A 72089-nucleotide genomic window follows, 5' to 3' on the forward strand; every position below is an offset into this window, starting at 1 on the left:
ATTAAATTGCCCCCATTAAAGAAAATAAAGTCTATAAAGCTTTATGGGTACACCATCAGCCAGGAGGAAATGCTTAGATTGTACAGAAGGAATCGCAGGCTTGTATTTCTCCTTAAAACTGAGAATAACTTGAAAGTGGAAGAAGTTTTCCTTTCCTGCTTAGCCCCAGTTAGGAGCAGAGGAAGTGAGCTCCCTCTCCCCTGCTGTGTGCTGTCCACATTGCCCATGTCTGGGGAAGGAGAACTATGATTTTCAATAAAGTAAGCTGGGCACGAAACCAGGGAGTTTAAATTGCTAACCGTAGTTCTGTTACTTAATGTGACTTCAGTCTACTAAGGTAGCAAATCCCAGCAATGTCACAGTCATCCCTGAGAAGAGGTTTTCCACTTAGATTTGAAAAGGACAGTGAGAAATAAAAATCAAAGTAACTGGTGATCAGATTCTGTAAACACTGCCGTGTAACACAATCATCAAAATAAAGGCATGGTTTATGGTGAAAATTATGTTAAAAATAAAAAGTAATTGAAACAGAGAAACAGAAAGCACAGTGTAGAGAGTCTAAATCAGTGTTAATACTTAACTCATCCTACTCTTATTACAAATACACACTGAATGAATGAATGCTAGTTGTAGTTTTCCGACAAGCAATCAAAGTGAATATACTAAAAATATCACATTTCAATTCTCCCTGTCTACAGAGATGCCAAGTTATTGACTCATTACCACCTGGGGGCAACTGTTGAAACTCCGTATGTCATTTGTGGGAGAAGTTCTGGCAGACTTGTGGCTTGGAATTGTCACCCTATTGTCCTGACAGTCATGACTACAGCATACCACTTGAGTTTTATGAGTGTATTTCATTACTTTTATGTCACAATCTGGTTCCAGCCACTACACAGATACGGCACAGAGTGTGAAGCCATCTCCTGTGGGTTTTGGCCTGGAAAGAAGCCACTTTTTCAGTATGTCATTGGCTTTGCCATGAACACGATTTCCTTTCCTGTGTCCCTCCATATCATCGAAGAGGACGGCCCAAGTTTTATCTTGAGTGACACCTAGTGGTTCCATGTTATAGAAGAAATCTTCCAGCCTTTGTGATCCCTTCTCCTCTCAAAAACTACAAAACAGTTACAAGGCATCCATGGGGGTGAAGTGGGAAAACTGTGGGAAATTCCCTTATGCGGGCCAGAGCAGAAAGACACACACTATGGAGGCTTCAGAAAAAAAGAAGCCAACACAAGTCACATTTTTCTCTTCTTAAATTTATGTTTTTTTATGAAAACACAAAAGCAGAATGAAACCCGGAACGTAGCATTCCATACTGCAAAGCCATTTCAAAACCATCACGCAGCAGACCCAACTGTGGTTCAGCAGCTATGTGTCTCATTCCTGTCTCTTGTTTTCTTTCCACTCATAGATCATAAAACAATTGGACGAAGTCAAAGGAATTCCCGGAGAACAGAGGGCTCCAATCCAATGCAACTTTCTTCTTAAATTTTACATGATGAAAATAATACAGCAAACATTCATGTGTCAATATTTTCTATACTAAAAGAATGAAAATATTATAGGCAAAGTTGATACTGTTTTTCCCCATTTAGCATCATTTACATTGATACTGTGTCTATTTCCCAGGTCATTTTTCACAAAATAATTTATTCCATATTAAAAGCATTATCATACATCCCATTATTTAAGATGTATTTTAATTAAACGTTATATATTATTATGCACAAAAACCCATTTTTCTTTTGGGTTAATAGCTAAACTTAGCTGTACAATATGAGTGTATTATTTTGCCTGCTGAGTTCCACTGCAGAAAGAGATGAGTTTATCTCCTTTAGAACATTTTCCAGTGATATTTTCTAATCAAAAACAATGCTACATCCACCTCCCAGCGACAGGTTAACCTGGTTCTGTGCTTGTTGGGAATTATAGCTTCCTGCTTTGTGCATGCTACAGGGATGCTCTGCACTGGCCCTAAGCTGGTACCAGATCCCTGTATGCTTTGGTTCCCAGGTTTACAGGGTATTTGCAGGATACATGCTGCCTTCCTCTGTTACTTTCTTTCCTTCTTTTTCATTTTGATGGTGGTGGTGATATTGGCCAATCCTCCAAGGCATATGTCCAAATCCAATGTTGATAAATAAGAAGGAAGGTTGCTGTGGGCAGACCCAGTCGGGGCTCCTCAACCCGGAGAGATTCAGGGATCCGGTACTCAGGTGGGCAAAGAGTCGGCGAGTAACAGACATGAACACAAGAGAGTGCTGAATCTGAGTGTAATTTCTCAAAGCATGCATCAGACTTTTATAATCATTACATGAGTAAATAAAGAAGTTAATTTTGTATATATATTAAGTTACATTGGAGTCAGCAAAATTGACACATAAGGCACATCAAAAGACTAAAAGTTCAAAATAGAAAAGTTAATTTTGTATATATGTCAAGATACATAGAAGTATACACAATAGGCACATAAGACACATCATGAGACTAGAAATTCAAAATACAAAACCAAATACATAAGAACAGGCAGTAGCCAGACAGTGGTTACAGCATGATAACATCAGCTCTGTCTGAGATCAAACTATTCTTAGAATTACTTCCCCTGTCTTGTGGGCATATACCCTAGCCATAGTCCCAATTCTTGGTCCAGTGCTTAACCCACCATTGGCCTGCCTTCTTGAACTTTCTGATTATATTATTTTGTTGTGCCTTGGATAATACACCAAGGGGGTCTTGCTCTAGCAAGCCGTTCAATGAAATTTAGGGTGTAGCACAGCAATGCTCTCCTCCTATTATCTTCTTCATAAATTCTAGTATAAGGAAGGGGAGCAGCCCTTATCCTAACCATTTGGAGAAATTCCCTATTTACTGGAGGAGCCCACCATCAGCCCCTGATTTTGTTGGTTTTATTTCTGGCAAGGAAGTTGGAACATCAGTGGTGGCCAGAGGAGGAATATCCAATTTTACTGGACCTTCAATCAGATTGGACCCTTGAGGCAAACTTATTCCTACACAAAAATTAATACCAGAAAAGATAAGGCACAAAAACATACACCAGTTATTGCTAGAGCAAATCTGGAACACTCCTTGATATGAGACACCAGGGACCTTCCAGGAAACCAGTTTCCATGAAACTTTTGCCTCAGGCCTGCGACCTGGAGTGGGTGTGGAAGAAGGTAGCTCCTTTGAAGGAGGAGTCTTGGAAGTCGAGGAGGACTGAGGAAGCTGAGGGTAGTGGGGATTCATGGTGTGCACCTCTCCCGACGTGGGCAGGACAAGAAGATTTGAACCATTTTGATAATGGAACAAACATGCAGCATTTTCAGCCTTTTATAATGGAGAATTGTCATCATTCCACAAAGATAGAAATAAATAACAAGTGCAAAGGAATATTCAAGAAGCTCCAGAAGTGCTAGTAAACAAAAAAAATTACGTTATAGAAAAGGTAGAATTTTGAAAAGAGACTCTTTAAAAAAAACTGTTCCTTTATAAAAACAATGAGAACAAAACCAATATTATCAAAATCAAATTTTCCAGAACTCAATGTAGTAATCAGGTATTGAAATAGTTTTTTCTTTCAGTTTAAAATCTCAAGAAAAATAATCGAAACTCAGTGAAAATATTGTTTCCGTGGTGATTTATTTAGCCTGTTACCATCTTGTTATTTCTAGTCCTCAAAAGACTTAACAACTGTCAACTTCACAATGAAAGTAACTGTGAAAATAGCACTCTATCCAGCATGGGGGAGGTGAAAAGATTTGTGTTGTCCCATAAGTTCTCCAGGAAGCCATGCTATTTGACCTGTCTACCTTGTCCCTGAAGAAGCAACACTCAATTCACATAATTTGTTTTTATCTGCTCTGACCCAGAGCTCATTCTGTGCAACAGCTCTGTTCCCACACCATTTATTAAAACATGCCATAAGAACTGCTTGGCTAGGCAGCTGCCTTGGGTGACAAGACCAAGTGCACCAAGTGAGCAGCTGACCAAACACAAAAGTCACGGTCCACAGGGAACTGTGAGACTGGTCTGCGCTTAGGCATCCCAGGCTATGTGCATGTGCGGGCCTCTGTACATGCCAAAGATGTACCTGAGAAACACAAGGCTCTCACTGCATTTTGAACTTGAGACTCTGCACTCAATAAGTAAAAGTCAAGGCAGAGTAATGAACTGCTGGAAATCTTAAAGTCATTAGAACACCTCTCTCTCTCTCTCTCTCTCTCTCTCTCTCTCATCATGTGGATGAAGACTGGAAGACTAATTATTTCAAAGCCTTTGAAATTTGCTACATTCATAAAGCAAAAAAATATCCCACCTACAATGACAGCAAGAGTAATAACAAACAGACACTGCATTATAGTCTTTAAAACATTCAGGAATCAATGAAAATTTTCTGTGTCTAAGAAAAAAGTTATTAATACACACACAAAAATGGATGTTGAACTAATTAGGTAAAGAGTGTGTGTGTGTGTTGGATGCATATGCACATGTTTGTGTATGTGTGCAAGTCAAAGTCTTCCTGTATTGCTCTATACTTGTGTTTTTAACATTAGGTCTGATGGGGGAAGTCCTTCTGTGTATGTTTGTCCTATTGGTTGATAAAGCACTATTAGCCAATAGGGAAGCAAGCCAGGTAAGACTAGGAGTCGAGGAGGATTCTGGGAAATGTAGTCAAGAATGGAGAGTTGCCATGGGATCCTGGGAGGAGAGGGCACAAGTCTGGTGTTTTCGGTAAGAGGAGACCTTACAAAAATATATATTAGTAATTATGGGTCAATAATTAAGTCAGAGCTAGCCATTAAGAAACCACAGCAAACTACCAAAAGCTTTATAATTAATATAGAATCCTGTGTGTTCATTTGGGACTAATGCGGCTCACTGACCAGGCTGGTGGGAAGAATGCACGGTACACAGGTCTCTCATTGAACTCAGACCTCAATGAGTAACAGTGCTGGCTCACAACAGGCTCTAAGGATCTTACCATTTTTGTCTCTTCAACACTACATAATAGGCATGTGTCATCATGCCCAACTTTTTATATGGGTCCTGGAGATTCAAACTCGGGTCACTATTCTTGCATGCCCCTAGGCAAAGACTTTTAATAAATTATTATAAATATAGTGAAAGAACTTTAAAAAAATGAATAAAGGACTGAAAGTACAAGAACAATGTCCAATAAAAAGTATAAAATAATCCTATGCCACATGATATCTTGTCTATGGTGATCAAATAGAAATCATAAAAAAGAAAAGTAGGATAATGTAAGTGAAAAGTAAAATAAGTGTATTTGAGTAACAAGGAAAAAATCAGTAAACTTGATGTTATGTCTTTTGCTATCCAGCCTAAAGAATAGAAATAGAGAAAAATGAATAGAAGTTTACTGTGGCACACTACAAAGCAGACTAACTTATGCATGATACAAGACTCAGAGAGTGAAAAGAATGAAGGGTAGAAAAAAATATCTGTAAAGATAATGGCCCAATACTCTCCAAATCTAATGAAAACCATCAATTCTAAGAAGCCCAGCAAACTTCAAAGAGAATCTCCTTTGAGGTCTAAAGGGTCTCAGAAAGAAACAAGTAAAAGGCACTGTATTAGAACAGGACATCATCAATCAAGGTAACATGATCCATGATCAGAAACCATGGGGGACCAAAGGCAGTAGGATGCCATTTTCAAAGCACCAGAAAAAAAATCAACCAGTATTTCTAAATATAGCAAAATCATTGCCTGAAACTGAGGGATTGGAGACAGTTGAACAAAATTTTTGTTTGCTTGTTTTGGTAGTAGAACTTCCTATAATAAATAAATATTATAATGGGAAAAATGAAAGGATACTATTCAGTAACTCATTAACATAACTAGTAGTATAGAATGCAGAGCTAAAATTTGTAACACTAAATGCAGTTATCAGGAAAGATGATAATTAGGCTGTTGGTGCAGGCCTGTAATCCCAGATACTCAGGATCTTGAGACAGGAGCATCTCAGTTCAAGGCCAGTCTGAGCAACTTAATGAAGCCTCTGTCCACAGATATATATATATATGGAGGTAGATAAATGATTGATGGCTAGATAGACAGACAGACAGATAGATAAAAAATTTAAACCTTAACTTTCCATGTTAAAAATAGAGATGGAGGGAGATAGGGCAAGATGATGGCCAAGAAAGTCTCTCCAGTGAGTATTTTTCCACAGGATTTGAACACCATTCCTACACCAAACTACATTCACAATAGCAAAACAACCAAGTGAGAGCTCAGTACCTGTTTTTAGCAGATGGTGATAGTTGCGTGAAAAATGACAAGAAGGAACTTCCACACACTTCCCTCAGTTGGAAGCAATGTATTGTGGAGAAAGACATGGAAGACGGAAGAAGAATGAATAACAGGCCGGGGAACCTAGTGTGAGGTAAACCACCATGAAACTGAGTAGGGCACAGATCCCATGGCTCCTACCCTGTCACCTGATGGGGTGGGGGTTGGGTATATGCAGACAAGTTAACCTGGCATCCAAGAGTCTATTTCTACCATCCATCATGAAAGCTCAACTTGTCACATGGTGCAGAGGAGGATTCCAAATATGGACCTGAGTATGATGAAGAAATGAACACAGGACTTCATCTAAGAACCAGTGTGTGGCCCACGAGAGCGAACCCCAACACAACACAAGGCAGAATCATGTGGCCCTTGACCCAGGGCCAAGGCCCACAGTCATAATTTCTAAGTCTGCCAATACCAAGCATGGACCATGTCCCAGTGAGACATACTCATGTCAGCTTGCTTTGCCAACAGCTATGGCATGGGTCTGTGGCATAATCTCAGAGATTGTGTAGGTCCCACTAGCTATGAGGCCCACATACAGACCAACTTAGCATCAGCTTTGATAACCAGAGAGTCTTGAAATGAACACTGGCCCCCATGGCTCACTGTATATGAATTTCTAAGTGTTTCTGTGGTCAATAGACCTACAATTGGGAATTCTAGGTTGTAGGCTCCAACTTTGCCATAAACTGCCCTATAACTTACTTATATTCATTTGTACCTCTACCAATGGAGTAGGAAAGTACAGTTTTTTTTAAATCCTTGCCAGTATTTAAAATGATTGTTACTTACTTTTATTTATTTTTTACTGATTAGCTAGAGAATAATAATGAATTGGTTTATATTTCTACAAAATCAAGTGTGAGTAATGCTCATGCCATTAGGTTATCTCTGTGAATCTTCTATCCACATCGACCCAACATCTATTGAACCATGTGAAGAATTTCTTTTAGAAATCAGGGAGCACCTGGCCCTGAGAATGAGCAACCAGTGGATATGTCAGTATGTTCTGGCCAGGTGCCACAACCATTCTAGAACAGAATCTTTGAAACATTCAGTTGCCATGACAGGTGTCAACATTTCCAAGGAATCTCTTGGTTGGTAACTATCCAAAGTGTGTAAAGAGGTTTCTCTTCCCTACTTTGTGTCATCAGAAATTACAGAGAAACTGCAGACAAGTAAGTGGTTGCTTCATTATTTCTCATTAGTTTGTACTTATTGTTGTTGCTTTATTAAAAAGAACACCTATGGATAAATTAGGAAATACTTCACTACAGACTCATGACAAAAAAGTCCCACAATCTGCATGTGAAAGCTAGAAACCTAAGAAATCGGTGGCACTGAGTGGAACTAAAAGACATGAAATAACTAAACCCTAGAAATACAGTTCATAGTGATAGTATTTACAAATGAAATCTTTCAAAAGGTTGAAAATAAAAAGTCAGGGGAAAACCCTACTAGAAATAGAACAGTAAGAACAAGGCAACTGAGATTCAAGATGGTGTATATGAACTTGTTGTTGTTATACAAAGAATCACACACTGAGAAAGTACAATTCGTAATTAATACAATTATGAAAAGCCTGTCTGTAAGAATTCTAAGACAAACCTCAATGTTCTTGGTCTCAGTATTCCTGTCTTATAAAGTTAAAAGATAAGAACTGAGTCTCTGAACATGCTAACTTTTGTTTTTATTAAGCACCAAGGCAAAGGGGATTCACAGCTACAAATAAGGGCAATAAGATGTCTTTGAATTAATCTAAAGAGAGAGTATCTGTGTGGGCCCAAATTTATCTCACAAGCCCTTTAATTCTCACTCTAGTCTATTGGAAATAAGATGGTGTGGGAGGCCCATGGACAGGGTCTTTTTGATGTGGAACTGGAATTGGATTCTAGAAGCTGAGCCAAAGCTACCAGAGAATAGGCCTGTTGGGCTGGAGAAGAGAGTTATACTAATAACCTAAGTGACCTTGGAAGGGGATGCCTAGCTTGAGAAGACAACAGTCCTGGGTCACAACATTGTGACTGAGAAAGAGGGACCTTGAGCAGAGGGTAGGAAGAGCCTATGATTGATTAGTTTTGGGCCTAGAGAAACTAAAATGACTAAGGGTTGGTGTTCGTTAAGAAATTGAATGTGCGGTACTTAGAGACCTAAGTTGGGAAATTAATGTAAGCTCCACACCTTAAAACAATGTAGTGTCAAATGGATAGAGTAAAATCAACCAAAGGAAAGACCCTACTTTGTGTAACAATGCCCTGTACTCTCTTTCAGCATCATTGGAAGACTCTAATTCACCTGACAGAATGTCACAAGACGTTTCAAAAACAAGTAAGGCTTGTGGGCCTTAACTACTGAACTAGAGGAACTATTGGGATAGAGGGCCTGAACTATTGGGATGTGTGTATGTGTATAATACATGCATGTGTATATGTATGTGTGTGTGTTTGTGTATGTGTTTCTCTCTGTGTGTGTATATGTGTATGTGTGTCTGTAGTATATGTGTGTGTGTATGTGTGATATGTTTTGTATATGTATGCATGATGTATGTGCGTGTTTTGTATATGTGTGAGTATGTATGTTTGTATGGGGTGTGTGTGTGTGTGTGTGTGAGAGAGAGAGAGAGAGAGAGAGACAGACAGACAGACAGACAGACAGACAGACAGACAGGGAAATTCAGATATCGAACCCTATCCATGAACACAGGAGATTTGCTCTTGTTGCCCAGTAAGATATTCATAGCATTTTCATATCACTATATATTAGGATAGATATTTAGTATAAATTCCATAAGAATAGAAGTAATACAAATTTTCTCTGATCATATGCAAAAATAGAAGCAAACAGCTTTCATATATATGTATATATTACATTTTCTGATAATTCTGGGTGATAGCTACACATAAAACTATTTCCTATTCACAATGTCAAGAAATTAACTACATATCTGTTGCATTTGGAATAGTCAACATGAGTAGACTAAACCTTACCACATAATGTTGTCACAATGAAGATCATCATGAATATTTTCTTTTGTAATAAAATTAAACCTAGTATTTGAATCATAGGTTGGATTATGGGCTCCTGTGCATCCTCTGTGTAGAATAAATGTCACTTAGTTATGGCACATTGCTCTTCTGTGTGACAACCTAGTGTTTGCTAATTTCTGCTAAGTGTTCCTCTGGGATATACACAATGAATTTATGTGTGGAGTGTGTGTGTGTGTGTGTGTGTGTGTGTGTGTGTGTGTGGTCTTTCCATCCAAATCAGTATGATTAAAGTCTAACTAAGATGACAAGAGAATTATTTTTCATTGTTCTTTACATACTCTTTCTTCTTTCTGCCTAGAGACTCATGGCCAGACTCCGAAGTCCACTGTGAAATGGTACCATGTGGTATGTGGCATTTGATAAGGACATTTGTTAGTGCATCTGAAATCTCCTCCAAGGGGAAAAATCATACTCACCATCTCTATTGCAAATATATTAGAGCTAATACTTAGCTTGTGTAGGTAGATGGAGACAACTCGGTGGGGAACCGTCTTTTACATTATCCTCCTCTATAGCATTATGGTCTCAGTCACTCTCCTGAAGATTTAAAAATGACCTTCAGCACCAGTTCAAAAGGGTCTACCCCAAGCCTACTGGTTTTCTACCCACCATCACAACCTGATGGCTCCCCAAGTCTCCTCACTCGGATACCACTACTGTGGAAATCATCAAACTGCAGCCCAACCCCCCTCAGCTTCACATCCCATGACATCTGTCTTTTTCTACTCATCTTCTATGATTTTTTTCTAGGCCTTTGGACATTTTTCTCGTCCTTCACTACTAGAGGTCAGAAAAGTAACTATTCATTTTGTGCAGAAGTGATGACCAGTGGGAGGAAGAGAAGCTATTGTGCCATGAATGAAAAAGGGAATATGAAAGTAGAAAGGGCACATGGAAAGAAGGAAGAAGGAAAAATTCCTCAGATTAGGAAGGAAGAGAGAGAGGCAGACAGAAAAAGAGACAGAGCAACCTTCCCCAGTCAAGCAACAGCTTCAGCTAATACATAGTAGACACTTGGGACATATGCGTAAGCATGTCTGAATGCTTAAAATGAACTACCATTCACTCCTCATAACAGCCCTTTAGAGGAAGTGCTACTATCCCCACTTTGAAAATAGGCAAAAATTGGCAAGAGGTGACTTGCCTGTGTGACATAATTATCAAGTGAAAGAACCAGCATAAGAACTCCAAGTCTGGGAGTAGAGTTAGTAGCCTATCACCAAGGCAGTTGTCACTAAAAACAAAACAGTTGCCTGCCCTGGGGATAGGACATTGGATGAATAAATTATGATGCTAAAGATTTAAAATGAAAAGGATTTAGAATTAATTATGGTGATATTGCTTATTAAAACTTTTTCATACAATATGCTGGGACCCCATCTAGCTTGTACCAGTCCAAGTCTTGTGCATGCTTCCACAGTCTCTGTGAGTTCACATGTACATCGGCCTTGTTTTTTCTGGAAGATATTGTTTCCCTGGAGTCATCCATGACACCATTAATAATCAAAAGTGACAGGTGAAATTTTGACCTTGGAACACACAGCCGTCTAGTAGGGAAGAATGCTGCACTTCAGAATTGTCTGGAAGACTTTTACAAAGTGTTGGTGACTGGGATTAATGAAAAATATCTAGAAATGCAGCTTAATCATCATAATCTATATTTTTAGCCTTTTAATGCACCATAGGACATTATGGATATTACTAACTGATTTTCAAGGGCACAATGCCAATTGGAAGCTAATTTTTGAGAAACACTCTGCATGATCATGACTGGTCAAAGACAGACTGTTAGGTTAGTCAATGTAAGGTGACAGGAGCAGTGAATTTTTGGTTCAATGACAGAGTGAATAGTACAAAGATGTTTGATTTCAAGATAGACAAGATACCATAGAGCTTCATATTATAGTAAAGGTTGTCTGATGTGTAGATATTTTCTTCCAGCAATATGTTACATGCTAACAGTATAGATCATTCCCTAAAGGTTACACAAAATGATATTTGATATTGTAAGAGAAAGAAAAAGAGAAAGGAGAATTACTTCTCTGTGCCATCCAATCCTAGTGAACTTGAAAGGGAGAGATCTTCTTTTTTCTTAATTTTAATTTACCTTTATTTTATGTGCGTTGGTGTTTTGCCATGGGGGATCAGATCCCCTGGAACTGGAGTTAAAGATAGTTGTGAGCTGCCATATAGATGCTGGGAATTGAACCCTGGCCCTCTGGAAAAGCAGTAAGTGCTCTTAACTGCTAGCTATCTCTCCAACCCCTAACTAGGGAGAGTTTTATGGCTGTGTATGAGGCAGAATGCTATGTCTGAGGCAGACTGCTTTGCCTGAAGGGGAATGCCATTTTCTTAGTTCAGACCCCAATCAGGAAGTTCCTAATTTAATACCCAGGCAAGCAGCCCTACCCAGATCCCACAAGACTGGAGACTCAGTAATAGCACGAAGCAAATAGAGACAAGATTTTTCTCCCATGGTAGCAATTAATCAGTTTTATGCATTTGCCTGTACATTAGAGGGACTGGATCCCATTAGAGATGTCATTATAATATATCAGAAATAGGGATCAAGCATTTCCTTGGCCTGAAAGCCATGTTGCAATAGAGGCTTGGCTGGATAGGAGAGGTGCGTATAGGAAAGAGGGGCTCTTCAGTCATTCTTTGTGAAAAGTCCATTTGTCTTTATCAAGTTCTCAAGGTGTTTCAGAAGCCAATGGTTTCTTAGAAGTGCACTTTGCCATTCTTCTCATCCACTCTACATATTATTTTACTGTGTTTTGAATGTTCCCCTTCTCTGAAAAAACTTTTGAGTTTAATTAAAATTTGGTTTACTTTCACTTTTGTTGCTTATGCTTTAATGCCCAACCAAAAATTCAATGTCAAGGCCAATTTCAGGGGAATTTTTCCTGGAGTACTGTAGTTGTCATATTAGATTTAGTTTTTGCTAGATTAGCTGCTTAATTTTTGCATATAACACAAGACAAGGTCCAACATCATATACCTCAATACATATTGTGACCATTCTTCTGCCATTTTATGTTCTTGGTACCCATACTAGACTGACTATCTTTGGGTAAAAGTATTCCTGAAATCTCAGTTCCACTTCATTGCTTTTTTGGGGATGCTGTTTTCAGGCCTGCTCTCTCATCACTTTAAAATGTGTTGATACCTCCACTCTTTTTTCTATGGGTTGCTTTGGTGAACTGGAGTCTAGTTTTTCAGTTTGGAAGGGAAGCATTACATATTCTTATTGAGATGTCTTTATTTACTGTGTTTCATGGTTACATGGTTATGTTAGATAGCTGCTGATTAAATGGCCTTGATCCTTATTCTTTAGGCTGAATTTACATGTTCCTCAGTAAAACTTGACTTCAATTACCCAGCTAACATTACTGCAGATTGACACTATACTGAATAGATTGCACTCAAAGTGGTATACAGACACACACCTGGTAAACAGCATCCCATACATATTTAGTCTGAAATGTTACAAAGTCATAATGCCTGGCTGTAAAAAGTCACCAATACTGTGGTTGAGTCTCAGAACTTCTAGTTTTAATCCCATGAACTCTTCCATTTACAATCTGATTTGCTTCCTTTATTCTCTGTAAAAGGGAGAACTGAACATCGTGTTATGAATATAACTGTTCTATAATTGTTGATTGTTTGGATTTTATTTTTTTTTCTGTGATCCTTAGGAATTTGAAGCTGATATCCTAGTGGATACATACGCAGGCCTGTTAAGTGATCAATCCATTATCTTGGCCATCAACTCTAGGTATGTAAGCTATAATGATCCCTGGTTTCACTAACTAAATATCTTGTAGGTGTTATAGACGTGAAACATAATCATAAGAACTTGATTACATTCAATTCCTTCAACCCACTTCAGCAAGCATTGTTTTCCCTTTTAGACTCTCTCCTGAGTTTCTGAATTGCATTGATAATCAGATACTTTCTGGTTGATGGTGGGGTAGGTTTCTTTTGCAAGCAATTTGAAGATGCATACAATACTAGAAATATTGACATGTGTAAAGCAGTACCACTGGCTGTGAAAATTTAATAATACTGCCCAGCTATCTGAAGTACACATTTGTGGTTTTGGCTGGGTGTGTAATCAGTTTATAACTTTATTTTTAAGGAAATATATTCTGATTTCTAAATAACTGTATACAATATTTTCAAATAACATCACTCTTTCATATTTAAAGCATCCTTGTTAAGAGAATATCAAAACCGATGTGTCATATAAAGCCGCAAACTGTACCTCACACTTAGTACTTTTGTGCTAAGAAAATCCCAATCAAGTTAGGTTGCATTTGAAATCTCACTGATTTAGTAATTATATTCCTTTTTCTTGTCAGTTTTGTTGATCCTTTGATGCAATTTGAGGCACAGTTGAAGATAATAGAGATATCTTTCCAAAAGCTGTTTTCCTTACCAAATCTTAACAGAGTGAAATCAATGGGGAAAGACCCTAAAGACATTGAGGACATAGAGGTAGGCTCCTTCTTCAGTTACTGATGACAAAGCTTCGTCACACACCACAGCAAGCTACCTGGTGCACTTCTGTAGTTAGAATCTACCACTTATGTCTCTATTGGTCTATCAGATAGTATTTGCTATCATTAGCCCATTTCCCTTAAATCCTTATGACTATAAAGATTTAACAGATTGTATAAGGATTATAGGTATAAGTGAGTGAAAATAGTTTGAATTAATGGGTTTAACAAGATAAAAGAGCTTGTTGGGAAGTTCTGAAAGGGAGGAGAGAGCAGACACAAAAAAATACTGATACCAAGAATGCTAACATCAGCAACATTTGTGGTTTCTGTCTTGTCCACATGACTACATGATGCATGTGAGCCTTAAGCCATAGCTGCAACTGAAAGAATATGCTTTGGATGCTATAGAGATAGAAGATTTTATGAGTGATAGAAGATGCTAATAAGTAATAGAAGATTCTAGGAGTGATAGAAGATGCTATGAGTGATAGAAGATGATATGAATGACTGAAGATGCTGTGGGTGGTAGAGGATGCTAAGAAGTGATATAAGATGTTAATGAGTGATAGAAGATGCTAAGGAGAGTTGGGTCTGATCCAGACACCCTCCCACCGAACCTGGGTGACAGAGAGGAGGCCTTGGCAATCTGCGGGACCTTGGAGAGTGGAGCAGTATTTATTCCTGGCATACAGAAGGACTCTGGGAACCCATACCACGTGGAGGGATGCTCTCTTAGTCTGGACACATGGGGAAAAACCTGGGCCCTTCCTGGGATGATGTGACAGACTCTGAAAATCCCTCATGGAGGCCCTTGCCCTCCCTGGGGAGCGGAGGGGGGATGGAGTGGGGGTGAGGGGTTGGGAGGATTGCGGGGTGGGGGAGGAGGGGAGGGAGAGGGAACTGAAAGTGACATGCTTAAAAAGTTAAATAAAAAATTTAAAAAGATGCTATGAGTGATAGAAGATGCTAATGAGTGATAGAAGATTCTAGGAGTGATTGAAGATACTATAAGTGACAGAGGATGCTAAGGAATGATAGAAGATGCTAGTGAGTGATAGAAAATGAGGGGATAATGGGGGGGTTGGGGGGAGGGCACGGGAGGAGGGGAGGGAAAGGGAGAGGGACCTGGAACTGACTTGTGAAGCAACCTTGTTTCTTATCTAAATTTAAACTGGGAAATAAAATAAAATAAAATAAAATAAAGAAAATGATAATGAGATAGGTCTTAACAGAAGAGTTGTCTCCCTCCTTTCTCTTAAGTTTATAGGGGAAACTGGGACACTTAAATACAAAGCTGTACACATTTGGTAAACTTTTGTTTAAGACTGGCTGGCTGATTGCACATTTCTGTTTTGTATTTCAGAATTTATATAAAAATATTTTCAATGTATATGAAGATACTCTTATTATCTTAGTGTCTAAAGACTTCTACAAGATACAGATCTTAAAGGTAAAAGCAAAGCACATGGTTTTGTTACAGTGTAAACAGTTGAGCACACTGTTTATTTTTAGTTGGCCATATTTGTCTCTCCATCTAGTACTGGGAGGCAAGAAATTTTTTTCTAAGGTTTCAAATGGTGTGAAATTACTCACGGAGTTAACCATTTCCTTTATTTGTGTTATTAAAGGTTAAATTTTAGGAAATGGTGCTAATGGCTACTGAGAAGTCATGTCTTCTGTGGAAACATGGGAGTTAGGGGGTAGTAAAGAACCCTGCTCCCTTCAAGTCTACACAACAATGTCAACTCTGTGACGATGCCTTTTGCACTCTGTTCCACCAGTGCTGGAGTTAAGGACTCTACCATAGTTTGATTTCTGTAGCTGGGAGTAAACAGCTTGCAAAAACAAAAGCACCTTAAGAGAGGAAGAGCTTTATTTGACTTACAGTTGAAAGCTATAATTCATAATTACAGAGAAGTCACAATGGCGGGAATTCAGACAGCGGGCCATATTCACAGTCAAGAGCAAAGAGAAATGATACACCCTGGGTGTCTGCTTGCTAGGTTGCTTATGCTCAGCTAGCTTTCTTCATTTATATAGTCCAGGACCACATGCCCAGGGAATGATGCCATCACAGTGGGTTGGATCTTCCTGTATCACTCAACAGTCAGGACAGGTTCTCAGACACACTTTGAGGCCTAACTGATTTAAGAAGTTTCTCAATAGAGTTTCTCTTCCCAGGTGACTTAAGGTTATGTCAAGTTGACATTTAAAATTATCACATATGTTCATGTACAGTTTATCTTCATGTTTACCACATGAACTAGAAAAACCCTCCACTGCTATGAATGGAAATTTAGAGCCATTGTTGTGAGAGCCAGAAGACAAGCTATAATCAAAGCCTAAATTTTCTTATTGACTACTTAAATGATCCCAGTCAGGACACTGGTAGAAAGATGCAAAAAATAAGGTCATATAAATGAAGTCTCAGAGAGGAGGAATGAGGTGTTGGAGACTAGAATAAAAGATAATCTTGTCACACAGCTACGGAGACTTGGAAGAAGTGTGAATTCTGGGGAAGACAGAACTGTAAAATCCTCTTGTGGAAGGAGAAGTTAGGATGTCAGCAACTCCATCTCATCTGCTCATTTCCCTTTTGGAACTAGGTTATCCAGAAGGTGATGTTTCTAAGTAGCAAAGTGTGCATCTTACTTTATGGCTTCTTTCTGTCAATTATTGTGAAAGGAGAGAAAGAAAGCAGGAATTAAATATTAAAGTTTTAAATAAAAGTGCTGAAGAATGCAAATATCTGACTCTCACCCTAGACAAGTGTGCTTGAGAGAGAATACGAATGAACTAGGCAAGTGACTGCTTACTCCAGAGATTGATCTACACAAGAGAAAGCCAGGTTCTGTCCATCTGAACAATAGAAAAAGATCATGAAGCCTTTTTAGCGATCTTTGAGGCAAGCTTGCTCCTCAAGGGCACAGTTTCTGGAGAGGTACCCCTAGGACCACAGCATTAACTGGTGTACACCACTTGGACACTCTGCTCTTCAAATACCAGCAAACCGTACCTCCACTGGCCTGGATGTGGCTGAGGCAGGTCTAGGTGTGACTCCATCCACATCTCTGGAAGGTATGAGCTGTAAATCTTAGTGGTGTCCTCATGGTGGTAGTTATGCAGGCACACAGAACCTAAAATGCTGTCTTCAGAATATATAAATCAGGAGGCAGAATAATTCTGAGCTAAGGTGATATTTCTGGATCAGATGCAATTTCAATAATCTCTTAAGGGTGAAATACAAACACTATACTTTTTAAAGCTTAGTGAAGTTAATAGTTGTCATACCATCATAGTCTCATACAAAACATTTAATGATACCTAAAAATTTAGATTATAGTGAAAATTAGTAACTGCTGAATAAATTTAATAAAGCACAAATGTGTTAGTATAATAGTAGAAGTTGCACAATAGTTGGAGGGTTGGGTCTTTGTTGTAGAGAAAATGAGATCACATATGGATTAATCCGTAGACAATGTTGACTGCCTTGGTAAAGTTGGAAACTACAAAGACGAGCCTTTCATAAATAAAAAAATTGTGGTTCTAATATAGCTGTTATGTTTCCAATAGGAAATGACCACGTGGATGAATCAGAATGAACAGTACCTGCAAGAACGAGCAATGCTGATCATCACGAGAGTGCTAATGTTTGCATCCAAGAGAGCCAAAAAATGCGTAAGTCAATGACTCAAGACTGCATTTGTAGAGGACTGTTTGCCAGGTCTTAGGTCTTGAGATCACTGATGCTGGCTCAGTACCAATGGGTGGGGAGACAGAGATGTCTATAAAGTGTAAACAGCTTACATGACTGTGATTCAATTAGAGCAATGTTTTCTCCAATGAACTAAACTGCATTCTACCTTTATACACATACTGTGAACTTGTTAAAACCCCAGATTTTTGCTATCTAGACTCTTCTCTGGTGACCCAGTGTTATTTATAATGTCACACATATCATCCTTCTTCCCTGTTTTCTAGAGTGTCTTGAAACCTTTTTATTTAAATTCGTACTACTAATTGTGGGGGGCCTTGGCAAATGCCATGGCCCATTGAATAACAATGTACGTGAGGCAGGCAGGAAATTCAGTTCAACACTAATTAGTTGGTGCTGGTTCCAATTTCTAGAGTTACTGTGAATATATTTAAGTACAGTAGGATTTGAAAAAAAAAGTATCCTGGTGTAATACAATGCCCTGTGCACAAGCAGGCATAATTATATCAAAACTTTTTTTCAGACTACATGTCCCATCTTCCAAGAAGACAGGTTCTAGAGCTAGGCTACCTGTATTACCTTAAGGACCTGGTGTGGTCTGGATCACACTGATAGTGTAGAGTCCATTAGGCTATTAGCCACCTCCAGTACTGGTTGTAGGAGCTAGGGGTAGGCCCCAACTATACAGATAATGCAAAAGTCAACTAGACCATTTGCCACTTCTGGGCCTGCTTATGGGAGCTTGGTATAGCCTAGTCATGCAGATAATACAAATCACCAGGTTATTAGCCACCTCCATTCCCAGCCTTCTCGATAGAAAAAAACAGGTTATACACATTTTTCTTGAAAAGACAATTCTGTGTGTTTAACATCCCTGGTTTTTGTAGTGCTATCTGTGAGTGCAAGGATCTTCATGTTCCCAACAGCTAACCCTTGAGTTCTTGTACTGTTTACCACACTAACATCTACACCTTCCCTCACTCTCCTCTTCACTGCACTCTGTTCCTGTCAGTGTGATATGTGTCCTCCTGTAAAGTCACATGTGCATTACCTCGTTTTTCTTTACTACAATTTCACTCTGTTTACCTGTCGTTCTTCCTCAGTCTTTTTAACAATATGTCCAGTGTAGTTTCAGTCCATGTAACTTTATTTCACACTTGGAAATGCAATGAGTATCTCCTGGTTTTGGCACATTACGATTGACATATCTTACTTTCAGGTTGATGATTATAAAGGTGCGTTTTAATTTTTCTATCTTACACAACACAGAGCAGTCTGTGCAGGTCTTTGGATGTGTATCTGGACATGTTTAGTGGAGTAATTATTAGGGGAAAGGCGTGAGTGACTACGGTTCATTAAAAATGGTTTGTATTCTCAGAGTGCTCATTTTCTCACAGCCTCACAAATACTGAGATGTTATTAGACATAATTGTTAAACTCCATGTGGAAATCGAAGAGATGCCCTAATTGCCACACTTTGTTGAAGCTTTCTGCTTTGAATACATCAATGCCTACCTTCTCAGAAACCTCACACTGTGAACATTTCCCTCTTGTGGATGCTTTTGTCAATATTTCCTGTTCTAATTTATCCTCTAGGTAATTTTCAAGCGGTCACAGGTCTAGGTACAATAACTAGACTCACTGGTTTGCGAGTCTCTCATGGGGTTAAAGTTCAGCTCTCAGCCTAGAGGCTGATTGAAGTTACAGGGAGTCTAATGTCAAGCTCACTGAATTGTTGGTCTTTATATATATAACATTTATATTTACTCTACTAATTGTTCATTTAACCATTTGAATGAGGCTTAAGATTAAGAATAGCTCATCTCTCATATATTTTCTGTGTTCCTAACACATGTTATCCACCCAGCAATTATTTGGTGACTGTTTATCTGCGGTCTATTCACATGCTTCTCTCCGAATATATTGATACACTCCCAGGAAGTAGGTCAAACATTTGGGAGTTGTGTCTTATGCGACCACTCCCTTCTCTTTTTCTCTTACTATAGCATAGGACATGCTCCTTTGCTCACAGGACACTTCAGATGTGAAGAATGTAACCACACATATTCAGGTGTGAATCCAAAGCCACAAATTGTTAGTTACAACAGATCGGGTAAGTCCCAATAGGACCGCCTAGTACTTCAGTGGTTTACAGTGGTTACTAATGGCCACCAGGTGGCAGCACATCAGCATTTTTCAGGACATTGCTAGATACCAGCTGCTTGTTTTGGTTGTGAGAGCATAAACTTCATTAACCCAACTTGCTTTTTTAAATAATGTCTTCAAGACCGTGCTGGTGAAATCCACAAAGACAACTTGACCAGACAAGGGGGAGCTCTTGGACCCCAGATTGATGGCTGAGAGGCCAGCATGGGACTGATCCAGACCCCCTGAATGTAGTGTCAGTGAGGAGGTCTCGGCAATCTCTGGGGCCTTGGGTAGTAGATCAGTGTTTACCATGGCATACAAATGAACTTTGGGAGCCCATTCCACATGGAGGGATGCTCTCTCAGCCTGGACACATCGGGGAGGGCCTAGGTCCTGCCCTGGATGAAATGACAGATTCTGGAGATCCCTCATGGAGGGCCTCACCCTCCCTGGGGAATGGTGTGGGGATTGTGTGTGGGGGGCTGGTGAAGGGGCAAGGGAGGAGGGGTGTGAGAGGGAGCTGGATTGACATGTGAAGTAAGCATGTTTCTAATTTAAATAAAAATATATTGGAAAAAATAATGTCTTAGCGAATGGTTAGCTTAATGAAATTTATATATAAAGCATATCTACATCTATATTTATATTTTATATTTAATTATAAAACAATTATATATTTATAAATATTCATATATACATATATAGTTATATACATATAACAACATAATCCAAACTACTGTTAATAAATTAAAAGCTGAGCTTCTAACAGGTCTAATATGTCACTCTCAGTATCTGACACAAAGAATAATTTTCTGTTCTCTGATTATGCATATGTATATGTATATATAACTACATATTCTGTGCTACAGTATTGACAAATGGACAAACAAGATATGACATAGTTATACAATGTTATATCACTCAGCCAAAGCATCATACCAGCCAGAAACACCATAAGTATGATCTCCTTTATGTAAAAGATGCAATGGAGAAATCTTAATACAGAAAGTTGACGTGTGGGTGCCAGAACCCATAAGGAAGGGGCACCGAGCAGCTGCTTTGTGGGCAAAGGGTAACTATCTACTTGAAGACACTGTGAAACCAGACGCTGATGATGATTGCAAAGCATTATGGGTAAATCTCATGCTTCCAAATTATATACTTGACAATGATTAAAATAGCAAATCTTACATATATATTTTTGCCATGATGAAAGATTGAAAGAGTGTAGTTAATAGGAGGAGGATATTAAAAGTAGCAGAGGGAAGTTTAAGAGAAATAATAGCCCTCCAAATTACTTGTCATAAAATAGATGATCAACACATTATCTCTGTCATATGTAGCGGGAAATAAAAGCATGAGCAGTAGAGACTGCTCAGTGGGTGAAATATGCTTGCCTTCAAGCTTAATGACCTAAGTTCCATTCCCAGGACTCACATGGTAGAAAGAGAGAACCATTTCCTACAAGTTATTTTCTATCCTCCACACATGCTCTCTCTCTCTCTCTCTCTCTCTCTCTCTCTCTCTCTCTCTCTCTCTCTCTCTCTCTCTCTCTCTCTCACACACACACACACACTGTAAAATTTACTTAAAAAGAAAGAAGGGAATGCCTCTACCAAGAGAGTTGTTGTAGTGCAGAAAATGTGAGTTAAAGTGTGATTTGTTGTATCAGGAATAAAGAGATAAACTCTATTCACCTGGTGATGGAAATAAAAGGAAGCCAATTGTTAGGTACAGGTATGAGTTCCAGAAGAAGCAGCTAAAATGCTTAGAAGTGGTTACCTTTGACATCTAGCTCCTAAATTCATCGTTGTTTCTAAGACAAGGAACTGAAGAAAGATAGGATCTGTAAATATCTGCAATAAAAAGGGACAGGTTAGGAATCTGAATGGGAGTCCTTAACATTAGTAGCAACACAGCTTTTCTCCAGATCTTTTCTTCTTTGGATAGATTTTCCACAAAATTTGAGCATATCCTTTTAAAGTTCTCATAAGACCTAATGTTTGAAAGGCATATCTGTGATTGACACCATCTGAAAGAACTGTGTCCAATTTAATAGTCTGCCTTCCTCTTCTCATAGCCAATCCTAACTCATACCACACTAGCAGTCTAGACAGTCATACCTACTATGTTAAAGCTATGGGCCCAAACAGAACCTGTCCAGCATACAGAGAGAAATTATCAATAGCTTTCATTGCAAATGTAAGTACTCAGAAGTTACATCCACATGGTCACGTGAAGGAATAATCAGAGAGCATGAAAGGCAAGAACTGTAACACATATACCCTAGGACCTCCCCTATAAGCAGCTTCGGTGACCTAAGCTATGAAGTATTGCTTTATCGGGTCAAACATACAAAGAAATATTCACCATCGACACTCCTTCGGTTCATAACACAGGAGTGGTCCTTAAGATCTTGCCAGTCAATAGAATTAAGGAATTTGGTAGGCTGACCCAAAGAGCAGGACACACAGGGAATGGGAGCACATTTCCCTAGAACTAGGTGGGTCCTGTTACCCACTTGCAGATTCTGGGTTGTAGGACTCCTAAAGTGGAAAGTTGTGACACAGAGAAGTGTGGGCAAAAAGGCTTTAAGGACACCCACAGAAGAAAGAGATCCATCTCATCTGCTCTTCTCCCACTGATGCCAGCCCCCTCAGCATCCCAATTCACTTATGGCCTTGGGTAATGTCACAGGACCTTGGGGAGGACAGACACAAAGAAATGGCACAGAAGGGGTAGGAAGAAATAAAGCAGGTCCTGGCATCTTTCTAGAAGGTGCATTTGGAGCTTAACTTCCTCCACCAAAACCTGCACCAGCAAATGGCAAAACCATCTATCTAGGATAACAATTACTCATCTTAATAACAAGGAACATCTTGACAGCCATGCCACTAGTACACGAAACTATTGACTGATGAAGCCATTTATCTTTAAAAAAGAACTGTCTTCCACAAACTTGATAAATGGTATGCATATCTTCATAAAAACAAGCACCATCCATCTCATCTCCATTTATGTCTCTGCAATTGCCTTTAATCCAGACAGATAAATTATCCAAGACAAAAATCCAAATATCCAATAAGCTCATGTGCCAAAGTGTAGGGAGAGATGCATAAACTGTGGCTGTAGCTTGGATGTGGGAAGCACACGGTTTGAGGGCTTTGTTTTTGTGGAGTCTTTTTAAGTTAATTTCTCTAGGAAGAGTCAATAAACTCTAGGAAGAAAATAACTTCACATTTCACTCACAGAGTGATTTAAAGCACTTCTCATGGGGAAATTGGAGCTTTACAATAGTTTGAAATTCTCCAAAACTTTAGAACTGAGCTGAGCACTGACAGGAGATGCCCACAGGTCTCTGCCCACTGGTGTCTCACTCCTCATAGAGGCTTTTGCTATCTATCAACTGCTACCTGGATTAGGAAATATAAACTAATGTAATACTAGTATTATCTCAAGTAGCTCTCTAGGAACCCCCTGCCCCCGCACACACACATTATCACTTTTGCCTACAGCACCTGTTATAAACACAGCATTTGCTTACTTTCATTTCACAGCACAGAAAGTTGAGCCTCAACAGCAGAGTCCAGGAGCTGTATACAGACAGGGTTCCAAGACTCTAAGTTAGTGGTTCTCAACTTTCCTAATGCTGCGACCCTTAAATACAGTTTCTTGTTTCTACTTCATAGCTAATTTTGCTACTGTTGTGAATTGTAATGTACATATATGTGTTTTCTGATGGTCTTAAATGAATCCTGTGAAATGGACATTCATCCCTCAAAGGGTCATGACCTGCAGGTTGAAAACCACTGCTAAGTGGTACCCTACTACTTAAGAGGATCCAATACAAACTTTTAATGTTGACTATTCAAATCTAATGCATTTTCTCCTTTGATTTCCAATTAGCCAAGTATCGATGCTCCGTGTTTAGGTGTCATGGCAGCAGAGCTCTCACTCTTGTGTGCCCATGAAGATCCCTTAATCACACAACAAGCATCCTCAGGCATGAATTATGTCCTCTACATTGCAATGTGTCAGAACTGTAAGTACAGCTCACCATCTTTTTCTTATACTAAAAATTTGCTCTAATTATCTGACTTTTGAAGAAGCTACTTTGCCTACGATTTATTTGTAAATCTTACCCCAAGATCTGTGTCCTTACTTTCTAAAATACGGTTTTAAACATCACGTAAGCATTGTCACGGACTTTTTTGTAACTAAACAGCTGGTACTTCAAGATATTTGCAGCTTCAAGGTCTATCTACACTTCTTGGGTTAGTGTTGGCCATTAATGGTGAGGAAAAGGATTACAAGTGAAGTCAGGAAGAGAGAGGAAGCATTTAGAAGAGGCATATTCCCCCTCCCCACTAAGGCTCTTACAATGAAAGATTCAAGGAGCTAGCAAAGGCTATATTGGGTGCCCAAACACCTATAAGCCAGAATGTAAGATCTCACTACTCACAAGTCATGCAGAATTGGTTTGTCTCATTAGAAAGAAAAAGTCTCCTCAGATTATGCTATTTGTCATTTAAGATGCTAAAAGACAAGCTAATAGGGGAAACTAGTTCCAAATACTGTAGCTGTTTACCAGAACAAACTTGAAGCCTGCTTCTAAGAATAAAAAATGTTCCAGTATTCAGCAAGGTAAATTCAATAATAAAAATTAAAATGCAATCAGGTGCTGTGGTGTACACCTGTCATCTCAGCCCTCGGAAAATTTATGGAAGAGGACTTTGATGTCAAAACCAGGCTGGGTTACACAGTCAGATCTGTCTCTAGGAGAAACTAACAAGAAAAAAATCGGTCATGAAAAGAAAGTAAAATACAACCCACTATGAGGATAAAAACCAGCCAAAACTTATCAAAAAGTACAACATAATTTAACTAGTACAGAGGGACATTAAAGACGATCATTACAACTATATTTTATTTACTTTAAAACTTAAGGAAAGTATCGACATGGTAAGTGGAGTTAGCAAGTTTTGAAAAGACCCATAATGTTCCACTATTCAGGACGCTGAGGCGGAGAGAGTCATGAGTTTGATGTCACACTTGGGTTACATAAATCAAGTGGGAAGAAAATAGAGAAAGGGGGAGGAAGGGTGGGAAGAAAAAGAAAGGAAGAGAGGAGAAAGAAATCCATGAACTCATACTGAACTTGTAGAGGACAAAACGCTATCTGAAATGAAAAACACTTAGGCAGGCATTAACGGCAATTATTGAAAAATTAACTGTCTACAAGATTGCGGCAATAATAGTTATCAATGGTTAAACAGAGAAGTAAGAAATACTGGACAATGACTAAATGTTATAAATCTTATAAAAGTTACAACTTATAGACTTAAAAAGTTGAATAAAGTACAAAAAAGATAAAAGAAGCACAATAAAGACACATTTTAATTAAATTATCACCAGAGATAAAAAATGTTAAATTAGAATGAGAAGAAAGATTTATTTACCTATAATATGTTTCTCGTTAGAAACAATGAAAGTCTGAGGCAATTAAACAGAGAAAGAAAAATTATTTTACTTTCTCTTGCCACCAAAAAATACCTTTCAAAAGAAAATTCAATAAAGATATTTCTCAGATATGCAAACATTCTTTACCATCAGATCTGTATTTCAAGAAATGTTGTAAGAAATTCATTAAGAAAACAAAACAATAATGTGAAAATTTAGGTTTTCATTAACCAGAGAAATAAAATACTAGAAGTTGAAACTATATAAATATTTAACATGACACAAACTTATATTTTTTCTCTTATCTAAGTATCTTTGAATGATACTCTAAGACAAGGATGAAAATAATATAAAAGAAAAATGAATGAGAATAAATGAATTAAAGTTTGAAGGGGAGAAACAATACTTTTAAGGATTTTTCTACTGTGCACAAAATCATGAAAAAATAAACTATGTTATGTTAAAATGTATCATATAAAACTTAATGCAGCAATTAAGATAATGTAGAGTTATATGTAACTGACTAGAATGGAAATAATAATATATAATATTTTTAAAATAACAAAAATACCAATAGTAATCAGAAACAGATTATGGACTATATTAATATAAAAAGATGAATTTCAGAGCAAGAAAATGTTTCTGGGGAAAAGCTATTTTGTGTTGCTGAAGTGGTAGAATAGCTAGTATCATAATAATCATGAACACTAAAAACAAACTATATTATCATAAAAATAGAAATAAACTTATAAAAAGTAGAACTGTAAGCACAAAGAGAAAGATCCACAGTTACAGTCAGAGACTTCAACAGACTTTTCTCAGCAGTGTGTAATCACACAGAAAATCATTTAAGGATGTAGACTTTAGTCAACATGACCTAACTGACATTTATAGAATCCTGCATCAGCAACAGAAAAATAAGCCATGACATAGATATTTTAAGCTAAAAAATTAAGAAATTATTTTCTGACAAAATGGTCCTAAATTAGAAATCAAGGTGACCAGTATCTGAAACCCCAAAGCATTTGGAAGCAAAATAACATTCTTCTAAATAGCCTGCAGTTCAAATAAAAAAGATGCAAGAAATTGATTTTGAACTGAATGAAAATGAAATCTCTAATGTGTCCAAATGTGTGGGCTGGAGATAAAGGACTCCTAAGAGAAAAGTCATAGGTTGATATACCTGCCTTAGAATGGAGGAAAGGTCTCAGTTCTGAGCAGCCTTCACCTCACAAAACCAGAGAAAGAACAAATAAAGCTGAAGCAAGTAGGGAAGAGGAAAGAACAAAGAAAGAAAAGAAATACAGGGCACCAGAAAACAGGAAAAAAGTAAGGAAGAAGGAATGGCCTATTCTTTGTGATGGTCATGGGGAAAACTGGATAGAAAACTCAAATTATAAGTGTTAAACACTGTTCCATTTAAGTACTTTGGGCCCATGCTGCCTTAAGCTTTTATGAGAATAGGCCATGAGCAGAGTGTTAAGGACCCAGAATATTGTAGACATCAAAAATTGGATAGGAAACTGTAAATAACAACGTCTTATGTTAAAACAGAAATCAGATGAAAACTTTCTATTCTTTTTCCTAACACAGCTAATGCTAAAAAACCCAAATCCATCAGGCTAAGTGATGGAGAAACCGATAACCTCCACGTGACAAGTTCTGACTTTGAATTACTATACAAGACCACACAAGGAGGCAGAAACAAAATTGCCCAGGTATGTTCTGTGTAGTTTGTTTTAAACGCTTCATTGCCCTTAATGGTAATTTATTTCCTCAAAGTTTATGTTATTAATAACTTAAGATTCCTTTTCTTTATTCAAAAATACAAATGACTAAATGATTCACAGAGCATGGGGTTTCCTAAGTTTATGCCAGTGAGAAGGCCTGGGCAACCTATGGAGCCCTGAGCAGTGGATCAGTGTCTATCCCTGGAATACAAACAGTCATCGTGTGCCCATAGCACAAAGAGGGATGCTCTCTCAGCCTGGACTCTTAAGGGAGTGCCTGGACCCTACCCGGAGTGAAATGACAGACTCTACATATCCCCTATGTGGAAGGAATTGGCAATAGGGTGGGAGGCTGGGGGGGGAAGGGGAGTGTAGGATGAGGGGAGGAAGAGGGAACTGGGATTGACATGTAAAACAAGTTATTTAAAATTAAAATAAAAAATGATAAGAAAAGGAATTATGTCAACTATCTTCAAATATAGCAATTTAAAATAAACTACTTGTTATAAGATGTCAATTATATATATGTTTCTTAGTAATACTTCTATATGTGGGTGACTTTCAAATTTTTTTGACAAAATTAATGGAGTCAACAATTCTTTTCTAAAATGTGATAATTTCACCCCACAAATATCAGAATGACGTTGTAACTAAAAAAATATGAAGTTTTACAAAAAGAGCTGGGTATAGCTATATATGCCTATAATTCTAGTACTCAGGAAGCTGAAACATTGGAGTAGCAAGTTCAAGGCCAGCCTGACTAGCATAGAGGTAGCATTTTAACAAGGGGAGAGGAACTACTTACATAATGTGCTAAGTCTTAGTACTAGCCAAATAATTTTACCCTATTTTAATCTTAAAGAAACCTTTAATATCTATAACCCAATATTACTCTTTCATTCTTCACAGTTTATACTTTTTACTAGAGCCTTATGGGCTCCCAGCACCGGGCCCAGGTTGGGCTGTCAAGTGGATTAATTTTCAGACATACATACTGAGCCATACTCCCCAGCATAAGTTCTGGGAAGGACCCCCAAGTCAACCTATCTCCTAGGATAAGAAGACGTAGGATATTCTTACTTCCAGACTTCAAATATAGAGTAATGGTTCTTTTCTTGTGACTGACATGCCTATAATTGTGGAAGGCTAAAGACACGCCAAAGCAATGTATTTAAATAATATATACATACTCAAAAGATACCATACAGGTGTTTGCAATATATACCTGATGATGCCTTTTTATAAAGACAAGGGTTTTTTCTTGTACACATAACTTCAAAACTTGCAAGGCTGGTTGAGTATGAATGTCCATTTCCATAAGGAAACTGGGAATCTAGGTAAGCTTTTGAGCAAACCCTTCATGGTCTACACACTCTCCCTTCTTTTACAATGCCAGAGGATAGATCTCTCAGCACCATAATTTTGCTCTTGAGTCTGGGATGAGCAGTCTTCTTGGGGCCCCTCCCCAAAGGCTCCTGAGACTGTTAACAGGTCCAGGTTTGAATCCTCCCTCATCTGAGTTCAGCTGGGTTTAGAAATCCTTGGACTGGAGTGCCCTAGTCCCATGTGTTTAGGACCTGTTACTCAGTTTCTTGTTGTTAAACCACAGAAAGTTTAGGGTTACAGGGAATGGAAAGGCAATGACTAGACAACACAGACGTAGACCTCCAGAGTAGATAAAATAGGATTAAGAGAATCCAAGGTTCTAACAAGAACATCAACATGTTGGAAGAATCAAAAGCTTTTCCAAGACACTCAAGAGACCACAGCCAAGTTCAAGGGAGGCAAGCAGCGAGGTTGCTCACTAGGGGTGCTAGGTACAAAACAGCACTGAAGTACGGAGACTGTACTGAACATGAAGACAGTTTGCAAGCTCTCACTCCTATTTTCTATAGGAACAGTTTTTGAGGACAAGACTTCATGAATAACTCACAGAGGATCATGAACATATCATTCACCAAAACAAGTCCACACAATACAAACTAATAATCTCACTTGTAGGAATTTGTAGAAAGAAACTCAGAATAATTCATGTTTGTGCAATGGTGTTCTTCACAGACATTTTAAAATATTTTTATTCTTTGAGAATTTCATCCAGTGTATTTTTATCACACTCATTCCCTCTCTCCCAACTCTTCCCATCACCTCCCTATCTGAACCTTGTGTCCTGTTTATTTTCTATTAAAAAATAAATTTAAAACATCAAGGGCAATTTGTTCTGTGCAAATACTCTTTGGTGTTGGGCCTGCCCTGGAGTGTGGTTGACCTACTAGAGACCATATTTTTTTTCTGGTGTTGGATTTCTTTTTTTTCAGATTCATTTCATATTATTTATCTTTTTTATTCTAAAATTTAAATTAGAAACAAGGTTGCTTCACATGTCTGTGTATAGTAGGGCTACTGATTTTCTTGAGTTGGTCTTGTATCCTGCCTCTTTGCTGAAAGGGTTTATCAGCTGTAGGAGTTCCCTGGTGGAGTTTTTTGGGTCACTTACGTAAACTATCATCTCATCTACGAATAGTGAAAGCTTGACTTTCTTCCTTTCCAATTTGTATCCCCTTGATCTCCTTTTGTTGTCATATTGCTCTAGCTAGAACTTCAATACAATATTTAAAAGGTATGGAGAGAGTGGACAGCCTTGTCTTGTTTCTGATTTTAGCAGAATCTTGTTGAATTTCTGTCCATTTAGTTTGATGTTGGCATGGAACCTTCTCAAAAATTGGCCACATACTTGGCAACATATCAAACGTCAACAGGCACAAAAAATTGGAATAACTCCATGCATCTTACCAGACCACCATGCGTTAAAATTAGAATTCAACAACAACACAAATTGCAGAAACCGTACAAACTCATGGAAATTGAATAATGCCCAATTGCACCATTCCTGGGTCAAAGAAGAAATAAAAAAGAAATAAAAGGCTTCCTAGAATTCAATGAGAATGAAGACCCAACATACCCAAACCTATGGGACATTTTAAAAACAGTGCTACAAGGGAAGTTCATAACACTAAGTGTCCACATGAAGAAACTGGATAATAGTTACACTTGAGAATTAACAGCACAGCTGAAAGCTCTAGAACACAAAGAAGCAAACTCACCCAGGAGGAGTAGATGCCAGGAAATAATCAAGCTGAGGGCTGAAATCAATAAAGTAGAAACTAGGAAAACAATACAAAGAATCAACGCAACGAAGAGTTGGTTCTCTGAAAAAATCAACAAGATAGACAAACCTTTGTCCAAACTTACCAAACTGCAAAGAGTGAACATGCAAATTAACAAAATCAGAAACAAAAAGGGAGGCATAACAATGCACTCTGAGGAAATTCAGAGAATCATCAGGTCATATTTTGAAAACCTGTACTCCACAGAATTCGAAAATTTAAAGGAAATGGGCAATTGTCTAGATAGCTGTCACTTGCTAAAATTAAATAAAGAACAGATAAGCAATTTAAATAGACCTATAGCCCCTATGGAAATAGAAGCAGTCACCAAAAGTCTCCCAACCAAAAAAAAGTCCAGGTCCAGATGACCTCAGTGCAGAATTCTACCAGAAATTCAAAGAACAGCATATACCAATTCTTATCAAAGTATTCCACACAATAGAAGCAGAAGGGTCTTTGCCAAACTCTTTCTATGAGGCTTCAATAACCTTGATACCCAAGCTACATAAAGACACAACTAAGAAAGAGAACTTCAGACCAATATCCCTCATGAATGTTGATGCAAAAATACTCAATAAAATACTGGCAAATCGGATCCAAAAACACATCAAAACTATCATTCACCACGATCAAGTAGGTTTCATCCCAGGGATGCAGGGATGGTTCAACACACGAACATCCACCAATGTAACCCACCATATAAACAAACTGAGAATCAAAAATCACATGATCATCTCACTAGATGCAGAAAAAGCCTTTGACAAAATCTAACACCCCTTCATGATAAAGGTCTTGGAGAGATCTGGGATAACAGGAACATACCTAAACATAATAAAAGCTATATACAGCAAACCAACAGAGAGCATATTCTTAAAGAAAACTGACTCTTTCTCCCAGAAGCTATCAAATGTCAGGTATTCAGCTAGGGGTGGGACTTCCTGCTGGCTACCTCCGACACTCCCACACCCTTACCCCCATTCCTGCTGCATAGAGAGATTTGCAGAGTTTTTCAAAAACTAGCATGTGTAACATGAGAAATACATGGCAGATTATGAAACATCAGTTTATAGTATATTTTGCTGCCACCAAATCAAGTAGCAAAAGGAACATGCAACATTGCAATGTAACAATAATAAACGCACTACGAGATCTCTAGATTCCAGCTGATTTTCTGTAATTAGCATGCTCTTGGTAGAGTGCCCCCATGCCCCCACCCCCGTGCGTGTGTTTGTGTGGCTTGTGTGTGGGTGTGCCTGTATATTTGTGCGTACATGTGTGAGGGGAGATGCATCAATCCTTGTGCGATCATATGGAGTCCAAAAGTTAACAGCAGGTACCTGCCTTTAATTGATTTTCTATTTTTCAGAACATGGTTTCTCACTGAATCTGGAGTGGATTGATTCAGCTAGACTAGCTAGTCAGTGGCTCCAAGGATGTACCTGTCTGTTCCAACCCTAAGCACTGAGCTCACAGATATGCATCACCAATCCTCAGATTTCACATGGCTGCTGGCCATCCAAACTCAGGTCCTCGTGCTTACACCAATCTCTTTACTAACTGTGCCCACAAACTCTAATTTTTAATTCAACCTACTGTCATGTCCACAGCTTTACAAGACAAAAATCTCCTAATACCAACTCTAGGTTTCACTGAGAACTGATTTTTTTTCTGTAATTTTAGGTGGAAATTAGAGTAACCATTGTTGAGTAAACTAATATTTAAATGAAGAATTATCACTTCCAGTGGTATTTTAAATTTTATTTTTACAATCAAATATGTGTAAGATAAAGCCGTGTGCCGCCATTAGCCATGTGACTTTTAGAGGCTCATACAGATGAGGTAATAAAAGAGCTGTTTACCACACCGCTAAACACACCCACTTTAGGCATGACTAAAGACGTATACGGACATAGGCGGTGAACTACGTCACTAGCCAGGCCCACTTTTGGGCATGGCTAGGGGCGTTACGGGGGGGTGGGGGGGAGAGGAAGGTATGAAAGACTGAACAACGGAAGTCTTGGTCTCTTTTTCCGGCTTTCAGCTTCCAGTTCGTCGGCGGAAAACTACTCGGCTCATCTGGGTTACTTGTTTGGTCTCTTGTGAGTAATTTCTACAATAAATACTTATTTTTACTTTCAGTAAGTGTGTCGTTTATCATTGCAGCATCAAATATGGCTTTCTTTAAGTAGGGCAGACGGTAGCAGTTCACTTACCTATCCAAGCCACAGTAGTTCTTTTGTTTTCTTCCACAGCTTTCAAACATTATCATCCCCCAATGGCCTGCTGAGTAGGTGCAGGCTAGGGGTGGAGGGCTGGGTGCAACCCATTCTGTCTTAGATCTCAGACATGTCTTATTGAGCAAAAGGAACAGTAATTCATATCTTTGTTTTAAAACATTGAGTGTTTTGTCTGTCTGAATGTATGTGTACTCTAAACATGTCTGGTGCCTATGGAGGTCAGAAGGGGGCATCCTATACCCTGGAACTGGAGTTATGGGTAGTTATGAGTCACTGTGGGTCCTGGGGAGAGAGGCTAAGTCCTTTGCAAGAACAGTAAATGCTCAAAACTCCTGAGTCATCTATGCGCCTTCAGTATTCCACACCTTTAAAGACAGTAAGTAGAATCTTCTCTTGGTAATATTAGAGTCCTTTGCCAGTTGCATGGATGACTTGATTTTCATGCAAAGGCAAAAAAAGAAATTGTGGCATGTTTTTCCTTTCTACTCTCATCATCATTTGTAGTCTGGGGCTATTTCTCAAACTTCAAAAGGAACTGTTTACGTAGGAAGTGTTAGACCTCATGAACTTCTGTGTTTGTTCACACTCATTAATCCTTTCTCCCTGTTTCTGTCTCTGTCTGTCTGTCTCTTCCACTGAAAAGAAAATGTATACTTACACATCAGCTTTAATTTCTCATCATAGTTTGTCCAGAATCTTCTACCAACCACATTTCTTCTTGACAACTTTGAAGACATCCGTGGTAATATTTGGCACTGAAATTGTTTTAAAAGCAGAAGATAAGTTTGTATAATAATAAACTGGGTTTTTATCATCATTACACTATCACTACCACAAATACACTTCCTATTATTTTTAATGGAAAAAGTCATTTTCATAGTTCATGAATGTGTTTTGCTTCTGCCAGGTCCAGAGCTCCTCCCCCCACCCCACGCTGAAATGTCTAAGCTTTGGTGTCTTGCTCACACTGGTGTCATAAATGTCCTTTTGGTTTCAGAGTGTGGGACAAATACTACTGCCTCACTTATTGACTGACTTCGTGTTTACCCTCCTGAAGAAACTTTCCTCACCTGATACAGACACAGCATTTGAGGCTGCATCCTTACTGAAGCTGACTTTGGATTATCATGCTCAGAAGATCACCATGGTAACATAGTTGGCAATGACCTAAGAAGAACAGTGTGTGCTCTCAAAAGTCCACTTCTCAGCTTTGTTATCTGTCTATTTCTTTACATCCCCATCTCTTGCTATTGTTCCTTGAGTCACTCTAATCAGATGAGGCTTTTATGAAATGTTTCAGCAGGGGAAATTGTGGGGACTGTTACAATGAAAATTCATTTACCAATCATGCTATATTAGAACGTTTCGCCATGTTTTATTTTGTTGGCTTTTAAAAGAAAACTATATTAATAACAAATACCTTTGTAATTGGTACATAGCATTTAAGAAACATTTTCAAGTACTCTCAGATTGGAGTGGCACTGGCTAAGGAATTTGTGCAGTCCAATACAACATGAAATACAGAACTATGTCTCATTCAAAGTTCAAAAGGATGAAGTTTTGTTAGTTATTCCTTTTACTTTATGGCCTCCCTCTCACAATTATTTGGGATGTTTTTATTTGCTATTAGATGTCTAAGTGAAAAGAAAATTTACTTTTTCATTATTAGCATATTTTGTTCATATGCGCTTGTGTAGTGACAGAATTGTGAATAGTAGAATAATTCGCTCAAACAGAATAATGCAATTTGTACTGTGTAGTTCATACATGAATATGCATTTTAGTTTTACCAGGGGTTACACAAAACTAACTCAAGTGTTTTTATTTTACTTCCGTCACTCACATTCAACGTACTGACAAGGAAAAGTTGAAAAGAATAAATAGGTTGCTTTTGTATTACTGTAACAGATTATTTTTAGAATGGATACTTTATACTGAATAGAGGTCCTTTTCTTACAGTGCTTTGTTCTGGGAAGCCCATAGTTTTTATTTATGTCCTTGCTGTGTCACCTCATGGAAGAAGTAGGAAAGGCAAGAGAATATTTTAAGACAAAGTAGAAGGGACCAAACTCATTTTCTTATCAGAAACTTACCCCAACAATAATAAACCCACTCCTAGGGATAACCATACTAGTCACTCATGAACACTGACCCCCCCTGGAATCTAGTCACTTCTTACAGGTCTCACATATTGGGCTGGTGAAATGGCTCTGTGGGTAAGATGCTTGCTGAGCAACCATGGAGACCTGAGTTTGATACCTAGAGCCCATGTAAAAGCCAGACACAGTGGAGTAGGTCTATGGCTCTAGCCCTGGTGGTCAGGGACAGGTAGATCCCTGGGGCTCTTTTGCTTAGCCAAAATACCAACATTTAGGCTCAAACATACCCTATCTCAAAAATATAGGGTAAAGAATTGGTAAAGTCTTCATGATATCAACTTCTGGCTTCCACATTCACCTGTACAGATAAACACACACACACACACACACAGAGAGAGAGAGAGAGAGAGAGAGAGAGAGAGAGAGAGAGAGAGAGAGAGAGAGAGAGACTGCAGTTTGCATCTGGGAGATAACGTTTGGAAGACATCCTTAAACCATGACACCCTATCTTTCTTTTCCTTTCTATGTCATCGTTTTCCAGTCAAGTATTTGGAGTTTCAATTAGATGCCTCTGGTATCCAACTTGTTTTCCCATTGAGCTTCTCCACACCATGACAATTCTATGCACATGAATCACTGTGAACATAACATGTAAATGGAGTTGTGGGAACTATGCAAGCCTCGTCTATTACAAGGATTTCCTGTACTCCATTATCCCATTGGGATTGAATTATAAATCTAAGAAATGGAAAACTTCAAGACAAGAACTCCAAGCTTCAGACAAGCATGAGAGGACCTTCTGAGCATGGATCCCCACACAGATTGTCAGGCCATGGACCCATGAATACAGCCCTGATAGTGATAGACATACGGAACTTTCAGTTTCCTCTCCCCACACATCCATGCACCATGAAAGTAGGTAGACTAAGGGATCATACAAATTCCGACAGCAGGCAAGGTAAAGTACCACCTCATAGAGAGTTCTGAGTGCTGCTGTGGGCAGGAGCATCCTACAGACCCAAAACAACTTGAGGGAAATGGGAGGGAGGTTCATGGTCATCTGCCTAAACTAAAACGGGAATTCTCCAATAGAACTGGAAAGAACACTCAGAGATCCTAGAAGAAGCCACATCACTGAAGGCAGGCAAGAAGGCCAAAAAGGAAGCTGGATATGTAAAACTAGCTCCTACCACAGAAAGTCACTAACCAAAGACAAATTGAACAAAAATATGGTTCGGCAATATATCACCTCGACCAGTTACCATTCTAAAGCTATTTCTTCCAATATCCATAATTATTTTATCCCTACCCTTAAATACTTTGTGTTGTAATAATACAAATGTACTTTCTGCTATGGCTTATTTCTATGTTAATTGTTACATTGGTCATTCCATTAAAGGTTGAATTTCTATAACCAAGAAATGGTTCGGCTTAAAGGCGCACAAAGAACATGACACTTTTGTTGAACTACAACATTCTTCTTCCAGGTGTCAAAAATTGTGGATGACATTTATGAGCAGCTCTCTATGGATTCCTCCCATGCTATGAAGGCTGTCTTGTTGAATGTTATCAGCCTGCTGACAAGAACCTCCCCTAAGAAGGTGATCTTTCAGCTCTTGGAGTTCCCAGTCCCTGTGGACAAGTAAGGCCTTCTGCATCTTGCCCCTCTATACACACTTGTCACAAGCTCCACAGCCATATGGTCCAAGCTCAAGTCTTTCTTTATTATAGTCAGGCCTAATTTCCTTTTCTGAAAAGAAATTCATTTTTTTTGCATCACCTATGATGGCTATAAGATGTAGGTATAAACATGTTATGTTTAACTTTGTGCAAGGCTTAGCACACAGTAGCACCTCAAAGCTACTGTGGACAGGAGTGTTAAATTAGGTTATGTTACAAATCTTACCAAAACAAATTACTTCAAAAAGGAAAATGATATTTTTGTTCATTGTTTTTCTTGAGAAATATCTCCCAGACATAGAGATTTTCTTATTTATTAATGACAGACTTAAGCTATTTATACCCACCAATAAAATAAAGAAATATTTCAAATTACCAAAATAAGGGTCAGAGAAACAGCTTAGTGGTTAAGTGCTACTCTTACAGAGACATGGAGTTAAATTCTGAGGTCTCACACCTATAAACCACCTATAACTCGAGGTGATCCAATGTCCTCTCCTGTCATCCATAGCTACCCATGTGTGCACACACACAGACATCCACATACATATACATCAGTAAAAACATAAAATAATTTTTTAGTTATTAAAACTAATTGAGAATTTTTCTGCCCATGAACCGTTTATCTTAAAACTCATGACATAGGATTGCAAGAGATCTTAAAGAGTAAAAGCCATTACTTTCAGTTCATGGGCCAGTACAGCTCTAGCAGGGGCATTAGAAGAGCTTAGAAAAACCACATGGCTTTATTTCTGCGGTTCCTACACTGTGAAGGGAATGGTATCACTTCCCTTCTACTGGCTATGCAGAATTTAAAATAGCAAATGGAAAGCATACCTCTCAAGACTTTGCACTTGCAGGGCTCTGCTACTGATGTGGCAAGCAGTGAGTACGGAGTCAAGTGTCGCATTTCAAGTTCTGAAGACAATCTTGTCAGTACTGAAAGGAAAGCCTGGAGAGGTGGAGGGAACCCTGGTAGAAAGAAGACGCTTCTCCCTCGATGCCACCAACATGATGCCTGTGGCGGTAAATGACAATATGCATGTTTCTACTCTCTGTTGTCTTCCTATCTGCACTCCTTGGCATAGGCCCCTGTCATGCATCCATCCATCCAAAACACATTAATAGTGTGCCACATCTTGATGATGGAGCATGCATTCTGCTAAGATACAGAGACAAGGAAGGAATGTTTGCCTTCAAGATAAAAAGAAATATATAGTAGTATGTATGAGGGGAAGAAGGTGACATGCATGGTTTAAGGTAAATAGGAAGTGGCACAGCTCCATACTGAATTGACTTGAAATCAGAATCCTGGGGGGGTTCAAGAAAAAAAACTAATATGCATCTTGGAAAGACAGAGAGAAGAACAGAAATCATGTTGTCTTAGTTAGGGTTTCTATTTCTGTGAAGAGACATCATGGTCACAGAAACTTTTATAAATGAAAACATTTAATTGAGGAGGTGGCTTACAGTTCAGAAGTTCAGTGCATTAGCATCTTGATGGGTAACATGGCAGTGTGCAGGCAGATGTGGTGCTGGCTACATCTTGACCGAAAGGCAACAGGGAGAACACTGTGACAGTGGGAGTACCTTGAGTAAAAGAGACTTCAAAGCCCACCTCCACAGTAACATACTTCCTCCAACAAAGCCATGTCTACTCCAACAAGGCCACGCCTTCTAATCCACTCCCTGTGAGTTTATGGTGGCTAATTACATTCAGACTACCACACCTGTCAGGATGTGACTGAAAGGGCAAGAAGGCCAAAGAATCTGAAGAAACTGCCCGAGGCCAAAACTGTACTTGACTGTAGAGAGATAGCCACCAGCTAAGCCATATAAACTTTAGTAGTCATGTCTGTATCTGATATCACCTTTGTTTATCACATTTCTCTCATGGATCAATATCACCACACCTGAGAGGAAACTGAGAGAAATATAATGAAAAAGGGGTTGTTGCTCATTTATATGAGGTGTTGGGATGTGTATATGGATGGTAAAGAGTAGTGTAGGGGTCACTATGCAGGGGTCAAGTGATTCAAGGATAACTTGATGCCCTCGGTTTTTAAGTAGCCTAAGGAAGACTTTGCTTACTAGTCAGATTATTCTTCATGGCTATACTGGAAGGGGACCTTGGGATATAAGCCCTCCTTGAGGATCAGTTTCCTTTCCCTAAATTTGGCATCTGGAAGGGAACCATTATCAGTGCCTTGGAATTTCATTAACAAGAATTCCTGGCCTAGTTCCTGCTTCACAGCTAATGTAGTGAGTGTGGTTGAATGAATACATATGCACGCTGAAGGAGTCTGGGAAGGCTTGCAGCCTTTCTTTCCCCTTGTATGACTGACAGTTTGGAGGGAGACACTTGCCTTTTTTAACTCCATTTTCCTTCCCTAATAGGCTTCCCAGGCCCTGTGCACCTTTCTACTTGTGAATTCTTATAGGAAAGTGGTGGCCAAGCTTTTCCCTGAGTTCCTGATGGCCCTCATGCTTCAACTCTTCTACTGTAGTCAGCTTTTAAAAGACACGGGACAGGACAGACCTCTGTAAGACAATGCAATTTGGAGGTGTGGGGAGATAAGGGTCCAACAACTGACTTGGGTTTATGTGAGACTTGCAATAAGCTAGTGTGAGGTTCTGCTCACATGTATTCCAGTTTTCTCTCTAAAGACAGAGCATGTTCAGAAAAGCACTCCTCCTGAGTACACGGCCATTGACTAGGATCTCCCCTCCGTGTGTGCACCACATAGACAGAGTCACTAGCACAGAACACTGCTCATTCCTGCTGAGCCTGCTGTCAGCTCAGTGAGAAAAGGAAAAAGCAAAAAGGGCCACCAAATCCAAAGTTAGATATGTTCAAGCTCTGCCATTCCATGTTCTCTGATAGTAACCTCTCAGAGTTACTGCTTATGTAAAACAGAACAGTGGGTGCAAATATTAGTTGTAAACTGAAAGTGTTCTTAGTTTTATATGTATATGATATGGGTAAGAGCAGTATGGCATCAGCATTCTGTTTCAGGACAAAGGTCATGATTTCCTTTTGGAAAAGAGATTTAGTTTTCCTGCCCTGAAAGGCAAGTCTCAGTACAACAGTCCGCTATGTGCTGAGTCTGGTATGAACATCTAAGCCAAGCAGAGCACAACTGATCTGCTTAAAATACTTAATCCATTCATTGTCCTTTAAAAAAGATACACACCAAATCACCCATCAGGAGATAGGAAGCTATCCTTATTTAGGACATCTCCCAAAGAAAATTGATAGTTCTACCAAGTCATTACATTTCTGGGTTAGATAGTAAGGTGTTAATATGATTCAACCTAAATTCTATGTGCTACCCTTTAAATTTCACTTTTGCCATCTATGCCCTGTTCATTTGGGAAAATGAAAAACATTTAACTACTAGTATCTTCTGAAATATCCTTCCTTCTAAAACTGTATCCTTCCTAAGAAAGAATGGAGAGGCAGATTGTATGCACTCAGCTATGTGTAGGTTGCTGTCTTAGAATGCTTGTTCTTCTCTGGGCCTCAGCTATGTACGAGATGGCCTGAAGGCCCTGCTGAATTGCTCTGGACTAAAAGAAGTGAATGAAGCTCTAGAGAAAAAGAATTTCTGGAACCAGTTTGCTCAAGACATGGATCACCAGTACGGGATCCACTTCATTGCAAAGTAAGAACAGGGGACTCTGGGAAGGACTCTTACTCTCCATCTTATCATCTCCACCTTTCTTCAGGTATCTCATGTTGAAACATATTTTCAAAAGCCTCCCTAATAGTCTGCATTGCAACCTGATTTTTTATTTTTTTGATGATTTGAAAGATTTATTCTGAAATACCCTTCCCCTTCTTTTCCTCTTACTTAATGACGCAGAGATACCCAGCACTACTCCCATCACCAACACACCCTTATCCATCCACCCATAGGATAGTATTATCTTTCACATACAAAAAGCTTAAGGTAAATGTGATGTTTTCCTCTCTGATATTATCTGATCTCTGCTCTGTGGACATTCAAAAGTGCCAAATGCCCTCTAGCTTTAGAGAGGTCTACCAAAGGTTTGTACTCAATAAGCCAAGCGTATTCTGGAAAATACAATGAAACTTTCTTTTGGTTTTTCAAGACAGGGATTTTCTGTATTGTTTTGGAGGCTGTCCTGGAACTCACTCTGTAGACCAGGCTGGTCTGAGACTCACAGAGATCCACCTGCCTCTGCCTCATTTTTTATCTTTCCTATATTGTAAATGTTGTTTGGGGGCTTTTTAGTTTGTTTTTATTTAACTCTTCTGATTATAGGGATCAGATTTTCTGAACAACAACAAAAATTAAGAATGCAGGGTCTTGGTGTTATGAAAGAGACTTTGCAATTGTGATTGACTCAGAGAATACTTTTTCTATGACTCACAAGTTTTAGATGCTTCAGAACGGTGTGGGAATATACACTTTGGAAACTTATGCTCTTAAATAAAAACCATATTTATTTAGATTTTTTTGAAATTGGCAAAACCTAAAAGATAAATGAAGTCTTGTCATGTGACTTTGATCATCTCCAAATACATAACATTTATTAATGAATATAACAAGTAAATTTTATAATTTTGATTTACTTTTCATCAACTTTGGCTTTATGGACATTTGGGGAAAGATGGAGTTCTAAGAGAAACCCCACAGCTACACGAGCTCCTACAATATGACTGTGTAGGGAAATAAATTTCTATCCTTATAGACTCTGAAAAATAATACTATTTACAACTTCAAAACAGGTGTTTTCATAGGTAGAGAATGCAAGGAAAATATAGACAAAAGTTCATTAAAACATGGTCCAACACAGGTGAAGATGATTTTCAGACTTCCCAAGTTCTCCATAAGACTACAAAAGGAGGCCCGTCATCTTGCTGGCCGCTGAGCCTGCAGCCACTGACACCTTCATAAGCAGGACCCTCCCACATTGTACCAAAAGTTACATTAATTTATCTATGATAAAGATATGGTATGCTTGCACCTTATAGGTGTCACTAGTTAAGCATCACCCTGTTTGTTAGTACTACTCAAAATGTGGTCACAGATGGGCAGCAACATCACCTGGGAAGTGGAACTATAGGTGCGAGTTCTATGTGCTTTGAATGCACATTTAGTTTTAGAAAAAGGACCTGAAGTTTGATATGGCAGGTTGTCATATTATCCCTCCATATTCTACCTTTACCAATTGGATTCAAGATGCTTCATGAAAAAAACGCTAAGCCTGGCCACCAGTAAGTGCTTCTGGAAAATGGTTTAGTGACTTAGAACTTACTGTCACTCCTCTGGGGTAACCCGGAGTCATCCCAAAAGCAAGAGCACCACCCAAAGCCACAAAGCTGACCTGTAGTGTGTGTGGCTACCGTGGGTTGTTGTTTAGATATATATTTCTTCTCCCTTTGATCAAGGACTGATGGATGCTTATGCAAAAATAAGGGTTCTCTTAATGTGGAAAAATAAGAGGGAAAAGAAAAGGAGTGATGATAAGGAAAGAATTACTGGGGAGACCCAGGCTTGTATAATTCCCTAGAGTCTATCTAGACTTTGCAGTGATGCTACAGTTTACCTTAGTCTAGGGAACTTTTTAAAATGACTTCTTTCTAATCTGGCAGTCAATGGTATGTAGGTAAGGCTTACTTCTTGTCACTATACTTGTTAATTCAGAGTACTTTTCTTCTGTGTCACTGTACTTTCTAATGCAGGGTACTTTTCTCCTTTGTTGATTTGGTGTCTTGTACTCCTTTACAGAACTCTAAGTGAATGTAATTTTCCACAGTTTCCAGAGACCCTACATTATGTCTACAAGATTGCAGTCAAAGATAGTAGGAGATCAGAAGACACCATCGTCACAATAATATTCTTCACTGAAGTGAGTTTTGATAGTAGTTTGTGACCAACAGAGTTCTTCCCATTCCTTGAATAAACTTGAAATCAAAACTCCAGCATCTCCTATCCCTTTCTAAGTTCTTTTCTCATGAAAATTGAAGAAAGTAAAAGATATATGAAATCAAAGGGGGAGTCAGGGAGGAGTCCTGACTATCCTCACTAATTTATTAACTACACTTTTGCTTCTTAAAGCTTCTGAAAAACTTCTTCAAGGAATCATTACCCAAGGAATTTTTTACTCCCTTCAGAAGCTGGATCAACGACTCCAATCCTTCAGTTAGCAAAATGAGCCTTCAGAAAATTGCAAGCATGGCACCAGTTTTCAGTGAAGTATGTGTGTATGAAGTATAATGTTTTTGTGTCATGATTAGATGTTTTAATACTGCTCAATGTCTCATAATGAAACTTTGGTGCTTTTTCAGTTTTTGTACAGCTAAAACTATCAAGTCTGAAACTCAACACAATAGAGATACTATAAACCAATTAAGTGACTTTTATCACCTTATTCATAATTTTTCCACAAAATCATGTCTTGTGTTCAGAATTTACTTATAATCATTGCTCAGAATAAATACTCTTTCTACAGATTAAATTATAAACTCCTGTCCATTTCCTCTCTGTATTTACTCATTGACTTCTTTCTTGAGGTACTCACCAGACCTCCACTACCCACTTAAAACACTTTCCCTTCACTTATATATAATTGGATTCTTTGCCCTTTATGACCATCATCTCAAGTCAGAATTTATTGGATAGCTTCCTCCCTCTGAGGGCCACCCCACCTAAGAGCACTTATTTTATATAACAGTGATAGTCAAAGTGTGGTGTTCGAGTCACCTGAATCAAAGTCACCTGGAAACTTGTTACAAATGCAAAGGTTTGTGCCCCCCTCAAGCCTGCAGAACAAGAAACTCTGGGTTGTGGTCTATTTAGGTCCTTAGGTAACAATAAAAGTCACTATCTTAAATCATCTCCCACAAACCCATGTGATTAGCTTTCCAGTTCAAAAAACTTTAATCAGGACCCAATGTCTTGTAATTTCAACTTTCAAAGTATCTTGCATAATCCTGAAACTGTAGATGCACCACAAATTATTTCTGATTCAATAATGAACCTAATAATAAATCTTTGTTTATCTATTTGATCACAGCCTTCAAGTCTATTGGTGGATACCCATTTTTGCATCTAGAATTTCATGAGCTGTGGTACATCTGCTTTAAAAAAAAACAAGTCCTTAGGATGGTGGTTTTTACTCTTTAGTAAGCAGAAAGTTATTTGCTGCTTTGCCCAAAACTCTTCTTCATATTGTTCATAATAGGGAGATTTTATGCCAAGGTTAGAAGGACAATAATGGAGAAACAATACAGATCTTACTTCCTAGAGAGACAAAGGTACCTTTAGGCACTGATTCTGTTCTTAACTGAATACACACACAGACACACACACACACACACACACACTCACACACTCACACATTTACTTCTTTGGTGTCCTCTATTTCTCTTTTCCCTTCTTTTTCTTTGGCTCTAATTTGCCTCTGGGGCTCTTCAGTTCCTCCGTTTAAACATCTCATTCTCATGTTTAGGGACCACACTACCAGATATGTTGGTAAATATTTAGTACCAACTCTCTGAAAAACAAGATCAAAATTTTCTGATATGAATACACTTACCATGGCTAATTTCAAGATATCAAATGCAAGCATTAAAAACATTGAGTTGTGAAGAGATGCATAAATAATTTTATTTATTATTCCAACCACCCATACACAGTTCATAACTAGACTTAAAAATGTAGCAAATAAAATACACACTAGAAAAAGAATTTTGATCACTTTTAAATACTACTTTGGCTTTTATAAATTTATGTGATTCATTTTTAACAATGACTTTTTAAAGCATTTAGTTTACAAAACCTTAAACAGTTTTAAAGAGGACTTGTGAGTTGGCACGATAAACTCAGAAGTTTACACATCAGCCCAACCTTCCTAGTTCTAAAGTTCTACCATTTTCTTCCTCTTATATATAGATACAAAACGTCTCCAACTTGTTACTCCCAATCTTGGATGCTTTTCTTTCCAAAGAGCACACTGTTATCATACGGGCCATGCTCACCCTCCGAAACATTTTGAGCAAACTGGACAAGGTGATCTACTCCACAGTGTGTGACAAGATTGCTTCCAGCTACTGTCCTCTTATGGATCATGTGAGTGATATCATGTGATTTGATGTATAAAACCATTAGCTTTTATGGTTGAGTTAATCCTCAGATGGTATAATGATCTTATATCCTAGAATCAGCCAGCATAAAACAACTATCTATCCCTGGATAAATTTTGGCTTAGTGGATACATTGATTAACACCGGACCTGAGCTGGGTATATGTAAATCCATCTTCTACCTTTGATATTATGGTGAGATAAAGATTTCTTCAGAGTCTTGCTGCTTCAGTTTCCCCACCTTTAAAACAGACACAGAAGTAGGTTTCTTATATTGTCAAGAGTTCAAGTGTTCACCCCCCAACGCTTAGAGGACATCCTATAGAAGGGGGTGGAAAGAATACAACGGTCAGAGAATGGAGCAGTGTTGCAAAAATGATGTCTTCTGGACATGAACTTACTGAAGCTGTAGATATCCACAAAAGACCTGCACAAGATTGAGCTTAGCAACATGTCATCATGGAAGGAGGAAGGGCTCATAAGGCCCTGCCCTTCCCTGAGGGACTGATGTCGGCTAGTGGTGCCTAGAGGGAATGATGTAACTTTCACCAGCGGTGTAACCACTGATAAATTGTCCATGAGTAAGGAACCTCTGCCCACACTCATGCAAGCACCCTTACTTAAACTCATTGGTCACTATGCAAATGAGATGTTAAAGTGGAATTGTTGAGGACAAGAAGGAATTCATCAGAAGGAGGAGAGATGAGAAGATGACGGGAGGTAAAAATGACTGAAATCCATCATACACATATATGAAACTGTCAAAGAATAAAAAATTTTAAAAAATCCTTCAGTTGGAGACTTATTTGTCAAAGAGTATAGGCTTACAAATTCTCTTTCACTTAAATTTTGCTTTCATGGTTTTTCTGTTCCATATTACTTCACTCCATTAAAATATACTGCTTTTGCTACATGATTACGATATTGAAAGTGGAGTACCTCAAGTAAATGTTTGTAATTAACATATAAGACTTTATTTTGTTTTAATTTTTCTTTATTGCTTTATTTATTTTGTTCATGTAGACCAGTGGTCCTCAACTTTCCTAATGCTGGACCCTGTAATACAGTTTCTTACATGGTGACCCACAACCATAAAATTATGTTGTTGCTACATCATAACTGCAGTTTTGTTACTGTTATGAAGCCTAATGTAAATATCTGACATGCAGGGTAATTGATATGATACCCTCAATGGGGTTGTGACCCACAGGATTACAACAACTGATGCACATAATGAAATATAACCACATATATTCCCCCATTGAACTTCCCCTACATCCTCCCAACAGGTCTCTCTCTCAACTTATTGTCTATTTTAATACTCTGCTAGTCCAGTTAGTGCTGCCATATTAAAATAATCATACTGTAAACACAGAAGACACAAGGGAGGAAAGAACAGAGGGGGTCCTTCTACAAACCAGATTCCTGCTAAGTGACTCCAATTGCAATCTGGAGAAGTTACTGATAGCAAACACAATTCAAAAAGTTAAGTAAGTAAGCATCAAAACTGACACGTGACGGAACCTCAACTCTGAGTCTAAACTGGCTGTAGAATCGCTCTTCAATAGCTTAAATAGATTTTATTAATTAAAAAGGTAAATAGAAAAGAGGGAGACTAGCAGGACTTAAGAACAATTACGTTAAATAATAATATTTAAAATGAAAGAAACAAGGTTTTCTTTCATAACAAAATCTTTGTTGAAATTTACAAGTTAATTTGAGAAAGTCTTAAGGTCAGATTCAGGAATTAAACTCTAGAGCATCCCAGTAATTAGGAGTTATTTTCATACTATATCCAAATAGCAGAATAGTATTAGGTGTTCCCTTAGGGTCTGTGACCTGTCTGGTCTCAAGTTCTTGGCCTGTTAATGGCACTAGGTATGGGTTTCTTCTTGTGGATTTCGACTTAAATCCAATTAGAGTATTTGGTTAATTCCATGATAAACATGCTACTATTGCACCAGCGGACCTATCTTGCCAGGACAGAGGTTTTTGTAGCTCACAGGTTCACAGCTGGATATGACTGGAGATTCCATTTTCTCTTATGGAACTATAAAAACTATCCAATTGGGATGGCACATCCAAATCAGTACCAGCTTGAGTTCTCCAAGGTCTGTGATTTAGCTATAGAATCTTAACCATCATGTTGTGAGTGGTAACCTAGGGCATTGGCAATAGCCTGTAATGCCTATGGTTCTGTGGGACCTCATTATCCAAGATCCTGCCACTGAACTATTCATTTCTTAGCCTGTGTTACCTAGTAGAAACATTGTCTTCCCACTGTAGGGTAACTCCATTCTAACTATTTTAGTATGCATACACAGTTAAAAATAGAATAGTCTTGGCTGTTTGAAAACATGAGCTGGCCCTGACACTCTCCTGAGGGGTGGTCCAAGTGGCCTGGACTAACCAGTTCATCTGCCACCGAGGCCCACATCCAGGGCTTTGAGTTGACCGACTCCATCATCAATCCCTTTTAGGACCTGCTGGAGCGTGTGAAAGGGCCAGACCTACAGAACCATAGCCACAGGATCTCCATGACTTGGAGCAACAGCAGGATGGCTAAAAGGAGTTTTAGGGAGGGTCCAGTATTGATGGTGTACTAGAGGCCAGGGGAATTTAAACCAACAATTAATAAATGGAACCTCATTAAAACAAAAGGCTTTGTACAGCAAAGGATTCCATCATTTAGTGATAAGGCAGCTTACAGAATGGATAAAAATCTTTACCATCTATATATTTGACAGTTAGTCGATTTTAAAATTTAGGTATGGTACTAAACAGAGTTCTCAAAAATGAAATATGAATGACTGAGAAACATGTGTAAAAATATTCAGCATCCTTAGCCATTCAGGAAATGTAAATGAAAGCAGATAAAACTTTAATTAAATAGAATTTCAACAGAAAGTTGTAAATTTTGAGTTTCCTTATTTTATCTATCTTCCATGTAAGAAACTGATGTAAAGAGAGTTCATTATTCATAGAAGTTCATTATATAACTGATAAACTAGTTAGCATATTTTAAAAATATATTCAAGATTAAATCATAAATGTTTGATTAACATAAGTTGATATAATTGTTTAAATTAGTCTCATCCTCTAACTTGTAATAGTACAAGCTTCTTCTGTTTCCCTACTTGGTACAAACACTCCTTGGAAACTAAATTGCATGCCAATGTACAAAGTTCTAATCAGTATTCAGGACTCTCTGGAAGTGAACACAACATGCCTACAAAATTCTGAGTGTTTTTATAGAATGACCCCCAACTTACACAGATATGTGCTACTTTATGCCTTTGAAATGTTATTAACTCCTATCTTTCTAAACATAAGAAACTAATTTATTATACAATCTAAATTGTGTCTTTTTATTTAAAATTTTCACACAATATATTTTAATCATATTTTCCCTCTTCCAACTCCTCCCAGACCCTCCCCACTTCTGTATCTACCCAGCTTTAGTTCATATCTATCATCTATCTATCTATCTATCTTGTATCTATCATCTATCTATTTCTATCCCTATCTATCTATCTATCCAATCTCTAGAAGGTGAATATTTACCTCCTTCAGAGGCCAATCTGGATTCCAAAATTTGGTGAAATTATTATTAAACTTGTGGCTGTGTCTAGTAAGCTTTCAATCATAATGCCACTTATTTGTATTTGATCATTTATAGAAGTTTGCCAAAATACTTGTTTTATTGTTCTCCTGAATATTTAGTTGAAAGCTCTGCTCCAGCCTCATTTCCATCCAGGTGTCACTAGGTGTCACATGCCATTAATCCAAGCACTTGAGAGGCAGAGGCAGGCAGATCTCTGTGAGTTCAAGGCCAGCCTGGTCTACAGTCTGAGTTCCAGGACACCCAGGGCTATTACATAGAGAAACCCTGTCTTGGAAAAAAATATATATGAATGAAAGAAAGAATTCTCAGGTGTCTCACCAGATGTGCTGACAATGATGGTGAATTTTGAAGCTAGCTGTTGCTGTGCTGCACAGCTGGGCAGAAAGTGCAAGAAGTAGGAAGTGCACAGTCTGGTCAAGGACAGCTGCAGCTGCTCATGTGTACTTGAGAGCTGAGAGTGTGTGGCAGTGGCAACAGCACTAAAAGCCTGAGTGGGTACTGAGGTGACCCACTTGATGTAGCAATGGCCCAAGGAGTGGGTCAAAGGGAAGCTTGCAACCCAAGGGGAGAGGGAACCAGCTGCCTGAAAAGCCAACACAGGAGTATGTACAGAAGGATGTGGTAGGAAATGAAGGCATGGGGCTGTCTGAATGACAGAGGTGTGTAGTGGTAAGCGGCTAATTCCAGGGCTTTTGACGCCCAGCCATCTGTGGTGTTTGGAGGCCCAGGTCAGGCAGCACCTGGTGGCTGCCATAGAGAAGTTGCAATTGGAAAACCCCAGACTTTCATGGAGGGCATGAGGGGAGGCAGGGAAAGTCAGGCTTGGCAGGGAGTTGCTGCCTTGTGATTCCAAGCCCCATATTGGTCACCAGATAAAGCATTTATCTAGTTATTCTTTATCAGTAAGAACTCGAGAGTCAGAGGTAAGAACCTGAATGATCAGAGAAGTGGAGGAGAAGCAACCAATGACCTCCTCTCTCTCTTCTTCCTTGAACCAAATAGGGCTGAAAACCTTTCTAAATCCCTCCCTACTACTTCCTGCGTTTCTATATATGTCCTCAGTCCTCCAAAACCTCTATGGCTAATTTGATCAGCTAGTAACTAGCTCTGTTTGAGATCAGGAAAGATTATTTTTATAGCTGGCTGAGTCCACACAGCATGATGCCCTCCTGATTTAGCCATACTGTTGCCGTGATAATCTTTATTTTTCAAATTATGTCACATATTATTTGTGTGTTCATCTATTAATGGGAACTTATAGTTTGGCTATTGTGAATAATGGTTGGTAAATTCTTATCACAAAAAGAATCTCTAACAAGCCCAATCTTTACTAAACATGGTAGTTACATATGCATGTATATATACCACTCATATATACTACCGTTAAAGAAAGTAGCACTGATCTGCTCAACTGAAGTCTCAATTTTTTCTTGTATGCATGTTTCAGGTTAATGGTGGTGTTCAGTGCATGGCCATTCGACACTTTGGTGACTTGCTTATGGATATGAGTGACTACAAATGGATGCTGAACCATACAATCCTAGGAGGTCTTGTGCCCCTGATCCTGTTTTTGGAGTCTACAGAATTAAGAATTATGAAAGTGAGAGCATTTTTTCTTAAATTTTTTACATAATCTTATTTCTCTCAGTTAAACCCAGAATAATGTTCTATGTAACAGCAAGTCAAGCCTCACTGATCTTTCCTCTCTCTCAGGCTTGCAGATATACACTAACTATGTGCTTCTCACAACTAAAGTGGTCAACAGCATATCTGCTCCAGGAGGATAATTACGATTTTGAGTCACTGGTTCTCAGTATCTGCAACAACCTTGTAAGTAGCCCTCTGCTTTAACTGTCATAAGCACAACATTAAGGTAACATAAATCGTGAGTACTGCAATGGCAAAGGGAGGATCTTGTAGAAAGAATGTGAAGAAAAGAAAATATTTATATTTACAGTAAGAGCTTTAAGTGAAAGAAAATTTCTCATGCTCTCGACATTGATCATTCTATTTTCTTCCTCCTATGTTGACCTGTGGGAGGATATAAACTTGAGTAGACCACTCCACATCACCAAAGGAAAACTGGATTTATTTTGTCATGACTTATGAGTTGGTTTTTTGAAATCCAGTATGAACAAGGGTAAATAAATATGGATGAGAGGATGCTAACTAACCATAGATTGGAAACACAACCTTGGGTTCAGGAATGCTATATTAAAAAGAGACGGATCCTTGCCAGCAGCCTGAAGATCATAGTTCATACAGACAAACCTCCAAGTTTTAAACTGTTCTTAATTTCATACTAACAATTAAATAATTAAGGTCTCTTATTTTGACTCTTCTCTAGAGGAAGCAAATATGCTTTGTCAACAATTGAGCAATTTTCCTGTTTTATTCCCAGATTTCTTCTTATGAGAGTTACATTATAGACTTAATATCTGATACCTTAGGGTTCCTGGGAAGCTCTCGAGCCTTTCTGAAGAGAGGATCCATTATATTAGTAGGTAAATAAATTTAATTTTTCTTAATTTCTCTTTGAATGTACAAAATACGATTCAAGTCAAAACTATTCATTAAAATAGTTACAGATTTTTATGATTGACAATACCTGTCATGATGATAAATATGATGACTAGAGTTAATATGTGTGATTGCAGTAGAGTTCTATTTCACAACAAAATGTAGGTATATCTATCTGACAAATTAGTATATAAAATGTGTTCAACAAGATGGATATAAAATTTTAGAATGTGATATCATTCCTCAATCATCCCTCTACTGCCTAAAATCACTATTTAAATAACAAGAGTGATTTAGAATTTCATATAACCATCATGTTCAATGCAACCTGAACACCTGTAACAACAAACTACAATGAATAAAGATGATCCTCTAAAGTTTAGAAATAAAATGCATATGAGAGAAACCCAAAAAGACACTCAGAGGGGAAGACAACTAAAGTTTTGACTTTGGACAAATCTGACCAGTGGTAGTGGTGGTTTTCCTCATGACACTCTCACTGTGAAAGTCTGGAATTCCCAATTTAGTTAGTGATAAATCGCCTCTTGTTCATATTTGGGACCCAAGACTACCAAGAACAGAAAGGAATGAAGAAATTCATGGTCCTATATATCACCCTGTAGAGTATCAGGACAGTCAAAATACATAACCAACTGAACCATGATAAGCATTAGGTACAGAGACACACAGAGACATGCAGACACAGGGAGTTCCGTAATAGCTTTATTGCAAACCAATACAATCTCCTGGATAGCCTGGCGCTTACTGTCTCTGTGTGTAACAACTATGGAATTCTCGATGAATAACTTTTCATAAAAGGGCAGCATCATTTTTCAGCAGAGGTACTTCAAGAGAAAAATAGAGAAAAGAAGAGAAAAAATATAGAAAATATATTTTAGCAGATGAGACTCATAATAAATAATTCTGTGAACCTGAAACTTTAAAATAAAGGTTGAATGTTTCTAAAAATATACAGGATGTATCTGATGAAACAAGCAAAAACTATTAAATTAAGATTTTACAGCACAGGGGACAAGTGTGAAGAATGATACTTAACGATCACAGGAAAGGAAAACAACTGTAATCCACGAATGAGAAAATCTACAGTGTCAGTAATGATAAACCAGTCCCCAACAAGAGCTAAATTCACACAAGAAATAACGGTGTCCATCTTACTGTGATCCTTCAGAATCAACATTGATTATGTATAGTTGTTTGTACACACATTTTAATTTAAAATATAATTTCAATCTCTCAAATTTTACAGATCAATGGTAGAAATATATAAGAACAAATGATACCATTTGTAATTGGTATAAAATAAATAATGAAAAAAAGTGATTGTCTTAGGATTTTTATTGCTGTGAAGAGGCACCATGACCATAGAAACTCTTTTTTCATTTAAATGATTGCCAGCTTTTAGTCCATTGTCATCAAGGCGTGCATGCAGGCTGGCTTGGTACTGGATACATCTTGATCAGAAGGGAACAGAACCGTGGTCTGTCACACTAAGTTAAACTGGAGCAAAAGAGACCTCAAAGCCCACCCCCACAGTGACACACTTCCTTCAACACGGTCACAGCTCCTAATAGTGCCACTCCCTATGAGATTGTGGAGGCCAATTACGTTCAATCCACTACAATGAGAGAGGAAGAAATGGGAGGGAAGGAGAGAGGAAGCTGGAAAGGAGGTTCTGGGGGTAGGAGGAGGGAGCTGGAAAGGAAGTGAAGATGAGAAAGGAGGGAAGGGTAGGTTAAGGGAGCAAGGAGGGAATAAAAACCAACTTTGAAGTACAGGCACAGCACACAGGGAAACTACTTATGAACGTTACTGAAGAAAATGAAAGTTGAGCAATGAATAGAGCATAAACTCTATTTTGGGAAAGAATGAATAAGATTTAAAGTCCTAATGCTTTTTTAAAAAGCTATGCTTATATCAACAGTTTGTTTTCAAGGTTGATACACTGATTTCCACGTTATTAAAAAAAAGTTATGTGCAAAATAGTGAAGATTTCAGTTCAAAAGAGTCCTGAGACAAGCTGTGCCAAAAGTCAGTAACTAAAGATCACATGCATGGAACAGACAGGGGAAAAAATTGAAAAAAATAACATCAAGAAATAACAGCTAAATTATATAATACTAAAGGGTGAGCCACAAACTTTAACACTGATGAAAACATGGAATATTCTTTAAATGTAGGGATACCTGGTAAAATTTTTTTACTCTTGCATTAAACAAAATCCTGAAGGGCAAAGAAGATTCAGTGTTACACTGAAACCATAACTACAAAATAATTTGATAAACTAATGTGGAAAATGTACTTGATAATTACAGGTTAGGGGAACTTTCTAAGTGAAAGTCACATTGTAAGCCATAAGAAAAGATTGCCAACTCTGTGATGCTAAAACATTTTCAATGAAAAAGCATGATACAAGATTAGAATCCAAATTTTAAAACTATAGAAAGCAATCTCTTAAAAGAAAATGCAAAGAACATAAAAAGTGGCATTTGAGCATAAAATTTTCACAACTTCATAAAAAAGCAATGCAATACTGTATATTATTTCCACTTCCTTGGAAGATCTCCTCCTCCTGTTCTTCCTCCCCTGTGTGCTCCTACTAGCTACCTAACCTCCATGGATATTATAAATGAAATATGTATCTAAAACATAAGAGCTAACATCTACATGTAGGAGAAAACGCACAATGTTTGTCTTTCTGAATTTGAGTTACCTCTCTCAGGATGAGTGCCTCTAACTCCATTCCTTCCCCTGAAATTTTCACAATTTTATTTTTCTTAGCAGCTAAATAATACTCCATTGTATAAATGCACCACATTTGCATTATCCATTCATCAGTTGATAGACATCTAGGAAGTTGGAGTCTCAGTTGTTTTACTGCAATGTGTTATGTAGTTCTGATCATGTTATAGGAAAATGGAAATGATTTTTCATCATAGCAATGCTTTTTACCTTTCCTAAGAAGGCCAATTTGGTAACACCCATTAAAATGCAGAATGAATCTTTTTATTGTTGTTGCTGTTACTTGTGGTTCTGAAGCTTGTCCACTGAGCTACATGCCCAGCTTTATTTTTTAGTTGACAGCTTCCTGCATATATACAATACAGCTCATCCTCCTTGTTCTCTGTTGCCCTATTATCTTTCTATCTCTCACTGGAAGCCTTTCCCCAACCAGCCCCCCTCCTGCTTTTTAGGCCTTTTGTGTGTGAGGTAGTTTTAATAGGGTTGCCTGCATGAGCGTGGGTAAAAAGTTATTTGATGGAATATGGGAAACTTACAAGAGTGGAGTCCTGTGACATTTCTGAGTGCTTGTCAGAAAACTCTGAGAAATCAAGACGAGAGTCTTATAACCTCAGTTTTTTCAAAGGCACAAAATTGTTGTTAGTTTATGCTTTTATGCTCCTCCAAGGTGTAGTGGACATGAGCGAATTTACTTAAGATTGTTTATTACAACTGGCTATTGCTATTTGTTTATATGCCTGTATGGAAAAAACATGTTTTTGTCACTTGGGGTTTGCCTGCCGCTTGAGGCTTGGCTTTGTCATTGTACACTTTACTCATGTGGCTCTTCTAAACCAATGTGTCTGATACTTTGAACAAAGTTGTCTGTTACATGAGACTATAGTCCACAGCTCAGTTCTCTCAGGTTCCATCCTAGATAAGGAAAGAAAAATAAGTTAGATATGTATGCAAAATGAGTCAATAGTCTGTGTTTCAAGTAATCTCTACTCTGCTACTCTTTGTGTTAAAATGGCAATACATGAGATATTTCTACAGGAAGGAACATAGATACATGCTGTTCTATATTTTACTCTTTTGGGTTTTTTTAACTCTTTTGGGGGCTTGCCACACAGCTTCCAAATGAATCACACACAGAGGCTTATTCTTAGTTATGAGTGCCCAGCCTTAGCTTGGCTTGTTGCTAGCAAGTTTTTCTTAATTATCCCATCTACCTTTTCCCTCTGGGCTTTTATCTTTATTATTTCTGAGTCCCTTTTCTTTCCTTCTTATTCCATGTTTGGCTGTGCAGCTGAGGGGCTGGGTGGCTGCCTCCTTACATCCTCCTCTCCTTATTCTCTTGTCTCTCCTCCCTCCTCCTTTTTGATTCTCCTTTAATTTATACTCTGCCTGGCAGCCCTGCCTATGCTTGTTCCTGCCATGCTATTGGCTGTTTAACTCTTTATCAGGCCATCAGATGTTTTAGACAAGCAAAGAATTACAGCTTCGCCAAGTTAAACAAATACAGCATAAACAAAAGTCACACACCTCAAAATAATACTCTACCACAGATACATCTCACAAAACTATGTTGAATGAAGATAGTAGAGCTCCCAAAATACATGCTGAAATGTGGGGAAGGAAACAAGTAGTTTTACAAGAGAGAGAGAGGGTGGGGTTTGGGTGGGGGTGGCAATGTGGCAATAAGAAAATACAACAATTAAAAAAGTCATGTGATCAACCACCAGATCATTAGGAGGATAAGGAAGGGTCAGGATATCCTCTAGAACATATCAAGGCCATGGGTTGGGGAAGGTCAGGTTCCAGGAAACAGCTACTCAACTCTCACAGCAAATTGAAACTTAATTTTTGAAAATACAACATAATGGCTCCTGCCTTTAAAATGGAGTCAGGTTCCATAATTCTTCATACATACTTTAATTCTTTATTGAACAGTGATTGTTTGAAATCACTAAATGTAGTTTAAGGAACATCTATAATCTAGCTAGATAACAGCAGAAATGTATTTAATTTTGACCTAATTTTGCTTATACTTTGCACATAGGGTACTTGGGGAAATCTGGAGAATATTTACTGCTCAGAGAAGAAATTGATGTCATGATTGAGGGTAAGATTGAGGTCTTTGTGTATAGATCCAAATCAATTCACTATTCTGATTCTAGTTGGATAAGAGTTTTATATAGTGGTTATGAGATGGAAATTGGGTGGTGGTAGGTTTATGGATTGCAAGATCAGGAAAGGGACTAGGCTAAGGGGAATTTGTTTTTTCTCTCCCTATTCTCTCTTACTGTCCCTGTTTTATTCTCCAAATGTATCCCATTTATTGTCTGAAAACTAATTACCATGCCAGAGTCTTAAGAAGCTACTAGAAGTTCAGGAGTAACTCACATGTCCTGCAAATCTTTTTTTCCTACATGTTCTGTGTCACAGCACCATGTAGTTATAGGGCTACCCTAGTAAATAAAACTGGTTCTTTCCTCATGGATTTTACATTTCAGTGAATATTAGTATGCATTACATTCAGAGGGGGAGGCATTGAAGAAGGGTAATGTTATTCCTTCAAAGGGCATGGGTAATGGGTGTCACTCTCGCTTAGCATCTCTCTACTGCCTTATAAGAAAACAGCTTGGGGCAGGGCTGGAGAGATGGCTCAGCAGTTGGAAGCACTTGTTCTTGCAGAGGATCAAAGTTCAACTACCAGCATCAACATGGTGTCCCAAAATCATCCACAGCTCTGTTTCCAGGGGATCCAACACCCTATTCTAACGTCTGCAGGCACCAAGTACAAAAGTGCTGCATATAAACACACTCAGGCAAACAATTCATAGACATAAAATACAATAAATGAATCTAAAAAATTAAAGAAAATAGCTAAGATAAATGTCTTTCCCTCTTTCCCTCTCTCCCTCCTTTCCTTCCTTCCTTCCTTCCTTCCTTCCTTCCTTCTTTCCCTCTTTCCTTCTTTCCTGTCTGTTTTAGTCTACTTTTGTCCAGAGAAATTTCAGGTTCACAACAACACTGCTGGAAATTCAAGGATTTCCCATGATCTTCCACACTGTACTCACACCGTCTCCTCCCTTGTCAGCGTCTCCCACCAGGGTAATACAGTTGCTGTAAAGAGTTGTGCCCACTCAGTCAGTCACTTCATTTATTCAACACTTCTGACTACCTACTGAATGTCAAGCACTATATTTCTCCCTTAACCCTTCTTAAGATCTCTCTCTTCTCTCTTTCCTGTTCCTTTTCTCTCCTTTTCTTTGCTAAAACATCCTTCTTTTTTTATATCATTTTTATTTTAATTTTAAATAGCTTGTTTTACATGTCAATCCCAGTTCCCTCTCCCTCCCCTCCTCCCGCACTCCCCTTCCCCCCCAGCCTCCCACCCTATTGCCAATTCCTTCCACATAGGGGATATCTAGAGTCTGTCATTTCACTCAGGAAAAAGTCCAGGCACTCCCCTAAGAGTCCAGGCTGAGAGAGCATCCCTCTTTGTGCAACAGGCACACGATGACTGTTTGTATTCCAGGGATAGACACTGATCCACTGCTCAAGGCCCCATAGGTTGCCCAGGCCTTCTCACTGACACTCACATTTGGAGGGGTCCAGATCAGTCCCATGTTAGCCTCCCCGCTGTTAGTCTGGGGTCCAAGAGCTCTCCCCTGTTCAGATCAGCTGTCTTTGCTGGTTTTGCCAGCCCATTCTTTGCCAATTTCTCATCACTCCTCTCTGTCTACCACTGGGTTCCTTGGGTTCAGTTCAGTGTTTAATTGTGTGTTTGCCTCTGCTTCCATCAGTCACAGGATGAAGGCTCCCAGATGGTTATAGACATCAAGTTCATTATCAGGAATGGGCATTCGAGGTGGTCTCTCCACTATTACTTAGCTTGCCAATTGGTGTTATCCCTTTAGATCACTAGAGGTCACTCTGGCGCCTGATCTGTCTTGTAACCTATGATTCCCTCTTCCCCCTATTCTACCCCCACTCCCTCAACTTCCTGTTCCCCCATGACCTACTCTCTCTTTCTCTTCTCCCCCCTCTCTTCTTCCCAGCTCCCACTCCCCCTCACCCCTCACTGTGTTCCCCATCCATTCAGAGGATCTTGTCTCCATCCTCTTCTCTTGGGTACTATGCATATATGCATATCTTTTAGGTTCTTTCCTGTTTCCCAGACTCTCTATCAGTGGAAGTGCAGACTGGCACTATTCTGATCCATGACTTGAAACCATATATGAGTGAGTACATACCATGTTTGTCTTTTTGCGACTGGGTTATTACTCAGCAGAAAAAAAAACAATGGAATCTTGAAATTCTCAGGTAAATGGATGGCACTGGAGGAAGCCATCCTGAGTGAGGTAAAGCTTCCTTCTTAATTCTGTTTCTTTTATTCAAAACAATTAAAATAATATGGCTCGCCCTGTAGTACCAGCATTTGGAAGTTTGAAGGGGAAGAATTGCCACAAATTCAAGGCTATTTATCATAAGTGTATTTTCATGACAATGAATATGCATTGATGCATATTAAAATATATGTGCTTTTTGATTTGTTTTATTTTTATATCAGTTTTCTATTGATAAGCACTTGGAGTTATTTCTGTGTTTTACATGGCTATCACCAACACATGAGTCTCTCCTTACAATACTGAGCAGAATGCTTGACACATAAATATGCTATAAATTTGGTAGCCATTTTTATTCGTCTTTAAAAGATCTTATTAGCCAAGTAAAGAGAGAGACAGGGAAGAGTTGCAGGTGAAGAATATGGGGGAGAGCAACTTGGTAAAATGTAGTTGCTTAGGCTTAATGCTTCTAGGAGTCAGAGAGACCCTGAACTAAGGACCCCTCTGTTGTTACAGTTGTTGAACGAGTGACTCGGGAGGAGGATCCTGTGATCGCGATATTGGCAGAAAAAACCCACAAGCTTTTTAAAGAAATAGCCTATAGAATAGCCTCTTCAACAGTTAAACAAACCCTTCGGAGATGGGTTAAGGTGATCCGTGCAAAAAAATTGAAGCCCATTTATAACTTGCCTAATGTTATAGCCATTGTGGAGAAGAAGACTGTGGAAGACTTTGTAGAAATGAAAGACAAAGAAAGCCTGCTAGAGCTTACTGATGAGAAATCCAACGTGCAAGTTCAAAAGAAAGAATCATTCTTTGCCACTTAGGAACCTCAGTCTATGTTTAAATCCTTTTCTGAGGGAATACTAAAAGTTATCACGAATCCTTCTAATTATTAAATATATAAGTCTGAACAGTCTACCACATGCCTGATGTTGAGAAAACCCCTTCCATATAGCACCAAGAAACCTGAGGCACATCCTTATGCTTTCTTAGCCAAGCTGGGTAGGCACTGCTCTATTCTGTCTTAACATCCTGGTCAAAAATCTCTCCCATTGCATTTATCAGATTGTCCTAAAATCATTGCCTTCTTTCTCACAGAACTAAATTTTACTGAAAGCACCCATTTTATCTTGTATGTGTGCTCTAGGATGCACAGCACTTGGTATCTGATGTAAAAAAATCCAGTGAACACTTGCCAGATAAGTTAAATGCCAATAGAACATATTGCTTTTATGCTTTGTTATACATGAACGATGTTATGTCATCCCCACATACTTGTAGGCATTACTTAACACAAATAATAAACTGTCAATTATTTGAAAGGGGACTGACAGACACACTATGTGTTAATTGTGTGTCTGCATTATTTCACATATATCTGGCCATCTATAATGCTCTTAGTTATATTTTAATGCCAGGATTACAGAGGAAGACAATCTCTGTTAGGTTTGTCAAAGGGAATAGAACTTTTGCCAGGCAATGTGTACTGACAAACAGTCCTGCTGAACTCCACAGAACTGTTTCTCCCAAGACATAACTGAACAAAAAGTCTGAACCTCGGAAATATTAATATATTAGACAACCAGGTCTATGATATCTAAATTCTGACTAGAAGATACTTATATAACAACATTTTTCTTTATTTTTTTTATTTTTACAAAATTAAATTCAAATGGGTATCAACAGATGAATGATAACCTAAAGGTAGAATTATCTATAGTGGAATATTGTTAGATATTTTAAAAATAAATGAAATACTAACACACAAACCTGAAAATATTATGTTACTAAATGAAACATTACAACTGCATGATTCCTTATTTAAATATCAGGGATATTTAAACCTGTAGGTAATAAAGAGTATGCTAGTGGCAAGTAGGATTTAGTGGACGTATGATGGAAGGAGGGGGAATAGGAATAAGGGCTTGATGGGAGATTTCCTTCAAGAGTGATGGAAATATCATATAACTATACAGGGAAGGTTATACAACATCCTAAATGCACTAAATCCCACCAAATATAGATTGCAAAGTGATTGACTTTGTGTTGTATGAACCTCACCCCAACTTTTTAAAGAGTGATAGAACACAGGCCCACTCTGCCTGAACCATGGGAATCTTGACCCAACATGACCTCCTGACTAAGCAATCCAGTTACTACCCTGAGCCAGGATCCTGTCAAGTATGAGTTGTTTTAGCCTCTCCTGGAATGTACACCATTCCCTCCCTCTCAGAGGTAGTCATGTTCCAGAAGGACTCTACCTGGAGTTCCTGGTATTTGACCTTAGGTGACCTTCAACACAAAGGAAACATTTGCAGTCTCTGTTCATAGTGTCCATACAATGTTCAAGGAAGACTAACCTGTGGATATATATTTTAAATGGCATCAATGTGAAGGTCAATGAGAATAGAAGACCCCAAATCCACAAACTTAACTCCTTCCCCAGGCTGTGGTCACACTATGGGGACAGTTTATCTCTTAAGCTCCATTTATCATAGTGAGAAGCTCTCTCTGTGTATTTTCAAAAACAGGAAGAGAAACTATGACTTCTTTATGGGGTGATGCTGCAACGATAAATGGCACACTTGAGAGTATACGTGTTTATTGTAGAAATTACTCACAAGAGAAAGACGAGCAACCCAGATGAGTTGAGTAGTTTTCCGCCACCAAACTAGAAGCCTAGAGTGCTCTGCTGTTCATTCTTTTATTCCTTCTTCTGTACACGCCCCTAGCCAGGCCCAAGTGGCTAGTGTTATAGTTCCAGCTCTGTGTCTAGTCATGCCTAAAGTGGGTGTGGTTAGTGGCGCAGTTTTGCCACCCTTTCATTACCACATCCATATGTGTCTTTACTGCGCCACATGGCTAATGGCAGAGTTTCCCGCTACAATGGAGAATTCTCCATTCAGGATGTACTTGTGAAGAAATTTCAAAGCAAACACTCCACGATGAAGGTCATTAGTTCACATCCCACAAGGCCACACAACGAGGTACTTGTCCTCCATAGGATGATATGTGACCAAAGTTTCAGCAGCAGATGCTAAGCAGAAGAGAATGCTCCAACTTCAGCAGCTCTTGCCTGACAGGAAATCTAGTGCCCCACACAACGTGCTTGATTTCTTCCTGGTGAAGAAACTCAACTACTGCAGGAGAAGGCTCCTGGAGCATGGCAGAGCCTTCTTATCCCATCACTGAAGGCCCCTGGAGCATGGCAGAGACTTCCTATCCCATCACTTGCATAGGCACCTGAAGTCCCCAACCATCAAGGCCTGGTTCATGAAACAGACTCACAAGACATGTTTGTATGTAAAGATATCATTGGTTATAAATGGTAATGATCACAGTCAATCTCTTTCTAAAGGGAAAAAGGGGAATATGATATTGAAATGAGTACTTTTATATTGGTATGGATTTTCATTTATTGATACAAATTTAAGGTCAATTTTGTGATATGTATATATCTTCTCTTATTTAAGTATTATGTTTATGCTGATCTTTTAAAATGTAATGCATAATTAAATACAGATTTATATAGTCACATGTAATAGTCAAAACTTATAGTTAGGGTAGTTAGGTTTTCTAGATATATGGAGATGTATTTGAGATGGATAGATATTCTTCAAACCTTTCAAAGACCTTAAGAAAGTGGCATTTAAGATGGTTTAGGGTTTTTCTTGACAATGAGAAATGTCTGCTCCTGGCAGCACCAATCTATGTAAGAGAAGATGATGGGCATTGAAGAAACTTATTATGGAGTTTACTTTCAATATGGCTAAACTAGTCATTTGGGCAAGAAACTGCTCTTGCCTGGACTGTTTAACTGTTGCTGTATAAACTGGAAATGTAGTACCCACGGGAAAGTGACTACTAAACTTACAAAATAAGATGGACAGTCCTGAAGGGTTTGTGCCTCATGGAAGAGTCTGCCAGACATTCTGCAGGACACAGAAAAGTGACTAACAAACTGCCAATGCAGATAGACAGTTTAAAGAGAGAACTCTGTCAGACACACTGGCCTATGGGCTGAAGATGGATGCCCCAACATTTCAAAAGAACTTTGGATGACTGTCCAGGTAGTGAAATGCTCTGTAAATTCTAATGTTTATATATTATCCTTCTGTGGTTTTTGATGGAGTTGAAGACAGATAGTTACAGTTTTCCTTAATTATGATAAAAGGTAAGTTATATATAAGTCTTTAGACTCACACAGATAGGATAGATGATAGAATACTTTCTTTAAATCCTGCTAAATGTTCATGGACTAAATAGTGTAACTATAGTTCTTACTTGATAACTGTTTTGTTATATATTTTACTATGTTAAAGTTAAAACCCTTTTTATTTAGACAGAAAAGAGGAGATGATGGGAAATGGTCTTCTGTGTAATGTTTGTCTTATTGGTTGATAAATAAAACACTGTTGGCCAATAAGGAAGCAAGGTAGGTGGGACTAGGAGTTGAGGAGGATTCTGGGAAATGTACTCAAGAGTAGAGAGTTACTGTGTGATATCGGGAAGAAAGGATGCATGAGACTGGTGTCCTCAGTTAAAAATATATATATATATAATATATATGTAATATATAATATATTAGTAGTTATATATAATATACATATATATTAGTAGTTATGGGCTAATACTTAAAATAGAACTAGCCAATAAGAAGCCCTGAACTTTGGCTAACAGCTTTGTAACTAATAGAGTCTCTGTATGTTATTTGGGGTTGATGTGGCTCTGGGACCAGGCTGGTGGGAAGAATGTTTGTTACTACCATGGTTTTGGGGATGGATGCTAATTGAGAATTTCTGTCAAGACTGGTAGGGATAGGATTGGGTTTCCATACCATGAATGTTTTCCAATACAATTTTAGATCCATCATAAAAGTCAATACTGACTTTAGACTCCAGCTCATTAAACATAGACAAGATCTAAAATGTGAATCCCTACAAGTTAAACCTCTTTAAAGATCCTTCCCAAGAGCTCACAAATCTGAAAGAGAATCCAATAGTTTTGCCTAAATGTTCTGCTTTCAAAAACTCTGGGGATTTTCCACTGGGATCTTCCCTGCACTCCTTCTTTTGCCAATTTACCATAACATGGAGAAAAATTAATCCAGTTGAACTTTTAATCTACATATCAAAGGGTAATGTAAAAAGATCATTTTGTGGGGCTGGAGAGATGGCTCAAAGGTTAAGAGCACTGACTGCTCTTCCAGAGGTCCTGATTCAATTCCCAGCAACCACACAGTGGCTCACAGCCATCTACAATTCAATCTGGTGCCCTCTTCTGTCATGTAGGCAGAACAGTGTATAAGCAGTAAATAAATAACTCTTTAAAATCATTTTGGGTAATTTTAGTAAAAGAAAATCAGACATGTAATTCTATAATGGAAATGTGTGATTGGAATTGGACAGATTCTTAGACATGTATTTATGAGGCCATAAGAATTCGGCTATTCCACAGTGTCAGTCAATGTCATCCCTAATATTTTCATCTGCTTTGTCTTTGCAGTGTGATTTCCCTCTCCCTTTTCTTTTTCCTCATATTTACAAGTATGAAAAGTGTCCCAGAATAAACCTTCCCTTTGCATACTATCAGATACAGAGAGGGTACTAAAAGTCACTCCTGAAAACAGGAGAATGGAGGAAACCTAATACAGCAGATGTTTTCTGGGCTGACAGAAGCTAAAGGGAATATTGTGTCCATTGCATAAACCAGCTAGTAAATTTTACAGAGTGCATCACAAATATACAGAGGGCATAAACCAAGGTCTATGTATAATATTACAATGTATATACACAGCATTAATCATATAAGTAACTAGATAACATTTTAGAATTCATAAATCTTTAATTCAGTTTCTATTCATAAAAATACATCATTCTACATATGCACTGACATAAGTCTGTGAACTCATTCTGCCAAAGAAACATTCTCTGCTCAGAATTAAATAATTCAGTTTAAAATAAACAAACCCATGTACTCAGAGAAAATTCACAGGAATGTCAAACATTGGTTGTGCTCTTATTAAATTAAGAAATTTATTATTATTATTATTACTATTACTATTATTTTTTTTTGAGATATGGCTTCTCTGTGTATTCCTGACTGTCCTGGAACTCACTTTGCAGACCAGACTGGCCTCAAACTCACAGAGAGATCTGCCTGCTTCTGCCTTCTGAGTGCTGGAATTAAAGTCATGCACCACCACCACAACCATGCTTAAATGAAGAAATCAGTTCTAAATAGAGATCTCAGATTAGTAATTCAGTGAAACACCTAAAAACCTTGGAAGAACAAGAACAACTCCCTCAAAAATAAGAAACAGGATGAAATCATCAAAATTAGCCCTAAACTTAATGAAATAGTAAAAACAATACAATCAATTGAAGAGTTGGTGTTCCAAAAAAATTAACAAGATTGACAAAACTTTAGTCAAATTAACAAAAAGAGAGAGTATACAAATCAATAAGATTAGAGTTGAAAAGAAAAAAGACTTAGACACCAAGGAAAGTCAGAGAATCATAAAGGATATACTTTAAAAGTCTGTATTCTGCCAATTCTACATATACCCAAGTATATCAATGTAGAGGTTAATTTTTATTGAGCTCTTACTGAGAGCTATAATTTAATCCACATAACATTCTGAAGGCAAACAATTTTTAATCCCCCCTTTAAGATGAATAATACAGATTAATTTTCCAGGATACTCAACTTAGTGGAATGAGTTGAAGTCCATGTATTCAAACCCACCCAACTCTCAATTGTTTAGTTCTTCCACATCTTCTCAGACTCATCAGGTGAGGTCATCATACTTTGTTACTCCAGCACCTCACACTCACCTGACAGTCCTCATCAACAAACCTTTCGCATCAGACACCTTCAATAGAAAACATATATCATACTTTTATTCCGTGTGTTGGTGTGTGTGCATGCGTGTGTATGCAGCGTATGCTCCTGTGTGTACAGTTGCACACATCCATACATACATTAATGGAGGTCATTATGTGGCCTGCTCTATCATGATTCACTCTATTCCCTTGAGACAGACTTTCTCACTAAAGCTGAAGCTCACTTTCTTTGGTAGACTATCTGACCAGACATAGGGATTTGCCTGTCTTTATCTGGTAGCACAAAAGTTACAGGAATTCATAGCCATGCCCAAGGTTTGTTTGTTGGTAGGTTTGTTTGTTGGTATGGGTGATGGGGATTCAAATTCAAGTCCTCATGCTTTCACAGCAGGCACTCTTATCCATCAAGCTATTTCCTCAGCCTCATATATTCCTATTTTAAATGAAAAGAAATCTTTGGATTTGTTGACTTCCTTTCTCAAGAATTGGTCACAAACTAACATAGATTTATGTATATGGGAAAGTACTAGCTCCAGGCATCTGAGGACATACAGGTTCTTTCCCTAAATCAACTCCTAGGTATAATCTGTGAAATATTTTCAGTTATCATTTAATCAATATTTTATCAAGAATTTCCTGGCTGGCAGTGCCAAGAATACAGTATCAAGCAAAATGGGCACAAATTTCCTTCTACATAGACTTTATTACTTACCAGAGATGCATTATCAAGAAAATAAACATACACACAAGTAAGTGTATAATTATGTTATTATGTGTGCCGTGAAAGCCAATACAGTGCGCTCATATTGCCCTAAAGATACCTAATTAAAAAATTGGGATTTGAAAGTCTTCATTAGCAGGAAAGTATGCATTACAAAGAGCTTTATCATTGGAAGAATTGAAGAAAATCATTAAGACATGAGAAATGCCATATGTAAAGGAGACTGAGATGGTAATTTCCTGGTATGTTTATGATACAAAGACAGCCAGGATGGATGGGCATAGCATGTGAGGGCCAGAGATGTAGGGTGATACTTGAGTTACTGACAGTGGCATAGGATGTTCTGATAATGGGGAGTTATTTTAAGGCCATTGGAAAGGCATCCAGGAACGCTGGATGGGAAAATAATATCCAAATTGATTCTTTTTTTTTTCATTTTTTATTTTAATTTTAAATAGCTTGTTTTACATGTCAATCCCAGTTCCCTCTCCCTCCCCTCTTCCCGCACTCCCCTTCCCCCCCTCCCTCCCACCCTATTGCCAAATCCTTCCACATAGGGGATATCTAGAGTCTGTCATTTTACTCTTGGTAGGGTCAAGGCACTCCCCTAAGAGTCCAGGCTGAGAGAGCATCTCTCTTTGTGCTATAGGCACATGAAGACAGTTTGTATACCAGGGATAGACACTGATCCACAGCTCAGGGCCCCATAGGTTGCCCAGGCCTTCTCACTGACACTCACATTTGGGGGGGGTCCAGATCAGTCCCATGCTGGCCTCCCCACTGTCGGTCTGGGGTCCAAGAGCACTCCCCTGTTCAGATCAGCTGTCTCTGCTGGTTTTGCCAGCCCATTCTTTGCCAATTTGCTCATCACTCCTCTCTCTCTGTCACTGGGTTCCTTGGGTTCAGTTCAGTGATTAGTTGTGTGTTTGCCTCTGCTTCCATCAGTCACAGGATGAAGGCTCCTGGATGGTTATAGACATCAAGTTCATTATCAGGGATGGGCATTCGAGGTGGTCCCTCCACTATTTCTTAGCTTGCCAATTGATGTTATACCTTTAGATCACTCAAGGTCACTCTGGTGCCTGATCTGTCTTCTGTCCTATGATTCCCTCTTCCCCCTATTCTACCCCTACCCCCTCAACTTCCTGTTCCCCCATGACCAACTCCCTTCCTCTTTACCCCCTCTATTCTTCCCAGGTCCCACTCCCCCCCCACCCCTTGCCGTGTTCCCCATCCATTCAGAGGATCTTGTCTCCATCCTCTTCTCTTGGGTACTATGCATATATGCATATCTTTTAGGTTCTTTCCTGTTTCCCAGACTCTCTATCTGTGGAAGTGCAGACTGGCACTATCCTGATCCATATCTAAAATCCATATATGAGTGAGTACATACCATGTTTGTCTTTTTGCGACTGGGTTACCTCACTCAGGATGGTTTCTTCCAGTGCTATCCATTTCCCTGCAAATTTCAAGATTCCATTGTTTTTTTCTGCTGAGTAATACTCCATTGTGTAAATGTACCACATTTTCTCTATCCACTCTTCAGTTGAGGGGCGTCTAGGTTGCTTCCAGGTTCTGGCTATTACAAACAATGCTGCTATGAACATAGTGGAGCAGATGCCCTTGTTGTATGAACCTGCCTCATTTGGATAAATGCCTAAGAGTGGAATTGCTGGGTCTAGTGGTAGATTAATTCCCATTTTCCTGAGGAATCTCCATACTGATTTCCAAAGAGGCTGTATGAGTCGGCATTCCCACCAGCAGTGGAGGAGTGTTCCTCTCTCTCCACATCCTCTCCAGCATAAATTGTCTTCGGTGTTTTTGATTCTAGCCATTCTGACAGGAGTAAGATGGTATCTCAGAGTTGTTTTGATTTGCATTTCCCTGATGGCTAAGGATGTTGAGCACTTTCTTAAGTGTCTCTTGGCCATTTTAGCCTCCTCTACTGAGAATTCTCTATTTAGCTCTGTACCCCACCTTTCAAGTGGATCCTTTGGTGTTTTGGAGACTTGTTTCTTGAGTTCTTTGTAAATTTTGGAGATTAGCCCTCTGTCAGATGTAGGGTTAGTGAATATCTTTTCCCATTCTGTGGCCTGCCTTTTTGTCTTTTTGACTGTGTCCTTTGCCTTACAGAAGCTTTTTAGTTTCAGAAGGTCCCATTTGTTAATTGTCGATCTCAGTGCCTGTGCCACTGGTGTTATGTTTAGGAAGTGGTCTCCTGTACCAACTCATTGAAGAGTATCTCCCACTTTCTCTTCTAAAAGTTTCAGTGTGGCTGGATGTATGTTGAGATCTTTGATCCATTTGGACTTAAGTTTTGTACAAGGCGATAAACATGGATCTATCTGCAGTCTTCTGCATACCAGTACCCAGTTATGCCAGCACCATTTGTTGAAGATGCTTTCTTTTTCCACTGTACAGTTTTAGCTTCTTTGTCAAAAATCAGGTGTTCATAGGTGTGTGGGTTAAAATTAGGGCTTTCGATTCGGTTCCATCGGTCTACCTGCCTATTTTTGTGCCAATACCAAGCTGTTTTCAGGACTATAGCTCTATAATAGAGCTTGAAGTCAGGTATGGTGATGCCTCCTGAAGTTCCTTTATTGTATAGGGATGTTTTGGCTATCCTGGGCCTTTTGTTTTTCCATATAAAGTTGATTAATGTTCTTTCCAGGTCCTTGAAGAATTATGATGGAATTTTGATAGGGATTGCATTGAATCTATAGACTGCTTTTGGCAAGATTGCCATTTTTATTATGTTGATCCTACCAATCCAAGAGCATGGGAGATCTTTCCATTTTCTGGTATCTTCTTTGATTTCTTTCTTCAAAGACACAAAGTTCTTGATATACAGGTCTTTCACTTCCTTGGTTAACATTATCCCCAGATATTTGATGCTGTTTTTGGCTATTGTAAAAGGTGATGTTTCTCTGATTTCCTTCTCAGTCACTTCATCATCTGTATATAATAGGGCCACTGATTTTTTTGAGTTTACCTTGTATCCTGCCACATTGCTGAAGGTGTTTATCAGCTCTAGGAGTAACCTTGCGGAGTTTTTTGGGTCACTTATGTAAACTATCATATCATCTGCAAATAGTGAAAGTTTGACTTCTTCTTTTCCTATTTGTATCCCCTTTATCTCCTTTTGTTGTCTTATTGCTGTAGCTAGAACTTCAAGTACAATATTGAAGAGATATGGGGAGAGTGGACAGCCTTGTCTTGTTCCTGATTTTAGAGGAATTGCTTTGAGTTTCTCTCCATTTAGTTTGATGTTAGCTGTTGGTTTTCTGTATATTGCTTTTATTATATTCAGGTACGTTCCTGTTATCCCTGATCTCTCTAGGACCTTTATCATGAAGGGGTGCTGGATTTTGTCAAAGGCTTTTTCAGCATCTAGTGAGATGATCATGTGGTTTTTCTTTCGCAGATTGTTAATATGGTGGATTACATTGATAGATTTTCTAATGTTGAACCATCCCTGCATTCCTGGAATGAAGCCTACTTGATCATGGTGGATGATTTTTCTGATGTATTCTTGAATCCGGTTTGCAAGTATTTTATTGAGTATTTTTGTATCAATGTTCATGAGGGAAATTGGTCTATAGTTCTTTCTTAGTTGTGTCTTTGTGTGGCTTGGGTATCAAGGTAATTGTAGCCTCGTAGAAAGAGTTTGGCAGTGAGCCTCCTGCTTCTATTGTGTGGAATACTTTGAGGAGTATTGGAATGAGCTCTTCTTTGAATTTCTGGTAGAATTCTGCACTGAAGCCATCTGGGCCTGGGCTTTTTTTGTTTGGGAGACTTTTGATGACTGCTTCTATTTCATTAGGGGTTATAGGTCTGTTTAGATTATTTATCTGTTCTTGATTTAGTTTTGGCAAGTGATATCTATCCAGGAAATTGTCCATTTCCTTTAAATTTTCAAATTTTGTGGAGTACAGATTTTCAAAGTATGCCCTGATGATTCTCTTGATTTCCTCAGAGTCCGTTGTTATGTCCCCTTTTTCATCCCTGATTTTGTTAATTAGCATGTTCTCTCTCTGTCTTTTGGTTAGTTTGGACAGAGGTTTGTCTATTTTGTTGATTTTCTCAAAGAACCAACTCTTTGTTTCATTGATTCTTCTCAGTGTTTTCCTGGTTTCTACTTGATTGATTTCAGCCCTCAATTTGATTATTTCCTGGCGTCTGCTCCTCCTGGGGGAGTTTGCTTCTTTTTGTTCTAGAACATTCAGCTGTGCTATTAATTCTCTAGTATGACTGTTCTCCAGTTTTTTCATGTGGGCACTTAGTGCTATAAACTTTCCTCTCAGCACTGCTTTCAAAGTGTCCCATAAGTTTGTGTATGTTGTGTCTTCATTCTCATTGAAATCGAGGAAGTCTTTAATTTCTTTTTTTATTTGTTCCTTTACCCAGGGATAGTGCAATTGTGCATTGTTCAATCTCCATGAGTTTGTAGGGTTCCTGCGATTTGTATTATTGTTGAATTCTAATGTTAATGCATGGTGGTCTGATAAGATGCAGGGGGTTATTCCAATTTTTTTGTATCTGTGGAGATTTGCTATGTTTCCTATTATGTGGTCAATTTTAGAGAAGGCTCCATGTGGTGCTGAGAAGAAGGTATATCCCTTTGTATTTGGGTGGAGTGTTCTATAGATGTCTGTTAAACCCAGTTGGGTCATAACTTCTATTAATTCTTTTGTTTCTTTGTTAAGTTTCTGTCTGGAGGTCCTGTCTAGCAGTGAGAGCAGAGTGTTGAAGTCTCCTACTATTAGTGTGTGAGATTTTATGTGCATTTTGAGCTTTAGTAATGTTTCTTTCACGAATGTAGGTGCCTTTGTATTTGGGGCGTAGATGTTTAAAATCGAGTCTTCGTCTTGATGTATTTTTCCTTTGATGAATATGAAGTGCTCTTCTTCATCTCTTTTGATTGATTTTAATTTGAAGTCTAATTTGTTAGATATTAGGATTGCTACGCCCGCTTGTTTCTTGGGGCCGTTTGATTGGAAGATCTTTTCCCAGCCCTTTACTCTGAGATAACGTCTGTCTTTGGTGTTGAGATGTGTTTCTTGTATGCAGCAGAAGGAAGGGTTCTGTCTTCGTATCCATTCTGCTAGTCTGTGTCTTTTTATAGGCAAGTTGAGGCCGTTGACATTGAGGGATATTAATGACCATTGATTGGTGATCCTTGTTTGCGCTTGATTTATTGTTAGTGAAGTTATTTTGTGTAGTTTCTCCTCCCTTTTTCTTTTGGCGTTTTGTAAAGTATGATTATATATTGCCTGTGTCTTTGTGAATGTAGTTATCTTCCTTGGCTCTAGGTTTTCCTTCTAGCATTTTCTGTAGAGCTGGATTCATGGATACGTATTGTTTAAATCTGGCTTTGTCATGGAATATTTTGTTTTCTCCATCTATGGTAATTGAGAGCTTTGCTAGATATAGTAGTCTGGGCTGGCATCCTTGTTCCCTTAGCGTTTGTAGGACATCTGACCAGGATCTTCTGGCTTTCATCGTTTCCATTGAGAAGTCAGGTGTAATTCGGATAGGTCTGCCTTTGTATGTTACTTGGCCTTTTTCTTTAGCTGCTCTTAATATTTTCTCTTTACTCTGTAGGTTTGATGTTTTGATTATTATATGGCGAGGTGACTTCTTTTTCTGGTCAAGCCTATTTGGTGTTCTGTAAGATTCTTGTACTTTCATAGGCATATCTTTCTTTAGGTTAGGGAAGTTTTCTTCTATGACTTTGTTGAATATGTTTTCTGTACCTTTAAGTTGAAGTTCTTCACCTTCTTCTATACCTATTATTCTCAGGTTTGGCTTCTTCACGGTGTCCCATATTTCCTGGATATTTTGTGTTAAGGATTTGTTGGTTTTGAGATTTTCTTTGGTTGACGACTCTATATCCTCTAATGAGTCTTCAACACCTGAGATTCTCTCTTCTATCTCTTGTATTCTATTGGTGATACTTGCATCTGTAGTTCCAGACCGTTTACCGAGCTTTTCTATTTCCAGCATCCCTTCATTCTGTGTTTTCTTTATCGTTTCTATTTCAGCTTTCAATCCTTCAACTGTTTGAGCTGTTTCCTTAATTTTCTTGGTTGTTTTTTCTTGGTGCTCTTTAGATTCTTTGAGAGATTTGTTTATTTCTTGAATTTTCCCCCATTTCATGGATTTTTTGTTTGTTTTTTCTTCTATTTCTTTAAGGGATTTCCTCGTTTCTTCTTTGAGGGTCTCCATCATCTTCATGAAATAATTTTTAAGGTCTGTCTCCTCTTCTTCATCTATGTAGTGCTTTTCGGGTCTTGCTGGTGTTGGATCCCTGGATTCTGGTGGGGTCATGTTGGTGTTTCTATTGCTGAGTGATCTCTTATTCTGTCTTCTTCCCATCTCTTCTTCCAGTGGGTGCTGGTGGGGTCTTTCTGTCTCCACTGGTCTCCTTCCTTACTGCAGCTGAAGCTGGGGATGCTGAAGCTGGACTCGCTGGGGTTGGGGTCTTGGAGGGGCTGATCTCTTTCCTGAAGTTGGACTCCCTGGGGTTGGGGTCTTGGAGGGGCTGATGTCTTTCCTGTGTGGGCAGCTCTTCTGGAAGCCGGGAGCAGCCCCGAAGATGGAGGGGGATGGGTGATGGGCGGGCGGTCCCAGCCGGAGACCCAATCTCACCTGAAGCTGGACTCGCTGGGGTTGGGGTCTTGGAGGGGCTGATCTCTTTCCTGTGTGGGCGGCTCTTCTGGAAGCCGGGAGCAGCCCCGAAGATGGAGGGGGATGGGTGATGGGCGGGTGGTCCCCGCTGGAGACCCAATCTCACCTGAAGCTGGGCTCCCTCTCCAAATTGATTCTTGAAGAAATTTCACTTTAACTTTTCTGTTCAAAAATGACAAGAGGTGAGAAAACTTGTAAACAGGGGTACTAGTCAGGATGAGTACAGGATCAAGAAAGAAGAGATTGTAATGCACTATATTCTGGTTTGTAAGACAGACAAACCACACCAGCCATGATGGACAGCACAAAGCAAGCTCAAGCAGGCCTAATCATAGCTGACTCATCTGCTCCATAAGACTATGGA

General features: G+C 38.6%; 1 protein-coding gene across 3 annotated transcripts; it reads left to right on the forward strand.

The window, feature by feature from the left end:
* Window positions 1–7402: 7402 nt before the first annotated feature.
* On the forward strand, window positions 7403–58806 carry Mroh9 (maestro heat like repeat family member 9). 3 transcript variants are annotated; one of them, XM_040738892.1, is made up of 23 exons: window positions 7403–7505; window positions 8599–8655; window positions 9673–9719; window positions 13073–13152; window positions 13739–13874; window positions 15243–15329; window positions 17453–17557; window positions 23649–23784; window positions 26796–26920; window positions 33331–33480; window positions 35920–36074; window positions 36973–37138; window positions 38510–38655; window positions 39640–39777; window positions 41872–41992; window positions 42202–42339; window positions 44038–44214; window positions 49300–49452; window positions 49566–49682; window positions 50254–50356; window positions 55174–55236; window positions 57299–57361; window positions 57983–58806. In XM_040738892.1, the coding sequence occupies exons 2-23, from the start codon at window positions 8631–8633 to the stop codon at window positions 58291–58293; spliced, it is 2742 nt and encodes a 913-aa protein (XP_040594826.1). In that variant the 5' UTR covers window positions 7403–7505; window positions 8599–8630; the 3' UTR covers window positions 58294–58806. The 3 variants fall into 3 exon arrangements, with proteins under 3 accessions (XP_040594826.1, XP_040594827.1, XP_040594828.1); XM_040738893.1 differs by lacking the exon at window positions 57299–57361; XM_040738894.1 differs by lacking the exons at window positions 55174–55236; window positions 57299–57361.
* The last annotated feature ends 13283 nt before the right edge of the window (window positions 58807–72089 follow it).

Source organism: Mesocricetus auratus, unplaced genomic scaffold (genome assembly GCF_017639785.1).
Source record: "Mesocricetus auratus isolate SY011 unplaced genomic scaffold, BCM_Maur_2.0 Super-Scaffold_100676, whole genome shotgun sequence".
Lineage (NCBI taxonomy): Eukaryota > Metazoa > Chordata > Mammalia > Rodentia > Cricetidae > Mesocricetus > Mesocricetus auratus.

Coding starts and splice junctions, on each gene's coding strand:
- Mroh9 (XM_040738892.1), top strand. CDS start 8,631: ATGTCACAAGACGTTTCAAAAACAA. Junction 33,481..35,919: donor ATGCTCAGAAGATCACCATG/GTAACATAGTTG, acceptor TTCTTCTTCCAG/GTGTCAAAAATTGTGGATGA. Junction 49,453..49,565: donor CAGAATTAAGAATTATGAAA/GTGAGAGCATTT, acceptor CCTCTCTCTCAG/GCTTGCAGATATACACTAAC.